General features: G+C 40.3%; 8 protein-coding genes across 8 annotated transcripts; 5 read left to right on the top strand and 3 right to left on the bottom strand.

Moving 5' to 3' along the window:
• Positions 1–5,688: 5,688 nt before the first annotated feature.
• LOC124542541 lies at positions 5,689–6,375 on the bottom strand. Its single transcript, XM_047120481.1, has one exon. It carries the CDS (start codon positions 6,373–6,375, stop codon positions 5,689–5,691), a length of 687 nt encoding a protein of 228 aa, XP_046976437.1.
• A 975-nt stretch (positions 6,376–7,350) lies between these two features.
• On the top strand, positions 7,351–8,393 carry LOC124542542. The gene is made up of 2 exons (XM_047120483.1): positions 7,351–7,567; positions 7,654–8,393. Exons 1-2 carry the CDS (start codon positions 7,351–7,353, stop codon positions 8,391–8,393), a joined length of 957 nt encoding a protein of 318 aa, XP_046976439.1.
• Positions 8,394–29,161: 20,768 nt separating this feature from the next.
• On the top strand, positions 29,162–30,196 carry LOC124542408. Its single transcript, XM_047120362.1, has one exon. The coding sequence runs from the start codon at positions 29,162–29,164 to the stop codon at positions 30,194–30,196; it is 1,035 nt and encodes a 344-aa protein (XP_046976318.1).
• Positions 30,197–40,668: 10,472 nt separating this feature from the next.
• LOC124542399 (zinc finger CCCH domain-containing protein 18-like) lies at positions 40,669–43,749 on the top strand. Its single transcript, XM_047120355.1, has 5 exons — positions 40,669–41,163; positions 41,610–41,742; positions 42,172–42,354; positions 42,533–42,599; positions 42,738–43,749. Exons 1-5 carry the CDS (start codon positions 41,078–41,080, stop codon positions 43,211–43,213), a joined length of 945 nt encoding a protein of 314 aa, XP_046976311.1. The 5' UTR covers positions 40,669–41,077; the 3' UTR covers positions 43,214–43,749.
• Positions 43,750–43,925: 176 nt separating this feature from the next.
• Positions 43,926–46,018, bottom strand: LOC124542398 (putative nuclease HARBI1). The gene is made up of 5 exons (XM_047120353.1): positions 45,454–46,018; positions 45,018–45,208; positions 44,755–44,887; positions 44,425–44,566; positions 43,926–44,356 (listed from the first exon to the last, which is right to left on the bottom strand). Exons 1-5 carry the CDS (start codon positions 45,676–45,678, stop codon positions 43,974–43,976), a joined length of 1,074 nt encoding a protein of 357 aa, XP_046976309.1. The 5' UTR covers positions 45,679–46,018; the 3' UTR covers positions 43,926–43,973.
• Positions 46,019–47,103: 1,085 nt separating this feature from the next.
• Positions 47,104–47,907, bottom strand: LOC124542400. The gene has a single exon (XM_047120356.1). It carries the CDS (start codon positions 47,905–47,907, stop codon positions 47,137–47,139), a length of 771 nt encoding a protein of 256 aa, XP_046976312.1. The 3' UTR covers positions 47,104–47,136.
• A 4,797-nt stretch (positions 47,908–52,704) lies between these two features.
• On the top strand, positions 52,705–54,452 carry LOC124542543. The gene is made up of 2 exons (XM_047120484.1): positions 52,705–54,186; positions 54,288–54,452. The coding sequence occupies exons 1-2, from the start codon at positions 52,705–52,707 to the stop codon at positions 54,450–54,452; spliced, it is 1,647 nt and encodes a 548-aa protein (XP_046976440.1).
• Positions 54,453–54,487: 35 nt separating this feature from the next.
• LOC124542544 lies at positions 54,488–55,271 on the top strand. The gene is made up of 2 exons (XM_047120485.1): positions 54,488–55,079; positions 55,191–55,271. Exons 1-2 carry the CDS (start codon positions 54,495–54,497, stop codon positions 55,269–55,271), a joined length of 666 nt encoding a protein of 221 aa, XP_046976441.1. The 5' UTR covers positions 54,488–54,494.
• Positions 55,272–71,870: the final 16,599 nt, after the last annotated feature.

Genomic DNA, 71,870 nt, shown 5'->3' on the forward strand with positions numbered 1-71,870 from the left:
AAGGTCTTTACCACTTTAGACCTCGTGAAGGCGTATAATCAGATACCGGTAAATCCTGAAGATATCCCCAAGACGGCAATAACCACACCATTTGGCATGTTCGAATTCCCGTACATGACTTTCGGACTTCGGAATGCTAGACAAACGTTTCATAGACGAGCTGACTCGTGGTCTGGACTTCGTGTATGCGTACTTGGATGACTTTCTCATCTTCTCCGAGAACGAAACCATACACGAGGACCACTTGCGTCAAATTTTCACCAGACTCAGGGAGTACGGCATGGTGATCAACGTATCCAAGTGCGTGTTTGGGGCTCCCGAGGTAACCTTCCTAGGTTACTCTATTTCGGAGAGCGGTACCAAACCCTTGGATACGAAGGTTCAAGCCATCCGCGACTTTCCCCCGCCAAAAGATGTTAGGCAGCTGAGGAGATTTTTGGGCATGGCCAACTTTTACAGGAGGTTTCTACCGCATGCCGCCCAAATCCAAGCGCCTCTTAACTCCATCTTAGCGGGGTCAGTCAAGGGGTCCACACCTATCTGCCTCACCGACGATGCTCTGAAGGCTTTCCTTGCCACCACGGAAAGCTTAGCCAACGCAGCCTTGCTTGCTCATCCAGATCTGGATGCCAAGCTCGCGTTGGTCACGGGAACGATTGGCAACCATTAGCCTACTTCTCCCGAAAGCTGAGCCCGTCCCAAGCCAAGTACTCACCTTACGATCGCGAATTACTTGCGATCTATGAGGCGATAAAGTACTTGCGGCATGTGCTAGAGGCGAGACTTTTCACTGTCTATACTGATCACAAGCCGATCAGTTTTGCTTTCCACGAACGGAAACAAAATTGCTCGCCTCGTCAGTATAGGCATCTGGATTATATCGCCCAGTTCACCACCGACATTAGGCATATCTCTGGCAAAGATAACATCGTTGCCGACGCCTTATCTCGGATTGAGGAACTGGAGTCTCCGATTAGCCTCGCCGATCTGGCTAGGGCACAACTTTCGGACCCTGAGCTGATGAGTATCTCACGGGACAGACGTCCCTCCGTCTCGAAAAGCTGAGACTACCTGGGAGCCGCGTTTCACTGTACTGTGACACCAGTACATCGACTCCCAGGCCGTTTGTCACCAAGCATTTCCGTAAGCCCGTGTTCGACTGTCTGCACTTCCTCAGTCACCCTGGTGCCAAGGCATCTACCAGGTTGGTGACTGAGAGATTCGTATGGCTGGGAATTCGGAAGGACTGCAAGATCTGGTCCCAGGCTTGCCTGCCATGCCAGCGTGCGAAGGTGAGTAGACACGTGTCCGCACCTATGGGCACGTTCTCTTTACTTCGCGCACGCTTCAAGCACGTGCACGTTGACCTGATTGGCCCACTACCCATTTCCTCTGGTTTCAGGTATTGCCTAACCGCCGTCGATAGATTCACTCGATGGCCGGAGGTAATACCTATTGCCGACATCACGGCAGAAGCCGTTGGTAAGGCCCTCTTGTCCGGTTGGATATCCCGCTTTGGTTGCCCGATAGATATTGTCACAGATCGTGGACGACAATTTGAGTCGTCACTGTTTCAATATCTATCGAAGGCCATAGGTTTCCAACATAAACGGACAACAGCCTACTACCCGGCATGCAATGGGTTAGTGGAACGCTTTCATCGTCAGCTGAAAGCCGCCATCACGTGCCATGCTGACCATAACTGGTCCGAGGTGCTGCTGCTCGTCATGTTGGGGATACGAAGCGCGTACAGAGAGGACCTACAGTCTTCAGCCGCCGAACTTCTTTACGGCGAGCCTTTAACTCTTCCCGGTGAATTTTTCCATCCTAGCGTCCCCGGTACCACCGACATCTCGGAATTTACCGCGCGGATACGCTAATATTAAAACCAGGGATGTAACGGAGGTAGTTTTATCGGAACCGAAATCGGAATCGGAATCGAAATCGGAGGCAGGGTCAGTTTGTTTAAGGACAAATAAAACATGATTTATAGTCAATTCTTTTCTTTTTAATTTTTTATTACAAAATAAAATACAACTGTGAAAAAAATTGGCATAATTCCAAATAAACAAAAGATAAAATTAATGAAATTAATTAAAGTTTAATTAAAATTAAAACCCAAAGTAACGTGTTACATTTGGTTATATTACAATAAATGAACAAAAGCTAAAACACAGCACAGGCCGTCGCGCGCCGCCCGCTTTGTTTCGTTAGACCTCCGATTAACATCCGATACAAAAGTATCGGAACCGAAGTCGGAACCGAAAGTGTAATAATAATCGGAAGTTCCGACTTAACGGAACCGGAATCGAAGCTCCGTTACATCTCTGATTAAAACCATAACTTCCTACATTTATTGACATATCCTAGAAAGGCTTCGTTTTGATTCCACTGCTTCATACCATATAGGTCGTATAATTTATTTCTGCTTTTATATATACCAATAGTAGCCCAGTCACTAAACTTCAATTTTGTATTATTATAAAATGATTTCATTTTGAATATTTTATTAAATTCTGTTAATATTAATTCAAAAAATTAATTATAAAGTTCATTTGGATCTTGTGTTGTTACATCTAAATAAGCTAATTTACACGCCACAATATCTTTAAAACAGTTTACTTTATGGGCCTGTACATTATTTTTTTTTAATGAATAATTTCTTTGTGTTCTAAAGAAAACTTCTGACCACAGTGATCAGAATAAATAATATTATTAAATTATTTATAATTGAAAATTAATATATTTCACAGTCACAAAACACATTGTCAATACACGTAGAAGTATCGTTGGTTATTCGTGTTGGTTCATTAACTCGGTGCGTTAAATTAAATGACCTAAACAATGTGACTAATCGAACACTCAGCGAAGTTTCTTTTAATAAGTCGACGTTAAAGTCGCCACATACAATTATATATTTATTACTTTCGCTTATCTTTTTAAGAACATCCTCCATAGTGGTCTCAAATAAGCTAAAATCTCCCGATGGGGGCCGGTACATGCATACTAATACTAATGTACTGCGGAATTTCCACGCAGGATAATTCGATAGTACGTTCGACAGAGAGAGCCACAATATCTTTTCGAGATTTACAAACGATATCATTCCGTACTAATATTAATGAGCCACCGCGAATAGCATTCCCTCTCACGAATGTACTTGATAATTTAAAGTTTGGGATATTAAATATGTCAAAACTTTTAATCCAATGATCTGTGAAACAAAATACATGAGTTTTGTAATATTCTGAAAATAATTCTATTTCATGATCTTTGCCACCTATGCCCTGTATATTTTGATGTATAATATTTAAGTAAGAGGGCATAGGTTTTGTCATTTTATTTAGTTTAAACTATGAATTTTAATATCCTTACTTTTGTCAGTGTTAATGTAAATTAGGTTATTATTTTTATTATATATATGATCCTTGGTAACATTACACATAGAATAATTATTAATATTGTGAGCTGAACGGGCTAGTTAGCACACGTTCACTTAATTCGTCAGATGTCAGATGTCAGGTAGATCGGAGAGCAATCGGGGTTGTCGTCAAGCAAAGAAAACAATATGTTTGTCAAGCCAACCGATACTACGGAGCGTCTTTATTACACTGAAAGTACATAATTATAAAATGTAATAACATAATTATCGTAACTGGGTCATACGAATTGTGTGTAATACGAATCGTCAAGTGTCAAAGACCTTACAGGCACGTGTACAGCGCTAGCTTGTACATATTTCCAACTACAAAAAGAGAAAAAATAAGTAAACAAAAATAAGCAATTATCTAAAATTAAAGATACACATTAGTTATTTAAGTCCCCAGTGCTCGCATTAAGATTAAAGTGGATTTTCCTCGGGATGGTGGGTGATGTCGCAGTGTCGACACTCGTTGTAGAGCCTCGTGTCGCTGTACTTGCGGCTGTCATTCTCGGGATCGGCGAAGAAGACGGCGGGGGCGACGACACTATCTCGTCTAATGTAATGTCATTGTTTGGGTTGACCTCACTAGGTTTCCATTCACATCTTGGCCTCAGATTAAAATATGCGAGTGTGAGCAGCAACGTCGTCATCAAAAATAAAATTGTATAAATTACAATATAATGTGTAGAGCCACGGGTTTCAAATTTCTTCAAGTCTGACCGCTTCAAATCGTCTATGTTTTTCTTTATTGATGTAAACAATTGTTCATGGTTCTCAGCGGTGAAATTGTGAGGCAATGATATGTTCATGAACTCGTTCAGCGTAGATATAACTGGTACATTGATGTGAGTCGTAGGTTGAATGTACATCTGATTGACATAGTCATGTTGAGCGTGAATTGTAAAGGATTCACCTCTAATAGTACAACCATGGTCAAGGCCGATTACTCCATTATCACGTAAATGTTTCATTGTTACATTATTCGGACATATGATTCGTATGGCGCATTCGGTGCAGCAAGAAAACATCCATGTGTCACGAGCGTGTAATTTAATCCATCTGTCGGTGCATACTTTCGCTTCTGACCTACAGTATGGTTTGTTTTCATTGCTAATCTGTAGTTTCATATTACAGAGCGATTGTTCAACTTGCATTGCATACAGGATGGTTCAATGGACATAACATTTGTTTATGTGTCTGTCGTATGCACATATTTGTATCCTTTTCTGTCATGGGTATTATTGTGTCCTTTCTCACGTTGACAGCGAGATATTTTGTTTCCGTGGAAGTATAGATGACTTTGTCTCCTCTTCGTTGAGGGATATCGATGACGTCATTCAATTCAAATTGATCTCTGTTTAGCAGGGGAATCTTGATTTCCATTATCAGGAATCTCCTAGTCACTTTAGCTCGTACTTGTAAGAGACCGTAGAGATCTCGAAAATTGTCAGTTGGAACAACAACATCATCCTGTAGATGGCCGGATATTACATTTAATTGTTGCGTAAGTTCTGCCGGAGTTAATAAGTGTATGTTCAGGCGGCCATTATAAATATCGGTCACGATGTCAAACAGAGTGTCCTGCGTACGCCGAAGGTTGGAGATAATCACATCAACAGATATTAAAGATGACAGTAGATGGAATGACTGTAGAGTGCTTTGTCGTTCTTTTTCGACTTGGTGCATCTCAGTAGACATTACTCGCAGATTTTTGTAGATATGCTCAAATTGAGTGTTCATAATTTGTTCGTTTCTTTTCAGGATATTATTCTCCGCTTCGATCAATGATGTTTGGTTTTTAAATAGCTTAAGTAAATGATCTTCTCGCTCTTTTACGGTTTCAATATCCTTCTCGTATCTTCGAGCAAATGTGTCATCCAAGACCCCAAACAGGGTGTTAGCTAGGTAACCGACCCCGTTGATTAAGCCTCTCTTGTTTTGTTGCAGGATGTGATGTTGGTTCGTCAGCAATTCGTTATAGTGTCGAAGTTCATCGAGCTCGTGAGCGAATTGCGTCACAACAGGTGCACATGAGTGATCGTTGTTGCAGGTTTTGTTTACCGAGTAGATATATTTTTCAACGGCGGTAATACTATGCCAATATGTTGTTATGTTGTAGTAGGCAATAAGTTTCCATTTGTCCTGTATGATTCGTACGTCAGAGATTTTGTCAAAGAACAATGTGTTATTGTTCAAGCTTTTGATGTAGACATTTGCTTCAGTCGTAGATGTTAAAAGCATCAGCAGGAAAAGTACCATGTTCATCAGTGTAGTTGGCAGACCTCGATTTTTTCGCAATGTGGTGTCGAGGTGTCATTTTTCTTCGGTTCGTCATTTTCCAAAGTGATTTTTGAGAAGTCATGTTCATTGTTTACCGGAAGTGGAACCAACTTGATTATGGGTCGTTTTATTTCTCCACTCTTCGTACGTAGCGTCACGACTCTGATGTGCCCATCCGTTCCTGGATGAACGTCAATCACTCGACCCATAGCCCATTTCGTCGGTGGCAGGTTCTCTTCTTTGATGAGAACAATGTCATTAACCTTCATATTTTCTTGAGGATGCTTCCATTTCGAACGAATTTGTAGGTGTTGTAAATAGTCGGACGACCATTTTCGCCAAAAGTCACGATGTATTTTCTCAGTGAGCTGCCATCTCGTCTTGATACAACGTTCGTCAAAGTCAGTCAGCGGCGGGGATAAAAGTGGTCCTCCTACTAAGAAATGTCCTGGAGTTAAAAAGCTGTCGTCCTTGTTCTCCGTCAGTGCACACAACGGCCGAAAGTTCAGACACGCTTCTATTTGATTGAGTAACGTTGTAAACTCCTCAAACGTCAGTTTTTGCTCTCCCAAAACTCGTTTAAGATGGTGTTTAGTACTTTTTACCGCCGCTTCCCACAATCCGCCAGCGCTTGGCCATGCGGGTGTATTAAAGTGCCAAGTGACACCCATCTCGGCAACTTCAGATAGAAAGTCATTGTTGCTTGCAACACTTCTTTGTATTCCTTTTTCAAAAGGCGTGATGCACCGACAAAGTTCGTGCCGTTGTCACTGTACATGTGCTTTGGGGTTCCCCTTCTTGCACACATACGTTTGAAGGCTGCTAGGAACGACGGTGTGCTCAGGTCAGAGACAAGCTCGAGATGTATTGCCTTGGTAGAGAAGCAAACAAACACAGCGATATAACCACGAGTGGTTTTTATTCCTCGTCCCTTATTCGCTTTCAATTCCACTTGGCCGGTGAAATCAACCCCTGTGTGCGTGAAAGCTCGGGACGGCGTCACTCTGGGCTCGGGTAGGTTAGCCGTTATAAGTTTATCCTTACTTCTAGTGCATATACAATGATTATCACTGATTTTATCAAAGTGATCAAAGTTTTAAATTAATTATTAAATTAATAAACATAGTTCAATAAAGCATATTGTGCGAGTGATAGCTCGCGTTTTACGTTTCATAACAAACGTACGTAACGTGTTGACGCATCAAAACAATAGTGACAGGGCAACGTACTTAACTGCAAAGGAAATTGAATATGCCTCCGGACTTGTAATTAGAGCCGTACAAATGCAAGAATTTCATTCGGAAATAACGCAACTAAAACAAAATGGAAAGGTGCACTCAAAAAGTAATTTATTAACATTGACGCCTTATTTGGATGACAAAAATATTTTACGAGTTGGAGGGAGACTTCGACATTCGCATTTATCGGAAACTGCAAAACACCCGATGATCATACCTAAGGACTCGAGACTGACAGAACTTTTGATCAAAGAAGCTCAATTGCAAACACTGCATGGTGGACCAAGTCTTACCTTGACATATCTGAGACAAAGATACTGGGTTTTAGGGGGCAACCGCACAGTTAAAAAATACCTGAGAAATTGTGTGAAGTGTACTCGCTTCAGGAGCCACAACCAACACCAAATAATGGCTAACCTACCCGAGCCCAGAGTGACGCCGTCCCGAGCTTTCACGCACACAGGGGTTGATTTCACCGGCCAAGTGGAATTGAAAGCGAATAAGGGACGAGGAATAAAAACCACTCGTGGTTATATCGCTGTGTTTGTTTGCTTCTCTACCAAGGCAATACATCTCGAGCTTGTCTCTGACCTGAGCACACCGTCGTTCCTAGCAGCCTTCAAACGTATGTGTGCAAGAAGGGGAACCCCAAAGCACATGTACAGTGACAACGGCACGAACTTTGTCGGTGCATCACGCCTTTTGAAAAAGGAATACAAAGAAGTGTTGCAAGCAACAATGACTTTCTATCTGAAGTTGCCGAGATGGGTGTCACTTGGCACTTTAATACACCCGCATGGCCAAGCGCTGGCGGATTGTGGGAAGCGGCGGTAAAAAGTACTAAACACCATCTTAAACGAGTTTTGGGAGAGCAAAAACTGACGTTTGAGGAGTTTACAACGTTACTCAATCAAATAGAAGCGTGTCTGAACTTTCGGCCGTTGTGTGCACTGACGGAGAACAAGGACGACAGCTTTTTAACTCCAGGACATTTCTTAGTAGGAGGACCACTTTTATCCCCGCCGCTGACTGACTTTGACGAACGTTGTATCAAGACGAGATGGCAGCTCACTGAGAAAATACATCGTGACTTTTGGCGAAAATGGTCGTCCGACTATTTACAACACCTACAAATTCGTTCGAAATGGAAGCATCCTCAAGAAAATATGAAGGTTAATGACATTGTTCTCATCAAAGAAGAGAACCTGCCACCGACGAAATGGGCTATGGGTCGAGTGATTGACGTTCATCCAGGAACGGATGGGCACATCAGAGTCGTGACGCTACGTACGAAGAGTGGAGAAATAAAACGACCCATAATCAAGTTGGTTCCACTTCCGGTAAACAATGAACATGACTTCTCAAAAATCACTTTGGAAAATGACGAACCGAAGAAAAATGACACCTCGACACCACATTGCGAAAAAATCGAGGTCTGCCAACTACACTGATGAACATGGTACTTTTCCTGCTGATGCTTTTAACATCTACGACTGAAGCAAATGTCTACATCAAAAGCTTGAACAATAACACATTGTTCTTTGACAAAATCTCTGACGTACGAATCATACAGGACAAATGGAAACTTATTGCCTACTACAACATAACAACATATTGGCATAGTATTACCGCCGTTGAAAAATATATCTACTCGGTAAACAAAACCTGCAACAACGATCACTCATGTGCACCTGTTGTGACGCAATTCGCTCACGAGCTCGATGAACTTCGACACTATAACGAATTGCTGACGAACCAACATCACATCCTGCAACAAAACAAGAGAGGCTTAATCAACGGGGTCGGTTACCTAGCTAACACCCTGTTTGGGGTCTTGGATGACACATTTGCTCGAAGATACGAGAAGGATATTGAAACCGTAAAAGAGCGAGAAGATCATTTACTTAAGCTATTTAAAAACCAAACATCATTGATCGAAGCGGAGAATAATATCCTGAAAAGAAACGAACAAATTATGAACACTCAATTTGAGCATATCTACAAAAATCTGCGAGTAATGTCTACTGAGATGCACCAAGTCGAAAAAGAACGACAAAGCACTCTACAGTCATTCCATCTACTGTCATCTTTAATATCTGTTGATGTGATTATCTCCAACCTTCGGCGTACGCAGGACACTCTGTTTGACATCGTGACCGATATTTATAATGGCCGCCTGAACATACACTTATTAACTCCGGCAGAACTTACGCAACAATTAAATGTAATATCCGGCCATCTACAGGATGATGTTGTTGTTCCAACTGACAATTTTCGAGATCTCTACGGTCTCTTACAAGTACGAGCTAAAGTGACTAGGAGATTCCTGATAATGGAAATCAAGATTCCCCTGCTAAACAGAGATCAATTTGAATTGAATGACGTCATCGATATCCCTCAACGAAGAGGAGACAAAGTCATCTATACTTCCACGGAAACAAAATATCTCGCTGTCAACGTGAGAAAGGACACAATAATACCCATGACAGAAAAGGATACAAATATGTGCATACGACAGACACATAAACAAATGTTATGTCCATTGAACCATCCTGTATGCAATGCAAGTTGAACAATCGCTCTGTAATATGAAACTACAGATTAGCAATGAAAACAAACCATACTGTAGGTCAGAAGCGAAAGTATGCACCGACAGATGGATTAAATTACACGCTCGTGACACATGGATGTTTTCTTGCTGCACCGAATGCGCCATACGAATCATATGTCCGAATAATGTAACAATGAAACATTTACGTGATAATGGAGTAATCGGCCTTGACCATGGTTGTACTATTAGAGGTGAATCCTTTACAATTCACGCTCAACATGACTATGTCAATCAGATGTACATTCAACCTACGACTCACATCAATGTACCAGTTATATCTACGCTGAACGAGTTCATGAACATATCATTGCCTCACAATTTCACCGCTGAGAACCATGAACAATTGTTTACATCAATAAAGAAAAACATAGACGATTTGAAGCGGTCAGACTTGAAGAAATTTGAAACCCGTGGCTCTACACATTATATTGTAATTTATACAATTTTATTTTTGATGACGACGTTGCTGCTCACACTCGCATATTTTAATCTGAGGCCAAGATGTGAATGGAAACCTAGTGAGGTCAACCCAAACAATGACATTACATTAGACGAGATAGTGTCGTCGCCCCCGCCGTCTTCTTCGCCGATCCCGAGAATGACAGCCGCAAGTACAGCGACACGAGGCTCTACAACGAGTGTCGACACTGCGACATCACCCACCATCCCGAGGAAAATCCACTTTAATCTTAATGCGAGCACTGGGGACTTAAATAACTAATGTGTATCTTTAATTTTAGATAATTGCTTATTTTTGTTTACTTATTTTTTCTCTTTTTGTAGTTGGAAATATGTACAAGCTAGCGCTGTACACGTGCCTGTAAGGTCTTTGACACTTGACGATTCGTATTACACACAATTCGTATGACCCAGTTACGATAATTATGTTATTACATTTTATAATTATGTACTTTCAGTGTAATAAAGACGCTCCGTAGTATCGGTTGGCTTGACAAACATATTGTTTTCTTTGCTTGACGACAACCCCGATTGCTCTCCGATCTACCTGACATCTGACATCTGACGAATTAAGTGAACGTGTGCTAACTAGCCCGTTCAGCTCACAATATTAATAATTATTCTATGTGTAATGTTACCAAGGATCATATATATAATAAAAATAATAACCTAATTTACATTAACACTGACAAAAGTAAGGATATTAAAATTCATAGTTTAAACTAAATAAAATGACAAAACCTATGCCCTCTTACTTAAATATTATACATCAAAATATACAGGGCATAGGTGGCAAAGATCATGAAATAGAATTATTTTCAGAATATTACAAAACTCATGTATTTTGTTTCACAGATCATTGGATTAAAAGTTTTGACATATTTAATATCCCAAACTTTAAATTATCAAGTACATTCGTGAGAGGGAATGCTATTCGCGGTGGCTCATTAATATTAGTACGGAATGATATCGTTTGTAAATCTCGAAAAGATATTGTGGCTCTCTCTGTCGAACGTACTATCGAATTATCCTGCGTGGAAATTCCGCAGTACATTAGTATTAGTATGCATGTACCGGCCCCCATCGGGAGATTTTAGCTTATTTGAGACCACTATGGAGGATGTTCTTAAAAAGATAAGCGAAAGTAATAAATATATAATTGTATGTGGCGACTTTAACGTCGACTTATTAAAAGAAACTTCGCTGAGTGTTCGATTAGTCACATTGTTTAGGTCATTTAATTTAACGCACCGAGTTAATGAACCAACACGAATAACCAACGATACTTCTACGTGTATTGACAATGTGTTTTGTGACTGTGAAATATATTAATTTTCAATTATAAATAATTTAATAATATTATTTATTCTGATCACTGTGGTCAGAAGTTTTCTTTAGAACACAAAGAAATTATTCATTAAAAAAAAATAATGTACAGGCCCATAAAGTAAACTGTTTTAAAGATATTGTGGCGTGTAAATTAGCTTATTTAGATGTAACAACACAAGATCCAAATGAACTTTATAATTAATTTTTTGAATTAATATTAACAGAATTTAATAAAATATTCAAAATGAAATCATTTTATAATAATACAAAATTGAAGTTTAGTGACTGGGCTACTATTGGTATATATAAAAGCAGAAATAAATTATACGACCTATATGGTATGAAGCAGTGGAATCAAAACGAAGCCTTTCTAGGATATGTCAATAAATGTAGGAAGTTATGGTTTTAATCAGAGATGTAACGGAGCTTCGATTCCGGTTCCGTTAAGTCGGAACTTCCGATTATTATTACACTTTCGGTTCCGACTTCGGTTCCGATACTTTTGTATCGGATGTTAATCGGAGGTCTAACGAAACAAAGCGGGCGGCGCGCGACGGCCTGTGCTGTGTTTTAGCTTTTGTTCATTTATTGTAATATAACCAAATGTAACACGTTACTTTGGGTTTTAATTTTAATTAAACTTTAATTAATTTCATTAATTTTATCTTTTGTTTATTTGGAATTATGCCAATTTTTTTCACAGTTGTATTTTATTTTGTAATAAAAAATTAAAAAGAAAAGAATTGACTATAAATCATGTTTTATTTGTCCTTAAACAAACTGACCCTGCCTCCGATTTCGATTCCGATTCCGATTTCGGTTCCGATAAAACTACCTCCGTTACATCCCTGGTTTTAATATTAGCGTATCCGCGCGGTAAATTCCGAGATGTCGGTGGTACCGGGGACGCTAGGATGGAAAAATTCACCGGGAAGAGTTAAAGGCTCGCCGTAAAGAAGTTCGGCGGCTGAAGACTGTAGGTCCTCTCTGTACGCGCTTCGTATCCCCAACATGACGAGCAGCAGCACCTCGGACCAGTTATGGTCAGCATGGCACGTGATGGCGGCTTTCAGCTGACGATGAAAGCGTTCCACTAACCCATTGCATGCCGGGTAGTAGGCTGTTGTCCGTTTATGTTGGAAACCTATGGCCTTCGATAGATATTGAAACAGTGACGACTCAAATTGTCGTCCACGATCTGTGACAATATCTATCGGGCAACCAAAGCGGGATATCCAACCGGACAAGAGGGCCTTACCAACGGCTTCTGCCGTGATGTCGGCAATAGGTATTACCTCCGGCCATCGAGTGAATCTATCGACGGCGGTTAGGCAATACCTGAAACCAGAGGAAATGGGTAGTGGGCCAATCAGGTCAACGTGCACGTGCTTGAAGCGTGCGCGAAGTAAAGAGAACGTGCCCATAGGTGCGGACACGTGTCTACTCACCTTCGCACGCTGGCATGGCAGGCAAGCCTGGGACCAGATCTTGCAGTCCTTCCGAATTCCCAGCCATACGAATCTCTCAGTCACCAACCTGGTAGATGCCTTGGCACCAGGGTGACTGAGGAAGTGCAGACAGTCGAACACGGGCTTACGGAAATGCTTGGTGACAAACGGCCTGGGAGTCGATGTACTGGTGTCACAGTACAGTGAAACGCGGCTCCCAGGTAGTCTCAGCTTTTCGAGACGGAGGGACGTCTGTCCCGTGAGATACTCATCAGCTCAGGGTCCGAAAGTTGTGCCCTAGCCAGATCGGCGAGGCTAATCGGAGACTCCAGTTCCTCAATCCGAGATAAGGCGTCGGCAACGATGTTATCTTTGCCAGAGATATGCCTAATGTCGGTGGTGAACTGGGCGATATAATCCAGATGCCTATACTGACGAGGCGAGCAATTTTGTTTCCGTTCGTGGAAAGCAAAACTGATCGGCTTGTGATCAGTATAGACAGTGAAAAGTCTCGCCTCTAGCACATGCCGCAAGTACTTTATCGCCTCATAGATCGCAAGTAATTCGCGATCGTAAGGTGAGTACTTGGCTTGGGACGGGCTCAGCTTTCGGGAGAAGTAGGCTAATGGTTGCCAATCGTTCCCGTGACCAACGCGAGCTTGGCATCCAGATCTGGATGAGCAAGCAAGGCTGCGTTGGCTAAGCTTTCCGTGGTGGCAAGGAAAGCCTTCAGAGCATCGTCGGTGAGGCAGATAGGTGTGGACCCCTTGACTGACCCCGCTAAGATGGAGTTAAGAGGCGCTTGGATTTGGGCGGCATGCGGTAGAAACCTCCTGTAAAAGTTGGCCATGCCCAAAAATCTCCTCAGCTGCCTAACATCTTTTGGCGGGGGAAAGTCGCGGATGGCTTGAACCTTCGTATCCAAGAGAGACAGAGAGACATGTTAAAAAAGAGTAACTACTGAGTTTCTTGCCGGTTCTTCTCGGTAGAATCTACTTTCCGAACCGGTGGTAGCTTCACTTAATTGTAAAATGACGATTCAAAAGTGCTTATAAAAGCCTACTTGAATAAAGTTTATTTTGATTTTGATTTTTGATTGAATTAATTCTTCAAACATAGTATTTGAAGTTTGAGCGGCGCATATTTGTATATCTTTTTTCAGTTCAAATTGGGGTGTTTCCACCTCTGAGATGTCATTTGCTATGTCATTTTTCAACCACTCAGGTCCTTTCCACCACAGCGAGTGTTCGGTGAGCTGTGAAGTAGTGAGTCCTCTCGTAGCGCAGTCAGCGGCATTCTCATTGGAACTCACGTGACGCCAGCACGATGACGGCATGACATCTAAGATTTCTTTAGTGCGATTAGCGACGAAAGTCTTCCAGCGAGAGGGGTGGCCTTGGAGCCATCCCAAAACCACCAAAGAGTCGGTCCATCCGAAAATGGGAACGTCAGATGTTTGAAGAGCCTTCAAAACTTTTGTCATTAATTTGGATAATAAAAGAGCGCCACATAGCTCGAGTCGCGGCAAAGTCATAGTATTCTTGCGAGGCGCCAATTTTGTCTTTGATGCGATTATTCTAACGATAGTTTGTCCATTGTCATTTTGTGATTTGAGGTATATGACGCCAGCATAAGCTCGTTCAGATGCATCACAGAATCCGTGTACCTCGACAGACGTATAGAGATTCCCAATCCACCGGGGTATGTAGAACTCGTCAATGTGTTTCAGATCATCTCTGATTTTGTTCCAGTTTTGCTGTATCTCAAGTGGAACTTCGTCATCCCATTCCATAGATATCAACCAAAGTTTTTGAAACAATAGTTTGGCTCTAATGGTGAGCGGAGATAGCCATCCCAGTGGATCAAAAATTTTTGAAATATTCGATAGTAATATACGTTTGGTACAAAGGACCGATTCGTCATATTCTTCAATCGAGTGAAATGTAAACATGTCAGTAGCGGGGTTCCACCGTAATCCGAGCGCCTTTGTAGAGTTAGCATTTTTGAAGTCTATTGTTGTCGGATTTATTTGTTCGGTATTCAGGTGTGCAATTAATTGCGGACAATTACTCGACCATTTTCTAAGGTTAATTTTAGCGCCCTGTAACATCTCGATAAGTTGTCTTTGGACTTCTCTTGCGTGGTCAATCGAATGATGAGTCAGGGCTTCAGCAGCAAGCGGAAAAAGTAAAAGTAAAGTAACAGCCTGTAAATTCCCACTGCTGGGCTAAAGGCCTCCTCTCCCTTTAAGGAGAAGGTTTGGAACATATTCCACCACGCTGTTCCAATACGGGTTGGTGGAATACACATGTGGCAGAATTTGTATGAAATTTGTCACATGCAGGTTTCCTCACGATGTTTTCCTTCACCGCTGAGCACGAGATGAATTATAAAGACAAATTAAGCATATGAATCAGCGGTGCTTGCCTGGGTTTGAACCCGCAATCATCGGTTAAGATGCACGCGTTCTAACCACTGGGCCATCTCTGCTCAGCAAGCGGAAATTTAGTTTTATCGTCAAATGCTAGCTGTTGCATCGTACGCATAGCTAGATACGGAGCGGCTTTCATACCGTACGTCACGGTGCACAGTTGATATTCTTTGATACGATCTTGAATATTATCTCGCCACAGAATTTTTTGCAGGTGTTGTTGTTCGGGATCCAGCAGAATACAGCGGTACATCTTCTCGCAGTCTGCTGTGTATACATAGCGGTACGTTCGCCATCTGAGCAATAAACTTTGGATGTCTTGTTGAAGCTTGGGACCGCTTTCCATTAGGTCATTCAAATTGTTCCCCGTAGATGTTTTTGAGGAAGCGTTAAAGACGACACGAAGTTTGGTGGTAAGCGAGTCTAGCTTTTGTACCCCGTGATGTGGTAGGTAGCACATAGGCTCTTTGTGTTCAGTGCATTCGCGCATGTGACCTAGATCTATGTACTCATGTATGAACTGCCCGTAGCTCTGACGTAGTGTGCTATCCTTCGGCGCGTGCTTTGGAGTGTCCAAGATGCTCTTCAAAGTCAGTTTTCATCGGTAGTCGCACTTCATACCGACCGTCAGGCAAGCGCTTCGTCGTTTTGGTATAAAGTTCTTCGCAAAATAATTCCTGTTGCGTCATCGGTGTGGTTTCGGATGCGATTTCCTCCACCTCCCAGTAGTTGGCGATGTCTTCAACTCCATTTATAAGAACGTGGCAGTTAAAAGTAGTAACAGGCCCAGACAGAATCCACCCTAATCTCGTCTGTTGGGCAATGGGCTGTTGTTTAGTTCCCTTGATCAAACCGCTCATTATGATTTCTGCATAAATTTTTGCGTCAAGTAACATGTCAATTTTGTTTGAAATATTGTAGTCAGGATCAGCGAGTTGAATGTGTTGTAAGTGTGGATATTTCTTGGCTGCAAAAGTAGCATGCGGCAAGCTGTTCACTAGTTTTGGCATTACTAGGGCGTCAGTGGTGAAATTGTAGTCATTATAGATCTACATGCAGTGCAGGTGTATTCTTCCCTTGCTTCTTTTTGCTGAAATACCCACTCCCGTAACAGAGGCATTAAAATTTTGGCGAGGCAGTCCTAAGAGTTGCGCAGCATTTTCAGTTATAAGAGTTGTTTTGCGACCCTTGGTCTAAAAGTGCTCGCAAAGTCAGGTAGGTATCGTCAATAGCACGTACACGTAATTGTACGGTCGTTAATAATATTTCGTCATCCTCGCTAGTCACATTGTTTGTCGCATGCTGCCGGCGCTGAGGTACAGAGTTCGATGCCGGTGCAGTTGACGCAATCGGTTCGTTACCCGAGTCATGCAAAGAAGTATGATGACCTCCATTGCAAACTTTACATCGCTTTGTAGAATTACATATGTTTCGTTCGTGCTCATACAGGCAGTTTTTGCAAAGTCGATGTTTCGCAATTAATTTCCACTTCGCATCTGTTGTCAAGGAGTCATATTTCCGACATTGGTAGAGCGCATGATTTGAATTGCATAAAATACATTGAGTATTGGCAGACGTCACGTGTGCAGCTTTATAAAATTGTGCTCTATTACCAGCTCCGAAGTGAGAATTTCCTTTAGCCTTGAATGACGTAGATGATTTCGTCGATGACCAATTTTCGTTCTCTTTCTTATTCGTGGGTTCAAGCGCAATGAATTTCGCCTCTAAAAACGTCATGAATTCGTCAAATTCGGGGAGCTCGCGAGGCATCTTTCGCGATTCCTTGTAGTCACTACGCGTTTCAGGATCAAGTTTCTGGACTAACAGGTACACCAACAGTGGATCCTAGCTCGATGTGTCCACGCCTAAGTTGTGAATAGCGTGAATACATTCCATCGCGGTGTCGTGTAGGCGCTTAATTTCAGCCGATGATTGCCTTTCTATTGGGCGCTGGTTGAGAAACACTTCAATATATTTGTTAAACAATATTTGAATGTTGTGGTATCGGTGATACAAAATTTCCCAGGCAGTTTTGTAGTTCTCTTCCGATACAGTAAGGTGTTGGACGAGGCAATGATCTTCACCTTTTAGTTTGCCTTTTAAATGTTGCATCTTTTGAGAGTTGCTCAGAGTCGAGTTGTCATGTATGCCAGTTTTGTAGAGATCTAAAAACGTAGGCCATTGTGTGTAGTCACCGGAAAATGTTGGAACCTCAACCTTAGGGGTGGACTCGTATTGATGCGCTGTAGCAGATATTCTTTTGTTTAGAGATCTTTTCATAGCCTTGAATTTCTCCTCGTACTCGGAAAATTCTTGTTCGTACGCCGCATCTTCACCATTTAATATGTTGTCAAATTTGAGGTGCAAAGTGTCAATATTCTTCCATCGGAATTGCAGATTCTTTAATTCGTCCTCCATCTCCCATTTTTCCGTCAGTTCGTCAAGATTGATGTTCTTTATTTGTCGGCTTAACGCTCGGAAGTTGGTACGTTGCTCACTAAGCAGATCTTGTGTAGAAGAATTTTTCACGTCATCGTCATCGTCCGACGGAGGACAATAATTCCTAAGAACAGCTTTAATTCGTTCATACATAATTTTGGTGTCAGTGTAAATATCTTTCGATATGTACTCTTCAGATGGATCAGGCTTTGTTGCCAAAATGTTGTTATGGTTAATATTAAATTCCGTCCAAAGGCTGTCAAGAGTGCTTACTCGTTTGCGGATGTAGGCTTCAGTCTTCCTAGTAGCAGGATCCTTGTTAAAGTTCTTGTGGATCTTCTTGATGATTTCGATAATTTCCGATTGACGAGTAATAACTTCCATGATTAACAAGAATAAAGTTCACTTCACTAACAGTCGCTGTCACGTTCAGACAGCCTGGGCTGATATTCCAGAGGCTGGAGGGTTTTAATGACCTTGTGCCCTTTACGCGTTTCGCCGTCTCAACTTAGGTTGCAAGGATCAACTAAGCCGATGCGCTATTCACACTAAAAAATACAAGATCATCCGGCTCGAAGGACCAAAATGAACGGGCTAGTTAGCACACGTTCACTTAATTCGTCAGATGTCAGATGTCAGGTAGATCGGAGAGCAATCGGGGTTGTCGTCAAGCAAAGAAAACAATATGTTTGTCAAGCCAACCGATACTACGGAGCGTCTTTATTACACTGAAAGTACATAATTATAAAATGTAATAACATAATGATCGTAACTGGGTCATACGAATTGTGTGTAATACGAATCGTCAAGTGTCAAAGACAGGCACGTGTACAGCGCTAGCTTGTACATGAGCAATTAGATAGATAGATAGATATATAGATAAACTTCTTTATTGCACACACGTAAAGTTGACAATAAGTAAAATAAATTGACAAGAGAAAACATTAGTATGCAAAGGCGGTCTTATCACTATTAGTGATCTCTTACAGACAACCTCAGGAGTAAAAAGCTATTATATTAGTAATACGTTAAGTGCATAGAAAGTTTATGTCAAAATAATAATAAGTAAATGTCGACTACAATAATAAATACATACATACATCCAATATACACAAACGCATACATCTATATAAATATAATATACAATATACCTAATATACATAATCTATAAATACACACATATACATACATATATACATACATACAGACATGCACATATATATCCTATATATTAATAATAAATACAAATTAAACAGATACGAGTATATTGTCGTCTACATGTTCATTTTGCAAAGCCAAATAATCGATTTTAATCGATTTTTGGAGATGTTAATTGTTTCTGAATGCCGAATGGTATACGGCAAATCATTCCACAGTTTAGCAGTTTTAACTGTAAAAGATTCGTTGTAACACTTAGAGTAACTTATTGGTAATTTTAATTTATTGTCACTTTTGGACCGAAGATTAAGATGCGGAGGAGAGTCAGTTGTAAAGAAAGCAAAGCGTTCTTTAAGATAGTGAGGAGTGTGGGGATGGAAAAGGATGGTAAAGAGAGTGCAAAGAGCATGGAAATTTCTACGATGCCGACCAGTTGAAGACCGACCACTGAAGTTTAGCGCGGTATTGAGAAATATGGTCAAATTTCTTCAACCCAAATACGTACCTAATGCATAGATTTTGTAACCGCTCCAACTTATCCAACAGTTCTTGTGTGGGATTTATGTAACAAGCATCAGCATAATCGAGGATAGGAAGTAATAGTGAGTTGACTAAAGTGATTTTTGTTTTTAGGTAAAAGGTTTTTCCAAAGCTTAATGGTACCTATTGTAGCAAAAATCTTTCGTCTAACGTTTGACACCTGCGGTGCCCAGGTAAGTGAGCTATCTAAAATGACACCAAGATTTTTAACCTTATCAGTATAATTTATGCAAATCCCATCAGTAGTTATTGGAGGCAGCTGTAGATTATTTAATAAAGATAGTTGATGCTTGTTACCACAAATAATGAGTTGTGATTTAGAAAAATTTAAATGTAAACCATAAGACTTACTCCATGAGTTTATAGTTTGAAGATTGTGATTAATCTGTTCAATAGCATTGACAACATCTTCAATAGGAGATAATAAATAATCTTGGAGATCGTCTGCATAAAGATGATAAGGTATCGTAAGTAAATCGGTTACATTGTTAATGAAAATTGAGAAAGTAGAGGGGATAGTACTCCTCCCTGCGGGACTCCAGCTTTAATGTGACAAGTAGTGGAAAGTTTACCATCATATCGGACACACTGACGGCGATTATGTAAGTAAGATTTAAACCAGTTGATGGCATTAGATGAAATATTAAACCGTTCAAGAATAGCAAGTAAGATTTCAAAGTCTACAGTATTAAATGCATTAGAAAAATCAAGAAGAACTAAGAAAGTTACTTGCTTTAGATCCATGCTATATCTAATGTCATCGCATACTTTAATAAGTGCTATTGTTGTACTGTGCCCAGGTCTAAAACCAGATTGAAATGGACTTAATATCTTATTTTTGTTTAGAAAATCGGAGAGTTGATGGTGCACAATACGTTCAAGAACTTTAGAAAGGAATGGAAGAATAGAAATGGGACGAAAGTGCTAATAAGTTGTCGGGTTAGGTGTTTTAGGAAGTGGATGGACATGAGCTATTCGCCAATCATCAGGAAAAGTACAAGAAGACAGGGAATAATTGAATATGTGGTCAAGGATGGGAAGGATGATGTCTAACGATAATAATATCATCTTACGACTTACACAATCACCGCCAATAGCATCCGATTTGATAGCTGCAATGTTCTTTCTGATGTCGTCAGTAGATATATTACGGAAACAGAACGGATTTCTATTGAATATAGGCTGATGCCTTAGAGAGTTAACTGTGCTGATTCTGTTTGTATTATCCGTAGTGACTGACGTGAAATATTTATTAAGGTTATTAATATCAAGATTTAACTTTACATTACTGTTTTGTTTCCCTATTTCTATAGATTCTAAAAATCTCCAAGCCTTGCCAGAATCTTTACCCTCTAACGAATTATGTATGTAGCTACGTGGCGCATCTCTACACATTTTACTACATTTTATTACATATTATTACGTAACCGCTTATATCTAAGTAAATTTTGCTCTGTTGGACTAGATTTGTACTTACTTTTCGCTGAATTTCATTTAGACATAAGAGCTTTGATATCATGCGTCAGCCATGGAGCTGGTAGATGCTTAAGTTTAATAGGTCTCAATGGCACATGAATATCAAAAAGCTCAATGAGTAAAGAATTAAAGATGCTCAGCTTAGAATCTACCGTTGTAGCAGCAAAAACACTATCCCAATTTATATTACTGAGGTCGTCCATGGACAATTATTATTGTCAAAATTTTTGAAGCTTCGTCGCATAACAACCGTGGGCTTAACTTTCGGAGGTCGGACTTTGTATGAAAGGAAAATAAGATCGTGATAGGAAAAGGCTTCAGCCGGAAGTTGGCCGTGGGAATGGACATTATTAGGCGAGGAAACAATTATTAGGTCTAATTGGGATGGGATGCAATTCGGGAAGAAATGTGTGGCATTGGAAGTAGATGCAGATTTGAGCTGTTTATGATATTACTGAGTCTTTTCGCACGAGCATCATTCTTTATAATACAAGTATTCAAATCACCCAATATTATAGTATGATCCACTGCAGATACATATTTCTCCAGTAGAGTTTCAAAAGTTTGGAAATAATTAATGTGCAAGGATGGACTGTAAAAAACTCCTAATAAAACTTTTAAACTACCAAACAGAAGTTCTATAAAAATATGTTCAGCAGTTTCTTAGTATTCAGAGGGTGATTTTTCTAATATGGTAAAAGGTATTTGACTGCGAAGGTATATAGAGACCCTGCCAGCTCTCTTATTTGTACGGTCGTTTCGTATGAGATGGAAACCTGGAATAGTGTAAGAGGTCGAAGGAAGAGAAGGCTTAAGGAAGGTTTCAGAAACAAGAATTGCGTGAATGTTTTTGGAGTCAAAAGACGAGAGAAGATCGGGATAATGAGCAGGGATGCTTTGGGCATTTAGATGGACTACATTGAAGTTTTTGGGAACTGAAGAGAAATTAGATTCCAGAAGTGAACTTAAAGGTGCAGCAGTACTGTGGAAGCTGTCCTCCGAATCAGCCGAAGCTCAATCATAAACACTATCATTATCAGATATTTGGCTCATGTTAAATAAAATAGATTGATAACAATATAAAATAAAATAAATATACCTATATAAAAAATAAGACTAATGTAATAATATAATGAAATACTAAATATTTTTACCCCGACAGCAAATTGTAAGAAAACACACAATTACATACAATCATCTACGAGCAAATTCAACTAAAGTACAAAACACCAATGATGTTATATAACTATCGATAAAATTCATCAATAAATAAATATATATATATATATATATATTTTGTTTTGCTTACTTTGCCAATATGTATTTTATATATTATTTGTTGTGCAATGATGTTTTATACTTGTAGATGTAGTGATACAACATAGTTTTAATTTTGGAAGATATTTTAAGTGATGAAATTGATTGATTATATATATATATCTACTATAATAGCGACAAGAAGAAAATCACATATTGTAATTGTTTAAGAATATTACAATACTACTACAATTTTTAATCTAACAATAACTATATACCTATACAATGCTTATAAATAAAAATAAAAAAAATAAAACAAGCAACAAATCAAAAGAAAGAAGCAAAAAAAATATATATAGGTATCTACTATAATAGCAACAAGAGGAAAATCACATAGTGTAATTGTTTAAAACTATTACAATACTAATACAATTTTTAATCTCACAATAACTATATACCTATAGAATGCTTATAAATGAAAAAATAAATAAATAAATAAAACAAGAAACAAAACAACTAATAGTTTCATTCAAAATCACTTTTGGCAATGATTATATAGCTATATGCAGATCACACACAATTTAATATATAATATAATAAAGTAAAGTCTTACTCCAAGCTTCCCACATACATACAATTTATAAAATAAACAAATATTAATAAACATTTTCAATGATTTATAAATATGTTCTAAAATAATTATAGACATTTATTATCTATGTCTAAATGTTTAGATACCAATTGGATAGATATCTATGTAATCTATGTAATCTTTAGTAGATATCTATGTAAAGTATTAGGTTAGCTGAATCTACATAACGTGGACATATATATTTAAATTCGATGTTAAAGTTACTCCACGTTCTATCGTGAGTCACCCAATCACTTAACCAAGACCGTGCTCCTCCCCGTAAACAACTTACACGACCTAGACATTCGCGATCATCCCATTTGTTTAAACTACAAGCGAAATCTACTTCCATGTACCAATCGTCAAAGTCATGAACGCTCGGGTCAAATGGTGAAACATAGAAATTTCGAGTGTTTAATAATTCCGATAATGCCCCAACAATTCCGAACGGTACTTTATTGGTTTCTCGCGCACTATTCAACACGACACCCGATACGCTTTCGGTGGTTGTTTCCTCAACGGTTCCCGAGTCTTTCTCGTTACTAGTAACAGACGTCGGACCCGCTGACGGCAACAACGGAGGTTGCAATGGTCGGTTGACTGTCGGATGAGATGAGCCATCACTACCCGACATTTCAGATGTTGGTTGGATTCGGTCTCCAATCACGTCTAACCAAGAGAGTATTCTATCTAAGACATTATCATGTTCCCGAGAATGTACTCGACTATAACGCGATAATTGTATTCGTCGTGATTGAGTGACTCACGATAGAACGAGGAGTAACTTTAAAGTCGAATTTAAATATATATGTCCACGTTATGTAGATTCAGCTTCTATTTTATTCGACGTTATGTATGTGATTCGACAGACAACCACATAGACCTCACCGTTGCAACTACTTGTTGGTGTGGACGCTGCGACTCCGGCTTGGAATCCTCTCTACCATCCAACAGAGAGGCTTGACTCAGTCTCGACAGGTAATAGGCGTCTGAGCTACTTGGCCAGTCAACGAAGATAAGACGAATACGTTAACCAATCTTGTCGGCAGCCAAACCTTCGCGGTGCGGGTCCATGTCTTCGTGATCAAGACCTCGCAAAGTACTGGCAAGCTGGACTCCGGCATGCGCGGCCTCTGCAGGGTGCTACCGTTTGGTGAGAGTTCTTCCCCACAGTCGCTACAAGCTTCAGATTGTTGCTGGTTCGTGCGGGAAATCAACGCAAGTGGCTGCGGAATACATGATTCCGTGGCAAGGAGACTGGACTCCAGATGTGTGCTCCGCTATGTCTAATGGTGAATTAATTCATTTATTTCGGCATTCAGTTAATTCATCTATATTTGAGTTTTTGTGGACATGCCCATGCCGGGGCCTCTGTCTTCTGTTACATTTAATTTGTAATTTTTTTTGTGTGTGAAAGATTTTTTTTTCCCTTATGTACTTAATATTGTCTTAAATTTTCGCGATTATTACACATTTAAATAAAACTAGTTACAACGGATTTTTAATCGCGTATATTAATTATTTTGGGCATCCCGACGTTTCGAGCACTTTACAGCGTTCGTGGTCACGGGTAGACTAAGGTGGCATTTGTCTATTTAAAGAACAAAAGAAATATTATTTGCAACTACCGCCAACGATTTCTCAATTGGTATCTTGAGTAACGTTCCGGTTGCACGCAGAAGGCACTGACTGTATCTTTAGGTCTTGCAGTCTGTTGGATTTGGGATTTTAAATTTTTAATAAGTGGATCCCAGGTGTTAGAAAGTCTCCAACCATCTTCTCTATTGAAGTTCGGATGTTTTTGAATTTCAATAGCCTCGCGTATTATTCTAGGAATGAATCTGTGTTCTTTAGCGAGGATCTGTGGTTTAACAAATCGGATAAAATGGTTAGGTTTATCCAGAGCATGTTCACAGACTGCAGACATTGAAGAACGCCTATTTTTGACATCTCCTATATGTTCCTTGACCCTGGTACCGATACTTCTCTTTGTTTGGCCTATGTAAGATAAACCTCACTCACATTCGAGTTTATATACTCCTGCAGTTTGTAAAAGAATATTACTCTTGATAGGTCTCAAGAACTGGCTCACTTTCTTATGAGGCTTCTAAACGGTTTTAATTGAAGCTCCCTTTACATATGGTAGAAATGCAGGTTGTGGCTCAACTGTGGGTGGCTTGATACGGCTTCTGCGATGCTGGCGAGGCACGGGCAGCTTGTTCTGGTGGAGTGCAAGCTTGACCTGACGTAGCTCGTCCTCTGGGTGTTCAGCATCGCAGAGATGGTGGGCTCTCTGAACCAAAGACTTGCCAACGGTAGCTAACTGGCTAGGGTGGTGGTGCGAGTCACCATTGAGGTATTTGTTGGTGTGTGTGGGTTTCCTATAAACTGTGTAACTTAATGTATTGTCAGGATTCTTGATAATATGATGTCACGTGATTCTTTAGCTTTCCTTGACATCCTTGACTGACTTCTACCATATGTGAAGGGAGTTACAGATAGGATTGGCAACATCTTGAAGTGAGCTTCAATTGAAACCGTTTACAAGCCTCATAAGAAAGTGAGCCAGTTCTTGAGACCTATTAAGAGTAATATTCCTTTACAAACTGCAGGAGTATATAAACTCGAATGTGAGTGTGGTTTATGTTACATAGGCCAAACAAGGAGAAGTATCGGTACCAGGGTCAAGGAACATATAGGAGATGTCAAAAGTAGGCGTTCTTCAAAGTCTGCAGTCTATGAACATGTTTTGGATAAACCTAAGATAGAAAGATAGATAGAATATACTTTATTGTACACCACAAACAATAAACTTTACATGGAACAAAAATAATAAATTAAAATGTACAAAAAGGCGGTCTTATCGCTAAGTAGCGATTTCTGCCAGACAACCTTTGATTTAGGGAAATTGTGCAGCGAAAAGGCAGGTGGTGCCTAATATATACAATAATACATATATAAATAAACATACATACATATATACATAAATATATATACTAATAAAATAAATGAACAATTACACATATAAATATAAATGAATATATTAAATATATAATATATAAGTCGTCTCAAATTTAATTATGTAAACACAAAAATTTAAATAAGTCACAGTAAGTAAAAAAAAGAAGAAACAAAATAAAATTAACAAACAAAACATAAATCTATACAAGACCATATAGTGACTAAGTTTCCATAGCCAGATAGTGCTCTTTTACCAACCTCTTAAAAGACAATAGCGTTTGCGCTTGCTTAATGTTAATGGGTAAAGCATTCCACAGTTGGATAGCCTGTACGGTAAAGGACATTTTGAAAAATTTTGTGTTATGCACAGGTATCCTCAATGTCAGATTTTCAGCCGATCGTAACCCTTTATTATATAGTCCTAGGAACTCAAATTTTTCCTTTAAATAAGTCGGGGCATTAACATTAAACAAGACGCAATAAAGAAGCGAGAGAACATGCAGATTCCGGCGAAAGCGAATAGATAACCACTTGAGTTTAGATCTAAAGTTGGAAACATGGTCATATTTGCGCAAGCCAAATATGAAACGTATAGCAATATTTTGGAGTCGCTCAAGTTTGTTTAGTTGGTCCTCGGTTAAATTAAGATAGCTTGCGTCAGCGTAATCGAGAATAGATAGGAGTAAAGATTGTGCTAACATAATTTTGGTTGGAATAGGAAGGAAATAACGCAGACGCTGTAGAGATTTAATAGAGCCAATAGTTTTCCGACTTAGTTCTTTAATGGCAGTTCCACGATAGAGTATTATCTAAATGTATACCTAGATTTTTAACATTTGGACTATAAGGTATTACGGCATTATTAAATTTTATGTTAGGTAAATCAGACCAAACCACTCTCGAAACCAAACTCTGGCTGCCAAAAATAATGGCCTGAGACTTAGAGGGGTTCACCTTGAGACCATGAGACTTACTCCAATGGCAGATCTCTTCCAAGTCATTATTAATGGCAGAAATAGCAAGAGGTAGGTTCTTTAGGGTGGAATGGCGATAAATCTGTATATCGTCTGCATACATGTGAAAGAGAGAAGTGATTTTAGATGTTATAGAATTAATAAATAGTGAAAAGAGTAAAGGTGACAAGACGCCGCCTTGAGGTACGCCGGATTTTACAACACTCCAAGACGAGACAGTCTCATCAATACGGATACGTTGCCGGCGCCCTCGTAGGTAACTGCGAAACCAATCAATAACTGACGGAGATATGTTAACAGAACGTAGCCGACCTAACAGTATATCATAGTCGACAGTGTTAAAAGCATTGCTAAAGTCCAGTAAAGTCATAACTGTTAGGTGCTTATTGTCCATTCCCCATCGAATGTCGTCGGTAACTTTCACCAGCGCAGTAACCGTACTATGACCAGGACGGAAACCGGATTGTAAGGGATTTAGGATATGGAATTGATTAAGGAATAGACTAAGCTGGTGATGGACTAGCTTCTCTAGAACTTTTGAAAGGAAAGGTAGAATGGAGATTGGGCGAAAGTCGGAACAAGTGCTGGGGTTAGCCTTTTTTGGTAATGGAATAATTTGTGCATTTTTCCATGCATCAGGGAATTCGCACCTAACCATTTTATCCGATTTGATAAACCACAGATCCTCGCTAGAGAACACAGATTCATTCCTAGAATGATACGCGAGGCTATTGAAATTCAAAAACATCCGAACTTCAATAGAGAAGATGGTTGGAGACTTTCTAACACCTGGGATCCACTTATTAAAAATTTAAAATCCCAAATCCAACAGACTGCAAGACCTAAAGATACAGTTAGTGCCTTCTGCGTGCAACCGGAACGTTACTCAAGATATCAATTGAGAAATCGTTGGCGGTAGTTGTTAATAATATTTCCTTTGTTCTTCAAATAGACAAATGTCATCTTAGTCTACCCGTGACCACGAACACTGCAAAGTGCTCGAAACGTCGGGATGTTTAAAAAAAAAAAAAAAAAATTAATATACGCGATTCATCCGTTATAATTAGTTTTATTTAAATGTGTAATAATCGCGAAAATTTAAGACAACATTATGTGAACCAGTACGGACTGGAAACATCAAATCAAATTCGCCGGTTGGAGTACCTAAAAGTCAAACATGCCCGATTCGTAACGTCCATGAACTTCCTGAAAAGATGCCGTGACAACAATCTTATTCCGGTTTGTGTAAGGATCGCACCTAAGAAGGACATAAGGCATGGTGATAAAATACTCAATCAGGCAAGTAAGAAATTATTATTACAACTCATCCGAGAACATCGATTTGACGCGCGACGGTTAACGGATCAAATTGATAACCTAAGTAAAGAACTCGAGTCGCGATTATCAAAAACAGATTGGCAAAAATGCAACGATTTTACCAATAAACGAGCCGCTACAAAATATAATAACTTAAAATTAAAACAAATAGAAAAGTTCGAAAAACTCAGCGGGGTAAAATCAAATTATAACAATTTCAATAATGGCAACACCGGGGAAATTTAAAAACCTGCGCGTACGTCACTTGTCAATCTGTCAAAACAAAGTTTAGATGAATCGACTGTTGCGGTATTAAATAAAGGCTTAAATTTTGCACCGGCTCCATCCAAAATACCGTTTGAAGACATTATTTGCAATGTGGAGGAGTGTCTTTTCAAAAATAACATCACAAAGGAAGACTCGGAAGCTATTCGACAGGACATCTCGAGTGTTTTACGTCGAAGCCGGCCACCGAAAAGAAACCTTACTCGTGATGAATCTATTGCTCTGAAGAACCTACGCAACAATAAAGACATTACAGTCCTCCGAGCAGATAAGGGAAACGCGACCGTTGTGATGGATACGTGTGATTATAACCAGAAAATTTCCGCGATTTTATCGGATGTTAAAACTTATAAAAAAGTAAATAAAGATCCTACAAATAATATTCTTAAAAAGACATCCGCGTTAATATCAAAACATCAAGAGAAATTAAATCTGGACAAAAAATCACTCGTGCCTACATGTGCAAAGCCGCCAAAACTGTATGGGTTACCTAAGATCCATAAAACTGGTGCTCCGCTGCGTCCTATTGTAAGCCAAATCGATACACCAACATATAGATTGGCTCAACACATAGCAAGGATATTATCACCCCTCCGAGGACACACTGCGGCGTATGTCAAGGATTCTTACCAGTTTGTTGGTGAAATCAAAGACCTTAAATTAACCAACAACGAGACAATGGTTAGTTTTGATGTCCAGTCATTGTTTACATGCTTACCCATACAAGACTGCATCGAAATTGTTAAGAGGAAACTACAGACACACAACATGCCTATTGAATATGCAGAGCTATTACATCACTGCCTCACATCAGGTTATTTATTGTGGAATGATGAATTCTATGTACAAGTTGACGGGGTAGCCATGGGTTCTCCAGTATCCCCCGTGGTCGCCGATTTATTCATGGAAGACCTGGAGGAGAGGGCTCTTCGCTCCGGACCAATAACACCTAGGTTTTATAAACGGTACGTAGATGACACTTTCACAATATTACCTAGTGATCTGACATCTGCATTTTTAGTACATCTTAATTCTATAAATAAAAACATTCAATTTACTATGGAATTAGAGGCAAATAATTCTTTAGCTTTCCTTGACATCCTTATTATCAAGAATCATGATAATACATTAAGTCACACAGTTTATAGGAAACCCACACACACCAACAAATACCTCAATGGTGACTCGCACCACCACCCTAGTCAGTTAGCTACCGTTGGCAAATCTTTGTTTCAGAGAGCCCACCATCTCTGCGATGCTGAACACCTAGAGGACGAGCTACGTCAGGTCAAGCTTGCATTCCACCAGAACAAGCTGCCCGTGCCTCGCCAGCATCGCAGAAGCCGTATCAAGCCACCCACAGTTGAGCGACAACCTGCATTTCTACCATATGTGAAAGGAGTTACAGACAGGATTGGCAACATCTTGAAGCGAGCTTCGATTAAAACCGTTTACAAGCCTCATAAGAAAGTGAGCCAGTTCTTGAGACCTATCAAGAGTAATATCCCTTTACAAACTGCAGGAGTATATAAACTTGAATGTGATTGTGGTTTATCTTACATAGGCCAAACAAAGAGAAGCATCGGTACCAGGGTCAAGGAACATATAGGAGATGTCACAAATAGGCGTTCTTCTAAGTCTGCAGTCTGTGAACATGCTCTGGATAAACCTAACCATTTTATCCGATTTGATAAACCACAGATCCTCGCTAGAGAACACAGATTCATTCCTAGAATGATACGCGAGGCTATTGAAATTCAAAAACATCCGAACTTCAATAGAGAAGATGGTTGGAGACTTTCTAACACCTGGGATCCACTTATTAAAAATTTAAAATCCCAAATCCAACAGACTGCAAGACCTAAAGATACAGTTAGTGCCTTCTGCGTGCAACCGGAACGTTACTCAAGATATCAATTGAGAAATCGTTGGCGGTAGTTGTTAATAATATTTCCTTTGTTCTTCAAATAGACAAATGTCATCTTAGTCTACCCGTGACCACGAACACTGCAAAGTGCTCGAAACGTCGGGATGTTTAAAAAAAAAAAAAAAAAATTAATATACGCGATTCATCCGTTATAATTAGTTTTATTTAAATGTGTAATAATCGCGAAAATTTAAGACAACATTAAAATTATGTAGTGATGGTAATTGTGTTCAATTATAAATAAATAAAGATCTGTAATGTATAGGTTAGTCATTCGTGTTTCATTTTTTTTATTTAATTAATCATAGGGTTTGTTAGACTAATGATAATATTGTTTTCATTTTAAATTCGGGTGCAACTGACCACGTTGTAAACAGTAAGGAATTATTTTCTTCGTACTCAGAGTTCACAATACCGATTAAAATTGGTATAGCCAAGAACAATGAAAGCATTTAAGCGTTTGGTAAAGGTACAATAAATGTCACTACTAATTTAGGTTTTCAAGGGACGATTAATGACACTAGTAAACAGTATTTTTGTTAAACAAATCAAGTCGGTTTTTTAAACACTACTACCTACTCTCACATAAACCTCATACTTAGTTATGTTCAATCACCCTCAGTTTCCGTTATACATAAACTAAATTGATTACACGAAATTTGCTTACCGACGTTTTTGTTTCCCATAAATTAATATTAATTTATTGAAATAAAAAAACGATTTTCTTCGTGATTGTCGTTTCTATACATCGTAATAAGGTGCCCAGAGTGTGTGTAAACCATCTCGATAACTTTTGTTACATTTGCAGTCAACTTACTATTAAAAGTCAACGTTCTAATAAAACACCATTAGTTAAAAACTGTTATTTTATTTATTTTGTCTTTCCGGTGCGAAATTTGGACAAAACCTGGACTCCTAGTGTTTCTTGTACACAGCGTGTTAGTATATTAATATCATGGGCTAAAGGATCCCGTCATATGCCGTTTGCAGTTCCAATGATATGGTCAGAACAGAACGACCATGTATCAGAATTTTATTTCTGACAAGCTTCTATCACAGGCAATAATTACAAATCTAGACACACCGTGAACTATCCAAATTTACAATCTGTTCAAAGATCTATCCCACAACTCCATTGCACATCAAACTCGGAATAATAAAAAAACTTTGCCAAAGCTATGAACAGAAATCCCAAAAATCATCGATGCTAAAATAAAAGAGGGAATATATGTAGGACCACAAATTAGAGATCTATAGTCTGATAAAGAATTTGAACAATAACTTAATCCGATCAAAAAATCTGCATGGACATGTTTTCGAAATCTTGTTTGTAATTTTCTTGGAAACCACAAGTCTGAAAACTATGAAGAGTTGGTCAACAACCTATTTATCAGCCTATTAAAATATGGGATGCAATATGTCGCTCAAGATACACTTCTTACACTCTCATTTATATTTTTTTACAAAGCTAGAAAAATTAAATTTGATGAGAAATCTTTCAAGTCAATATTGATCGGTTACGATGCAATCGGTTATAGATTATTCAATGTCGAAACTAATCAAGATTTTATAGCTCGCGATGATATTTTTGACGAGTTAAACTTTGAAAAATCTCGCCTTACACGTTGCAGTAGTGACAACATTGAAACCCTTTCAAAATTTAGTAAGCCCGAAATTGATTCGGCAAAGCTAAAAATAGATCAACAACAAGATTCTTGGAATGACAATTCGTTGAACGGTCAATCGAATACTAGTAATTTAAGATGTAGCGAAAGGATTCGATAATTATCCCCAAAGAATTATAAGCAAATGCACGATCCTGATTTTTTTTATCTCATTTTAATGATCCGCAATCTTTACCTACATCATATAAGAATATTTTTGATAGGCACGATTCTGATAAGTGGTTGATCAGGATGAAATTGAGTCGCTTCGAAGCAACCAGACGTGGACATTAGTTATTAGACCGAAAAATGTTAATATTATAAGTTGCAAGTTGGTATTTACAATTAAAAATAATGAATTTGGTGAACCTACGCATTATAAAGCTCGGTTGGTTGCTTGAGGTTTCACTCAAGAGTATTTACAAGACTGTCACGAATCTTTCGCAACAGTGGCTCGGGTAGCTACTTTTAGATTTATTTTAACACTAGCGAATCAATTTGATTTAATTTACATCACATGGACGTTTAAACCGTGTTTCTAAATGGTATATTGAAAGAAAATATTTATATGAAGGACCGGAAGGTATTTTAGCAAGTAATAATCAGGTTTGTAAATTGAATAAAACATTATATGGCGTAAAGCAGTCGTCCAGGTATTGGTATGAACGGTTCGATCTCATTCTCAAGGAAATAGGTTTTAAGAACTCTGAATTAGATCCTATATATATATATATATATATTGTCCATATTAGATAAAATAGAGTAAATAGTTCTGATTGATATGTTGATGCTTTAATTATTACTACTAAAAATAGTGATTTATTGCAAGCGTTTAAAAACAGTTTAATGCAAAATTTTCAAATGACTACAAATAAAAATATTTCTTGGTATTAGAATTCAAAGAATTCAAACAACACATTTACAATTACAAATGTTCTAAATTTTCTATGAAAGATCGTAATCCATCGAATTCACCTTTTCCTTCTAAAATAAATTTTGTAGCTTTAAATTCAGACACTCACTATGATGCACCTTGTAAAAATGTTATAGTGGTGCCTTATGTATGCAATGCTTTGCAGTAAGGCCAGATATTTGTGCTTGTATTAATATATTAAGCAGATATCAATCTAAAAATATCGAAGTTGTGAGTTGTGGAGAAGAACATCTTTTACGATACATTAAAGGTACAATTGATTTAAAATTGGTTTAAAAAAAATGTGAATATAAACAGATAATAAGTGGGTATGCAGATTCCGACTGGGGAGGTGACGAGAACGACAGAAAAAGTACAACTGGCTATTTGTTTAAGGCCTTTAATAATTGTACAATTTCGTGGACCACACGAAAACAAAATGTTGTCGCCGTCTCTTCAACGGAAGTTGAATACATGTTTCTCTTTGAGGCTGTGAGAGAAGCAGTCTGGATAAGGTCATTGTTTATTTATTTATTTATTTATTTATTTATTTTATTTATTTATTTTATAGGATCACCAACAGAAATGACAATAGTATTACAAATTTTATATAGTTAACAATTGAACACACTTGATAATTGTATTTCTTTTTATAGGTAATCACAGCATGCACTAAATATATTGAACATTAGTAATTATCACAAGATTGTTTCTTTGGATCAATTATATAATTAAATTATTTAATTAATAAAAATTATGAAATTGAATTATTTAACAGTTTTATAACAATATCAATTGTAATCATTTAAATGAACATATTAAATGCAAAATAAATTAAATAAACATTTTTTAAGTTAATTTTGAGTTAATAACAATAATTAATAATTTTAGTTTCAATAATTTATATTGTTTTTAAGAAACTCAACAAATTTGATTTAAAAATAGCCAAATTATTACAAGTAATATCTAGGTTATAGATCTTCGAGGAGAGATCGTTATATGTGCGTGCTAGTCTAGCTGGTGGAGAATATTTTCCTAAGTTAGATTTGTATAGCGGTACATGAAATAAGGCACTCGGTTTTCTGGGTAATCTTAAGGGAACATTGAAATTAAGTAATTGCAATATAGCTGGACAATCAATATTGTTGTTCAATATTTTGTGTAGGAATAATAGATCTGACATTATTCTGCGCGACTGTAATGAAGTAATGTTGAATCGTTCAAGTCTTCCTTCATAAGAGTTATCGGTTCGTGCAGTTCGAGCGATACGCAAGATGACGCAATAGTTGTTTTTGTACCCTTTCGATTCTATCACTATGAATTTTGTAGTGAGGATTCCAAATTTGGCTGCAATATTCCAGTTTACTTCTCACTAGACTACTATAAAGTTTAATGGTAGTAGAGGGCTGCCTGAACTCTTTTGAATTCCTCAATACAAAACCTAATGTCTTTGTTGCTGTGGTAATAATATTATCAATGTGGCTGGTAAATCTTAACTCGCTGTCCAGTACGACGCCTAAATCACGCATCGCTCGAACTACCGTCAGTTTTTCTGTCTCGATGTAATATTGGCTCTGAACGTAATTTTGTTTTCTTGTAAATCTGATTGAAAAGCATTTCTTGGGATTCAGTGTCATCTGGTTATGGTTACACCATTGTATCAACCTGTTCAGATCTTCCTGTAAAAGTGCGACGTCAAAATTGTTTGTGATTGTTTTAATAATTTTAAGATCATCTGCGAATAGGTAGACTTTTGAGTGCTGAAATATCGAAACAATATCGTTTATAAAGAAGTTGAAAAAAGCTGGTCCTAAGACTGAGCCCTGCGGAACACCAGACTTGGCAATGTATGGCTGAGAAGAATATCCATCTATCACCACAGTAGAGGATCTACTTTGTAGGTAGGATGAGCACCATTTTAAAATTGTCTCATTTAGTCCAAATTCCCTTAGTTTGCTAACAAGTAATGTGTGGTTTACTTTGTCAAAGGCCTTAGAGAAGTCTGTGTATATAGCATCGACTTGCAGTCGATTATCGACATTGCCAAGTAATTCAGTGACATATGAAAAGAGGTTTGTGGCAGTAGATCTACCTGACAAGAAGCCATGCTGTTGCCCGTTGATACGTCTTCCTAGTAGCTTAAAGCTTAGTTCATACACTAAACTCTCAAAGACCTTTGACATAGTACATAAAATGGAGATAGGTCTATAATTTACAATATTCTGACGACTTTCACTTTTGTAAATTGGCACTATACGCGCCTCTTTCCACTTTTCGGGGAAAATACCTGAATTCAGGGAATTATTGTATATTAAGGATAACGGAACAGACAATGAGGTTGCGCACTTACGTATAAATAAAGGCGGAATATTGTCTGGACCAGCAGCCTTCGATATGTCAAGTCTTTTTAGTCGTTTCTCAATGTCTCCTTTGGATAATTGAATGTTGCCTATATAAGTTAAATAGTATTTCTATACAAATAACAGAGTCTATTGTAACATTTGAAGACAACAATCGTTGTATATATATTGCCAATAACCCCACAAATCACAAAAAATCTAAGCACATAGATATAAAATATCATTTTATTAGGGAACAAATCGCTAATCAAATACTAAAGTTAGAACCTATTTGAGTTGCCCCCGCGCTCGCTCGTGCCCTCACCGCCGTGACCGACTTCTGCTGGGTAAGTGTGCACGCGCATTGCACAAATGCCTCATGTAAAAGACGATTATGAGCCTTATTACATCATCAGTCCGTTTTTGTCCACTGCTGGACATAGGCCTCTCCAAGTGTACGCCACTGTGGTCTTTCTCCGGCTACTCGCACCCAGCTCCTGCCTATCGCCTTGCGTATATCGTCACTGCAACGTGCCTGAGGACGTCCTACACTACGTTTGCCGAGACGCGGTCTCCACTCTAGAACGCGTTTTCCCCAACGGTTGTCGGTTCTGCGACAAATATGACCAGCCCACTGCCACTTCAGCTTACTAATCCGGTGGGCTATGTCGATGACTTTGGTTCTTTGACGGATCACCTCATTTCTGATGCGATCCCTCAGAGAAACGCCGAGCATAGCCCTTTCCATAGCATGCTGAGCGACTTTAAGCTGGTGGACCAGCCTTGTCGTGAGTGTCCACGTTTCGGCTCCGTATGTCATGACGGGTAGGACGCACTGATTGAAGACTTTCGTCTTAAGGCACTGTGGGATCGACGATGTAAAGATTCGACGTAACTTCCCAAACACTGCCCAACCCAGCTGAATTCTTTTATTCACCTCGTCCTCAAGGTTGTTTCTACATAATCGCAAAGTCTGCCTGAGGTAGACATATTTTTGAACAACTTCGAGGACGGTACCGTGTATCGCAGTCGGTTCCGGTAGAACATGTTCATTGAACATGACCTTGGTTTTGTCCATCTTGGTTAAGTTCATCTGTAGGCCGATACTCATAGAAGAATCAGCCAGCTCGTTCAGCATTTGTTGTAGGTCCTGCAGCGTTTCTGCCACGATGACGATGTCGTCTGCAAATCTCAAGTAAGAGATGTATTCGCCATTGATGTTGATGCCACGTCCTTTCCAGTTCAGCGTCTTGAACATATCCTCCATTGCATTAGTGAACAATTTGGGGGAAATAACGTCCCCTTGTCTCTCCTCGATGCAATGGTATGGGATTTGTTTGCTGATTCTGTACTCGGACGGACATGGTGACAGCTTCGTAGAGACATCTCATCACTTGGATATATTGCCAATCAACAGGGGCCGATTATACTCTTGGGACTTCTGTATAATCTGCCGCACTGTGTGGATGTGGTCTGGTGGTAGCGTATCCGGTCCGAAACCCGGCCTCTTCTGGGGGTTGGAATTCGTCAAATCTTCGCGCAAGACGTGGCTCTCTTCGAAGAGGACAGAGTTAAAAAGCTTCTGGATTTCCCTAAATACCGGTTAATCTCCTGCTTTTAATAACTCTGTGGTAATACCGTCCTCTCCAGGAGCTTTTCCATTTTTAAGCTGTTTAAGAGCAATCTCAAATTCGCCGATACTGACTTCAGGCAGATCTTCGGAGAAATGGCGTGTTAATGTAGCTCTAGAATCCTCATTTTCGGGATCAGGTCGAGGTACATGCGATGCGTATAACCGGCCGTAGAAGTCCTCTACTTCCGAAAGTACTGCCGGCTTGGAAGAAATGACTTCTGCCCTTGCTGTGGTCAGCTTCGCCAGGTGGCTCCTTCCAAAAGATTGAAACGACGAACACTTTAGACCCCCGATTTTGCTCAATCGCTCTTGCAATTGCAATAGTATTGGAGCACAGGAGGTCGTGTCGTACGCGCCTGCTGATCTCTTGGTTTAATTGCCGTTTCTCACTTTTCACGCCGTTTTTTCATGAGCCCTAAAGTCTCTTCCGAAAGTTGGGACTTCCTGCCTTTACGCTGCATGCCACAACATCTCGTGCCTTCAAATCAAATCAAAATAAACTTTATTCAAGTAGGCTTTTACAAGCACTTTTAAATCGTCATTTTACAATTGAGTGAAACTACCACCGGTTCGGAAAGTAGACTCTACCGAGAAGAACCGGCAAGAAACTCAGTAGTTACTCTTTTTTAACATTTAAAAATACAAAGTCATGTTAGTTAAATACAATTATTTAAATTAATATATCCTGCGTGGAAGTCAACAGATATTAGCTCCACGCTTTTTTATCATCTATAAAATCTTGTATTGAATAATATGCTTTTTCTACCAATGTATTTTTTACAAACGATTTGAATTCACTAAACGGCAAAGTTAAAAATGTCTGTGGAATTTTATTATAGAAGCGGATACCCTGCCCTAAGAAGGACTTATTGACTTTGCGGAGTCGGAAACTTGGCGTTATAAGCTTATCCTTACTCCTCGTGCACATAGTTTATTCTTTATTGTACACCACACAGTGAAATAAAAAAATACAAATGACAAAGATATGGCCTAGATATGACAGGCGTACAATTTTGGCGACGTTATCGCTACATAGCGATCTCTTCCAGGCAACCAACAGGTGTAGGATAGGTCATAGAATATAAGGTGGGTGGTGCTCTACTAATAAATAAAATAATATGAATCTGTTAATAAAACTATGAAATAAATATAAATATAGAATACACAAATTATATATCCATTAATAAATAATATTGTCAATACATATAAAATAAATAAATATATATATATATATATATATATATATATATATATATATATATATATATATATATATATATATATCTAAATACAATGAGTAAGAATATAAACGATGTCTTCAAACATAAAGAAAAAATAAATAAATTAACAAAATAAAAAACAGAAAAAAGAAATTATTATCGTAAAGGAACTTGAGTCAGAAAGTGATTTTTTAAAAGTTTTTTAAAAATAAATAAGGTTTTGGCCTCCCGAATATTTAAAGGAAGGTTGTTCCAGAGCGTAATAGCCTGAATTGTAAACGATTTTTTATAAAAAATAGACTTATGTTCGGGCACCCTTAAAATCAGTCTCTTCGTAGAACGAGGGTGTTCTCCGGGTTTTCCTAAAAATATAAATTTTTCCTTCAGGTAAGGGGGAGTAACAGGGTGAAACAACACACAGTAAAGTATAGACAGGACATGCATATTCCGGCGAAGTCTGATGGGTAGCCAATTGAGACGGGAACGAAATTGTGATACGTGGTCGAATTTTCGTAATCCAAATATAAACCGAATAAAGGTATTTTGAAGTCTCTCAAGTTTATTTAACTGGTCTTCAGTTAAGTCCACAAAGCTTGTATCAGCATAATCCAAAATAGGAAAGAGTAGAGTTTGTGCAAGCATAATTTTGGTAGGAATGGGAAGAAAATTTCGAAGACGACGCAAAGAACTCAGCGCGACGAACACCTTCCTGCTGATTTCATTCACATGGCGAGTCCAGCTAAGAGAATTATCAACGAAAACTCCAAGGTTTTTGACAGAATCGCAATAAGGAATGACAGTATTGTCAAACATTATCAGAAGCAAGGAAGACCAGTCGACTTTGGATAATTGTTTCCGGCTGCCAATAATTATGGCTTGAGATTTACTAGGGTTGACATTAAGACCGAAAGTTTTACTCCATTTAAGAATGATATTGAGGTCATTATTCATCCTTGTGATTGCCAACGGAAGATTCTCCACAGTCGACTGGGTGTAAATTTGGACATCGTCTGCATACATGTGGTAGAGAGAAGAAAGGTTGTGAGTAATAGAATTAATGAAAATAGAGAAAAGTAACGGTGACAAAACGCCGCCCTGTGGTACGCCAGCATAAATATCGCACCACGACGTGTAAGTATCATCAGTACGAATACGTTGCCGACGACCACGAAGATAACTGTGAAACAAGTCAATGACTGCAGGAGACACGTTAAGAGAGCGCAGCTGACTCAGCAGGACATCAAAGTCAACACTATTGAAAGCATTGCTGAAATCCAACAAAGTCATAACAGTGAGCTGTTTACTGTCCATGCCTAATCGAATGTCATCGGTAACTTTTATAAGGGCAGTAACCGTACTATGTCCTGGGCGAAAACCAGATTGGAAAGGATTGAGCAAGTTGTTCTTGTTTAGGAAGAGATTTAATTGGAAGTGAATTAGTTTTTCAAGAACTTTTGACAGGAAGGGTAATATAGAGATAGGACGAAAATCAGAAAAGGTAACAGGATTAGCTTTCTTTGGCAGTGGTAAAATATTAGCGCTCTTCCATGCTTCAGGAAATACACAGCATGATACACATTCATTTAGAATATATGTGATCACGGGAGCGATAATATCAAGGAGAGGAATGATCATAGTACGGCTAATATTATCGGTACCAATGGCATTAGATGAGACGGACAGCACGCTTTTCTTAACATCACACACAGTGAACTGACTTAACACAAAAGGAGGATGAGAAGGAGTTGAAGTCATAGAAAGTGAGTTGAGAGTACGTGATTTAGCTGAACTATCAAATGAGTTCGAAGGATTAGAAAAATATTGATTTAGGAGTTCTGTATCAATATTAAGAACAGATGGATTATGAGAAGATTTACCAACTCCAACAGTCTCAAGAAATTTCCAAACTCTGTGAGAATCGCTATTCTCGACTGAAGCATGAATGTGGCGACGTTGTGCATCCCTACATAATGTATTGCAGCGATTCCTAACTTTAATATACTTACTACGATTTTCGTCAGAGTTATTTAATTTAAATTTACTTTTAGCAACATTTTTTCTGTGAATGCTAGTTTTTATGTCTTCAGTTAGCCAGGGTGCAGGAAGATGTTTCAGCTTTACTTGGTGAATTGGCGCATGAATGTCGTACAATTGATTGAGCAACGAACTAAAGACATCAACCCCTTGCTCAATACAAGACGCCGACTCCACTGCTGACCAATCAATATTACGCGCATCAGCACGTAGTTGTTCAACATCCATTCCAGCAAAATTACGCCGCAGAAGTATCTTAGGCTTAACTTTAGGAGGGCGCAGTTTATACGAAAGAAAAATTAAATCATGATAAGAAAAGGCATCGGCAGAACACTGACCGTGCTTGGAAACGAAATCAGGAGAAGACACAATTATAAGGTCAAGAAGAGAAGGAGTGGAATTTGGATATCTGTGGGTCGCTGAAAGGGGAAGAATATGCATGTTACACGCTTCGCAAACAGATACAAGCTTATGAGCTCTGCTGTCATCCTTCAGTAGACATGTGTTGAAGTCGCCCATTAATATGGTGTGACCATAATTTGGGACAAATGTTTCTACAAGGGCTTCGAAAGAGGAAAAGAAATTCGTTAATAGAGAGGGACTGTAAAAAACGCCAAGTAAAATTTTTGTCTGGCTTAGAGAAACTTCTACTAGTAAGTGTTCAGCCGAATCAACAGAGGGCTTAGACAAAGTAACATCGCTTCGTAGCGAAAAGATACCGAAATTCGCTATCGTCTCTGAGATAACGATAGCAATTTCCTAGCCAATGTACTACAACTGTCGCGATCGTTGTGGCGAAATCGTTATTCGCTAAAAAAACAAATATTGGCTATGGTATCGAATACTACTGTTATTTTAGCTGTCACTGTAAGTGTCATAAAGTGTCAGTTGAATTGAAAGTTGTGTGTACAAATTTAAAAAAGCCATTAAACTACGAATTGAATTGAATTGAAAAGAAGTGGTGCTGCGTTAATTTGATAGTGGTAAGTAAATTAAGTATTATTATTTAAAGTAGTCTCCAAAATTTAATGGCATTCAAAAATGATTGATTTTTGTGGATGGCGCAAGTTCAAATTAAAATGAAGTTCTATGTTAATTTTTAGAGTTAAAAAAATGGATTCAAGAGTTCGGGCAAGTCCTGAGCAATTGTCAACTCTGCTTGAGTATATGGAAACGTAAGTAAATGCAGGTTATATTAATTAATTAACATTTATCAGTCGGCGGTAGTCGCGGCGTATTGGTGCCGTGATCAAACGAGTTTAGTTCTAGTCGCGGCGAAAAATGAACACAGAGACTTTTATTGTTGAAATACTAGTCTGGTCACCCACGGCATAAATTGAAACATGTAGTAAAGAGATTGTACGAACAAAGAATAAGTAATTTTCCCTCTATATACCGATTTTTATTCAAATCATGCACTCCACAATCTCTATCAAACATTATGTCTTGTAACAAAAAACGATTATTTTCTAAGCAATATAGAGAAAAATTTGATATAGAAGTTTTGCGCCGCCGATCCCCGCGGCCAATCCGTACCGGCAAGTTTTATATCTAATGTAAACAATGACGCGACCGTAACAATGGAACACTATTAATTAATCTAAGTTTGTTTATGTTACAGTCATGGTGACCTGTCTAGGCCTCTTGGAGGAGCACAGGGTCGAATTAAGTCCGACAGATTGTGGCTAGAACTGTCGACTATGTTGAATGCTGTAGGCGGTGGAGTGAACAAGACGACAGATAAGTGGAAAAAAGTAAGAACCATGAATATTCTTGGAATGACTTATTGTATGAAACAGTGATTAGCTATACTTTCTATATTTAGCTCTTATTAAACTAGTTCAAATCAGAAAATGGATAATGAAGTATCCATTACACAACTAGCTCCAATGGAACTCAAGCCTAACTAGCAACTCCTTAACTCAGTAATACAGGTCCATTTATTTTAAACCTTTTTTCAAATTTCAGTAGCAAAAATTGCATTATTAACACGTTCAAGGACACAACCATTGATTTTTATCCCTTTCTATTGAAATTATCATCGTACAGCTTAATCTTTTCAGACTGCTATAGATGTTGTGGCCTTGAACGTGTCAAAGTAAATAAACAAAAAGTTCAAATAATATTTCAAATCTTCCCAGTGCTTATCAAATATATACTTAACTGATCTATATTCAATACAGGTGTGGGCAGATTGGAAGTCCAAGACAAAAAAAAAGGGATTAGGTATAAGGCGACACGCAGGAGGGACTGGAGGAGGGTCAGCAAGCCGGCAAACTTTGTCGCCAATGGAGGAGAGGCTGTTGGCAATAATGGGGATTGTAGCGGTGGAAGGACAAGCTTCTATAGAAGAACTTGGATTTTATGTAAGTATCTTGGGGCTCCTCAAAGCTGCCATTCTCGCGTTTTTATACCATTTTGCCATTAAAATGTTTTTATATATGATATGCTTACATTATGCTTTATGGTTTTTTAGCAGTTGTACCTACGTAATACTTTTTTAATCAACCTAGGTATAATAGCAAAAAATGATATATTTTTCAGAGATCACAATCTTCTGCACAAGAAGTCGTCGCTATAGATGATAGGGAGTACTTCGAAACTGTAGATGGTATGTCTTTTTTAGTGGATTAATTTTATTGTAATTATGTAGGTACATTGAATTCTGTAATTTTAATTAAATTCATGCCTCCAGTTCTCTAAAATAGAACTGGATGTTTTTCAAAACAACTCTAATTTTTTGTTCTAGAACCTTCCACTTCACAGCCACCGGCTCCACCAGCCCCACCGGCTCCGTCTTCTTCACCGGCCCCACCACCTCCACCGGCCTCACCATCTCCACCGGTAGTGCTGGTAGCGCCCGGTACCCCCCGGCGGCGGCGGACAGCTGCCCCCCGTACGCCAGACACGCCGCAGTCTGCGGGCTCGTCCGGTCGCCCGCGTCGGCGCGCCCGCCGCCGGAGGCAGGCACCGACCCCTTTTGACAGAGCGGCGACCGAGTTTGTGGCCATCGAAACACGACGACTGGAGGCGGAGGAAACTCGCTCAAGACTTCAACACGAGCGCGACTTAAGAGCTCTAGAGTTGCAGCACGAGCGTGATATGAGGGCTTTCGAAGTTGATCATGAGCGAAATGATGTTTTACGGGCTCTCGTAAATATAGCACAAGCCTGCCTCGACTACTATCGCAGCAGGGACAACACAGAACCGCTAAACATTGAATAAATATTCAATTTCAGTGTTGAGCGATGGTGCTGTTCCTATTGCGATAGTATTCAAACCTTGTTTTTTTATGTTGTAAGTTGGCAGACGAGCATATGGGCCTGATGGTAAGTGGTCACCATCACCCATAGACAATGACGCTGTAAGAAATATTAACTATTCCTTACATCATCAATGTGCCACAAACATTGGTAACTAAGATGTTATGTCCTTTGTGCCTGTAGCTACACTGGCTCACTCACCCTTCAGACCGGAATACAACAATACTGAGTACTGTTATTTGGTGGTAGAATAACTGATGAGTGGGTGGTACCTACCCAGACAAGCTTGCACAAAGCCCTACCACCAACTAAATGTTAAGTAAATGTTTTTATATAGGTATAGATTGTTTTAGAATACATTGTTTTATTTGAGTACCTATAGGTACAAAGACTGTTAAATTATTGAATTGTTACTAATTACTAATTTTTACTCGTTAATTTTAAGACTGCGATAAGACTGTTATACTATGTTTTTCAACTGTTAAGACTGTTTCTTGTTTTTTTTTTAAGTGTTAAAATTAGTAAGTGTCACACATTGACACAATTTATGTTAGTTAATTTGTAATCAATAAATCTATCTTTCGTATTAGATTATGCCCAGCAATTTATTAGTTTTATTGGATGATTTATGTCTAAAAAATTTATAAGGTTGATTGTTAATTAAAATATACTAATCAATAATATAGTTTTATTCAAAATGTTATAATATATATTTAAAATAGCTACATTCTTCTAACCAAAACATTGCGTATAGCCCTGCCTCGAATTAACTCATTTCCGTCGGTGGTGCTTTGTTGCATAGAATGGTCTTCATTATCTTCAAGACCATTGACTGGCATATCACTGGGAGGTGGTATCCTAGCAGCTACTGCAATATTGTGTAGCACACAACATGCATTGGTAATTTTGCTAGCCATGTCAGGGTGATAATGAAGAACTCTGTGTCGAAGCAGACACCTCCAACGTGCCTTAAGTAGTCCGAAACAGCGCTCAATACGAGACCTGGCTTGGACATGACGCCGAGTGTACTCCTCTTCCTGGGATCCTGGTTCAGCGTTTAATATAGGCGTCATTAGCCAGGGCCGTTGCGGATATCCAGAATCACCTAAAAATATTAATTCTTAATTAAAGGATAATTGAGTACATACTCCAGTTCCAGGGTCAATGTCTTACCTAATAACCAAACCTGTTCCCCATTACCATGAAGCTCTTGCATATATGTCCCCACTTGACTTGTAGACCATATGTGAGAGTCATGCGTTGCTCCACCAAACTTGGAGTTTACGTTTATGATTTTAAGGTCATAATCACATACCTGAAAATAATATAAAACTAAGTAGGTAGGTACAATATATATCAATATTACTTGGTTTTCACAGACTTGATTTTGACAAAATAATTGCATGAAAGAGTTAATAATAAATAGTGAGAAACATAGTTACATAATTATATTTTTACACTTTTTATATTCTTCATATGAATAGAATTTTTCTAGCTACTTACCATTTGAACATTTAAGGAATGGTATCCTTTTCTATTAAAAAAAATATGTTCTTCCTCATTTGGTCTGACAATTGCAATATGGGTGCAGTCAATGCACCCTATCACTCCAGGCAGATTATGTTTTCTTAGATATCTGTAAATCAGTTGACAATAAACAATAAATACAAACAAGTAGCTAGGTAGTAATTTTATACATAATCTTCAGCTTCAGGAAAGCTTCCAATTATTTTTTTATATAAGTATATATTTATATTATTACATACTTCTCTTTGATAAATGATCTTTCTTGGGGTGTTTGTGGAAATACTATCCACCTGCTGACCATCCATTTATGATTCAGCGCGTTGACAACTTCCCTGATACAACGGCTTGTTGTACGCTGTGTCAAATGATGGCCTATCCCCACAATTTTTTGGTAGGACCCTGTAGCTAAGAAGCTAAGGGCACACAAGACCTGAAAGTTACAATAATACTTAAGTAAGTTCTACTTACTTAGTTTGGTAGTATTGTGTACATAGTATTGTGTGGCAGGTAGTTATTGTAACCAACAAACGTTTATGCTAGGATGTTAATTTCGGTGAGTTTATTTAAGTACAGCAATCAACAAAATTGTACTCACAAGCACCTAATTGCTTCCATAAAACACACACACATATATATATATATATATATATATATATATACATATAAATTGTTTACCTTTATTTCCAGGGAAATTTCAGCGGATCCTTTTAATCTAGCACGATACCTTAGATCGTCACATAATTTACGGTATGTGGCTTTGTTTAGCCTGAAATGTTGCATGAACAACAACTCTGGCATTTCCTCAATTGTTTCCATATCTTTTCTTAACGTTGATCGCCTTTGGCGCCTCTGCCATGTATTTTCATTATGTGCAGCCCACAATAAACGTAATGAATGCATTTTTTTTACGAGTTAAAATAATAGCTGTCGAATGAAATCGGCCATGTTGTTTCGATATCTACAGCATCTTTGTATTCGCTTCGATAACTTTTTTGACAACCGCGATCGCAACGAAGGCGAACAAAAAAAGTGCTACTTGTCTACGCATTTGTATGGTAACGACGTGGATAACGTTCGATAACAGTTCGCTAATCTATGGTTTCGTAATGAATTTTAACATTGTCTACCAATTTGCGATAGCGATGTCGATTGACCACGTGACTTAGCGCGGCTTATGTCAATCCCATACATTTTGTTCTTTTCTAACTTCGCTATCGTTTTTTAAATGTTACTTTGTCTAAGCCCCCAGGAGTTGGCTGACATGACGAACTTACAATTTTAAAAGGAATGTAGGATCTAAGATAGATCGCCACACCACCACCCGTCCTGTTGCTTCGATCATTACGAATGAGATGGAACCCTGGCAAAGAATACGAAGTAGACGGTAAACAGGGCTTAAGCCATGATTCCGATACTAAAATCGCATGAATATCACGGGACTCAAAAGAGGCAAGCATGTCAGGATAATGGGCTGGAATACTTTGGGCATTTATGTGTACTACGTTAAGATTTTTCACACAATCAGAAAAGAGAGAATTAAGATTGGCGTTGAAGGGAAGAAATAGCACTTTGAAGACTTAAGTCACTCAATGACTCATCACCCGAATATACCGAAAGAAAAGTATCACTAAGAATACTACAATCTGAAGACATTGTAATTATAAATATATAACAATAAAATAAAAAAATAAAAGTTAGAATAATTAAAATATATATGTATGTATATAAAAATAAATAAATAAAAAACTAATAATTATAATTTTAAAATTAACTTAAACGTAAAACTAGTTTACTTAATTTACTGTTATTGTGCCCGATATCCACCGGCGGCATGAAAGAGACCAAAAGTATAACAAAACGTAGTTCAAAAATAATTGTTTAAAAAATAAAAGTTGTAAAAGTAAAAAGAAAAAAAAAAACAAGAATAACAATTAAAAATGAATCAAATGGTGTTTTTGTACCTTATTAGTTTAGTTAGAACATATCTTAAGAAATAATTGATAAACAAAAGAGGTAAAACTAAAGTAAAACATATGATAATATTAAATCCTTAGCTAAGTAAAAAATAACATTATAATTAAACAAAGCAATATATCTACGAGGCCTGCGGCGGTAATTAGAAATATTAGATAAACAGTTGCAAATAAGACGTGTAAAAGTGAACCCGCGTCGCTCGTTGATAATGCGATTACTATTGCAAATAATCAAACATCAACCTTAGTGATATAGTCGCAGTGTTGATTTTTTAAAAAGTAAAGTAAAACGAAGGATTGATATACTGTTATAACATTAATAGCTAGGAAGTTAATCAGTATGAGACTTATAACAGAGATTACACAAGTGAAAGGTAAAATGTAACTATTTTCTGTAGGGCTTTCTGGGCCTAACACTTGGTTTCGGGGTAATCGAAGCCACTGAGGTCTGCTTCCGTACTCCCACCTGCGTGAAGGATGCCGGTTCGGCTGACACGGCGTCACCTGCACTGTTGACGCTGCCAACCACCTCCGGAATAGCGTTGACTTCAGCCACTGTGACGACACGATGGTGCTTACCGTCAGGACCGACCACAACAACACAGCCGTCTTTCGTCCAGCTGCGTGATACCCCGAACCGTTTACGAGCCGCAACAAATGCTTCGTGCCGGCCGCTGTGTGTGATACCGCTGCCCTTTAATTTGGATTTGCCGTACCATATCTTGTTGCGGAGCCCCTGATCAAAGAATTTAACGCAGATGGCACGATGCTTGTCACTATTATTTGAACGACCCAAGCGATGGCACCTCTTGATATTGCTGACTGTGACTTCTGCCAAGGATAGCCGCTCATTCAATATCTTGCACACAATCTCAGCTGGATCTTCATTGTTGACCTGGGGCACACCGTGAAAAAGCAAGATGTTTCTTCTGGATCGAACTTCCATGTCCTCTTGCTGCCTGGAGAGAATCTGAAGCTGCACCTGCAAGTTCTCCAGCGCCGTCATCACAAAAGTTCTGAATGCACTAAATTGCGCATTTATATTAGATGACGGACTAGCTGCAGGAATAGATGCCCGAACTTCCCTCTGGAACTCATTCATTTGAGCTGTGAACATTGTAGCTAGCTGCTCGATCGATTTCTGGAGCTGATCCATTATACTTGTTCCAAAAATTAGTGGTAGTGATGTGGCAAATATTTTATATAAGTTATTTAGAATTGTGTAAACTAGTAAATGAAATATTAAATATTATTTAAAAACGAGACTATTTTTTAATGTGTGTACTCTATCGCGCCTACCCACGAAAAAAAAAAAAAAAAAAAAAAAAAAAATATATATATATATATATATACAATGATTATCACTGATTTTTCTTCCCTGAGAATTCGAACTACATTTTCAAGGTTCTGGTTTACGTCTGTTGTGGTTTCCACGGTAGCGAATCGGTTCTCCAGGATTGACTGGAATGTTTCAGATCCCGCAATGGTTTGGAGCAGCTTTGGTCGGAGCGTGGACTTCATCAGATGGACGCGCTCGGCCTTAAAATTGATATTCAGAGAGCCTCGAAGAAGCCGGTGATCACTACCGGTATTGAACCTGTTTATCACTGAGACGTCTCTGAATATGTGCCTCTTGTCCGTCATTATGAAGTCGATCTCATTTTTTGTCATAGTGTCGGGGCTTTGCCACGTCCACTTCCTTTGCGGCTGCTTCTTGAAGAAGCAATTCATCAAGAAGAGCCCCTTCTGTTCGAGGAAGTTAACAAGCATTTGCCCCCTATTATTCCTGCTTCCAAATCCATGGGGTTCTACTACCGATTTGTTGCAATTCTGTACTCCCACTTAAGCGTTAAAGTCCCCCATGACAACGTTGTAGTGGTTTTTCGTGGTGAAGTGGAGGGCCCTCGATATGTTATCGAACAATTCTTCCACTTTATCGTCCGAGTGTGTCGAGGTCGGTGCGTACGCTTGCACCACCTTGAGGCTGTACCTCTCGGTGAGCTTTATTATGAGGTACGCAACCCTGTTTGACACACTGGAGAATTCCACCACGTTGTCAGCCAGGGACTTATTAACCAGAAACCCAACGCCATCTAGGGATTGTTGGTCTCCCTCTCGGAAGTACATTAGGTGGTCCGATTCGAGGGTTACGGTGTCCTCTCCCTCTCTACAGACTTCACATAACCCTAATATGTGCCACCTAATTTTCCCAACTGTGGAAGTTGGGCACAAGTTGTGCTAGATGCGAATCAAGCCGTAGCGTGCGTCCGTTGTACGTCACCAGGGTCAGTCGGTTGTGGTGGCCTCCCGTAGCCCGGTAATTCCTACCAACATCCATGGTCCCGCCGTAACCATCGTCGTCACAATGACGAGGAATAGCGGGGCTGCCGAGAACTGGGGGCCGTGGTTTGCGTGAGTGCTGCATGTGGAGAATATTGCCCATAATCGCCACGCTGGGCAGGCGGGTTGGCGATCGCAGAAAGTAGCTACTCGCACCAGTGACGCTGCTGCCCGTCATCGGCCTGGGGTATTTAGCTACGCCTATTTTGTTGATGGTTATACCGCCATCAGTCGGTCGCCAGAGCCTCGTTTGCTTGTCGGCAGGATGCACCACGGGCAGGTGAGGTTGGCTTGGGGCACTAAGGTGTAGTTTGCGCCCCCTTATATCCCTTAGCCTTATTTCATTCGCGACAAATTTATTTGATTGGCATTGCTTTTCTTGATGACTTAATAAACAACTTATACATAAATTTAATTTAGTTACAGTTTCGAGCCTATTGCTTGGTGGCATTTTTAAAAATTGTTGGCAATAATAAATTCCATGATCATTACTACAACACAATGGACACTTCAATTTTGAGTTCAAATTACTTTTATTGTTGAGAACTAGAGAAATTACTTTATTACTGGTTAATGATGTTTAAGAATGTTTCCTATGTGAGGACTCTAATGACGTAAATTTAGCTTCTAAATATTGTGGAAATTCTTTGAGAGATGCCAAGTCACATGGATTTTTGACAAATTCAATATAATATATATACGATGTGGTATCTTATTTTCCAGGAACTAATGTCAACCTCTAAATTTTTTATTGCATTAAGGCATTCTTGTGTTGTGTCACGCATTCGTTTAATTAAAGCGACTGATTGCTGTGGCATTACTGGGAGGTTCATATGTGATTGAAAAATTAGCTTATTGTTGTTATATCTCTGGTTTAACATATCGCAACAGACAATATAATTATCTAAGCTAACATTTAAATGTTGGATAAATCTCTCAGCGTTATCCCTTACCTTGAACTTGAGGTACTGCATTTTCTGAGCATTTGACATAGTATTATTCTTATGAATTGTTTCATTGACTAAATCTTTGAATGAGACCCTGTTATTGTAGTTTCCGCTGAACGGAGGAATTTCTAACTGCGTGCTGCGTGGACTTTTCCATGTGCGTTACTGACCAAATTTTCTTATTAATGGCCTTCTTGACGGCCTGGTATTTACTCTCGTATGCCAAAAAAGGACGCTCATACTCTTCGTTAGATCCGTCCAGCTCGCTGTCAAGCTCCCAGTGTAATGGGTCGATAGTAGCCCAACGGGACTGGACGGTGCGAAGCAGATCTTCCAACTCCCATCTTTCACTTACTACATCTAACTGTATACCTTCTACTGTCCGGTGAAAGGCCTTGAAGTGGCTATTTTGTTTTTTAAGCATGTCCACGGTCTTACTATCCACATTTGAAGATTGTAGAGCAGCTTTATTATTACGATATATTATATTATTAGAAATCAGAAGTGGTTTTAATTTTTTAAGTATATAGGTAATAAATACAATTTATTACCTAAAACTTAAATTTACAATTACAACATAAACAATTATTTGAAAATAAATGAAACAAATTCTTTAAAAATTTTTATAAATAAAAAAAAACCGCCTTCAAAAATTAACTAAAAAGAAAAAAATAATCAGTTACATCCATATCCAATTTACGATTTTTTAATCACCTCTCAAAGTCGGTGCCAACATTGCTATATATGCATATAGGTACATAATACATACATACAAAAACTAAATCTATTTATCGTATAGATGACACCATTAGACAAACCTTACTATCGATACAAATTAAATGATTTCAATATAGGAATTTATTTACTTTGTTGGCACCGCCTTCAAAAGGTGATTAAAAAATCGTAAATTGGATATGGATGTAACTGATTATTTTTTTCTTTTTAGTTAATTTTTGAAGGCGGTTTTTTTTTATTTATAAAAATTTATTTACTGCTTTTCAGTGTTGTTTTGTTATTTATAATTACAATTGGTAGTGTTTGTCATTCACTTTAATGCCGTTAATCATTGAGGAGTTCTCCTGGTAGTCCACCATCAGTTAGACTTCATCATAGGCATGTTTACTAACATCAATTGCTTGACGACTATCTTAAAGAAATAGAACTAAGCCCGTAAAATAGTTACTTACTAATAGGTTCTGATTACTAGTTGTGGTCTTCATCATCAGTTCCACTTCATCAAATGTCACTTTTCGTGAGCATATAACCAAGGCACTTTGAATAAAACCGAAATCACTATAGGTGTGCCTATAAAATTTGAGGAGTTCCCTCGATTTCTCCAGGATCCCATCATCAGATCCTGATCTCCTGACAATGGGACCACCTGTAAAACATGCCCTTTCAAACAAAAAAAGAATTGTCAAAATCGGCCCAGCCATCTTCGAGTAATTCGGTAACATACATAAAAAATAATAAAAAAAAATGCCCCGACGAATTGAGAACCTCCTCCTTTTTTTGAAGTCGGTTAAAAATTAAAACAACAATCGATAATTATATGACAAAACGTATATTACGACACACGTCTATCTCGCCCGACAAATGCAAATCGAAGGGAAAGAGGCGCTGGTATTCAGCTGCTTATATAGCAGTCGTCACCGTAATCCCACTCTTAACTTAAGGAATCTCCAACAACATTATTACGATAGTCTCGTAAAGTTAACCTCATACTCGAACCAGTAGCTATCAAGTATATCCAGCCTCTTCTTAATGTATTCAGCCATCTTCCGACTTGCACTATTTTTCTTAAAATTCGTGTACACGGTCAGATAGACGATAGACGCTGCTGGTTAGCCAGAATATCAGCGACCGAAGACATCGTTAAACTATACAAAAATTAAAATAAATGGACAAATCTTATTTGTAATCTGCTTGTCCGAATCTTCAATTTCAGGCAATCTTCCCTGCAGACCTTACTATCACAGGAAGGATTCCAATACCAGCCACTATTCCTCTTGATAAAACAGTAGCGTTGTACACGAATGTCACTTCTATTGCACTATGTCTGTATATAAAACTTGAGGCAAGTGACGTGAATGCTTGACAGGCTTGCTATTTTCTAAAATATTAGAGATATCGCATTTTCTCACTACACATTTTCGTCTTATTTTTGTTTATATTAACTAATTTAATCGTTTAATTTCATATTTTTTTCACTTTTTTACTTTTAAATTTTTCTATAATAATTTCGCTAAGTCCTACCCGTTACGTAGTATTAAATATTTTCATATAAAAATTTTGTTCGATTTTGACCGCTTTTTTTCGTGAATCCTACTCGGAACCACCCCCAGATCATCGCCCCGTACTCGTTTTCTCGATTTCCACTCGGGAAATCGGAAAAAAGCCCCCCACACCCTCCCAGTTGTCATTTGGTATATCAATTCAGATGACCTTGTACAGGGATTTATAAAATTTTGTTCCAATTTTCCCAAATCTAACGCTCGTTTCGGTTGCACATTAGGCTAACTTTGATTTTTTAATATAGTCATTTTCTTCTCACGCGGATGAATCTCACACAAAGATGACATAACATTATCAGAACCTATGGATCGTACCTGTCGTGTGGGATAATCTTGTCTGACTAGATTTGGTAGACTTGGATGGATTCGGAGATGGAGACCGCATCAGAGGCCTCTGTCGGAAAACATCGATCGCTGGAGACCGACGACTCCGACACCGGAAGCGAAGGAGGAAAGACGGCAAGACCCGTTGCCCACCGCCGTGGCAAAAATAAAGATAACGGCCTCACCCGGGCTCGGGCCGAATTAAAGCGAAAGGAGGAGGAGGAACGGGAAGTTGCCTTCGAGAGGGCCCTCCGTAGCCGTGCCTTTAAAAAGGCACCAACGGAAGGAAAGGACGCAGTAGTGCCGTCATCGTCGGTGACAAACAACATGGCAGACCCGGCGACGCTCGGAGCGGATGAATTGCAGGCGGAGGCGGCGCGCAACGTAGCCGCTATCCTCACAGTTGCTAAAAAGTCGGGCAACCTCAAGTTCGGCTATATTAAAAGCCTCAAGGAATCTGCGGCCGCCCTACAGGCGATAGTCGAGGTCCTCTCTTCTCGCACCGAGGCAGAAGAGACACGGCGTCTGCAGGCGGACAATAGTCGCCTTCGCCGGGAGGTCGAAAACCTCAAAGAGGAACTGAAGGCTCACAGGAGGGAGTTTGCCGACATGAGGGCGGCCATGACGGCTTTGAGTGGGCCTTCTACGGCCACGCCATCCAGCGTTGAAATTATTGATGAACTGAGAGAGTTCATCACGATCTCGATCGGTGCGATGCTGGACGCCAGACTCCCTCCCCCTAGAGTAAGCAGCCCACCAGCTGCAACTGAAGAGCTGGACGCACCGAGACCCTCGTCGCCACTCACGGCTTCTGCTCCTAAAAAGCAGAAGCAGGCCAAAAGTAGCAGGACAACTTCAGCTGCAACGGTACCACCACCAGCTAGAACGCCCGCCCCTTCAGCCCAGGCTGGTACGGGACAGGAAGAAAGTTGGGCCACTGTTGTCCGAAAAGGGAAAAAGAAGAAACCTTCCCCACCAGTCGCCAGCAAACCCACAACCACCCCGACGGTAGCTCCGAAGAAGGGCAAAATATCCATGCCCCGCACCGCGGCCGTAATCATCTCGCTGCAGCCTGAGGCAGAGGTGAAGGGAGTGACGTACGCTCAGGCGCTAGAAAAGGCCGAGCAAAGCGTTGACCTGGCGCAGCTAGGCATTGGGGAGGGCATAAAAATTCGCCGCGCTGCCACCGGCGCTAGGGTCCTGGAGCTGCCCAAGTCGCAAAGCCAGGAGCAGGCTGGGCGTCTGGCCGATAAGCTCCGCGTCGCCTTGGATGGAGTGGCCAACGTCGTTCTACCAGTGAGGATGACTGAGTTGAGGATCACGGGGCTGGACGACTCCGTCACAAAGACCAAGCTGGCCGCAGCCATAGCCAGGGTTGGTAATTGCCAAGTTGACTCTGTCCGGGTCGGGACTGTCGGCATTGGTCCTGCGGGAGTGGGCATGGCTACTGTGAAGTGCCCAACGGTGGCGGCTAAGACCCTGGCCACCAACGGAAGGCTCCTAGTGGGATGGAGCTCTGCTAGGGTCAGGGTCCTGGAGCAGCAACCTCTTCGCTGTTTTCGGTGCTTTGGTCTCGGGCACACGAGAGCCCTCTGCCCGTCAAAAGTCGACAGGAGTTCGCTGTGCTACAGGTGTGGAGGTGCAGGACACCTGGCACCGACGTGCTTTGCAGCAGCTCATTGCGCAGTTTGTGCAGAGGCTGGAAGGCCCTCAGGGCATTCGATGGGTGGAAAGGACTGCAACCCTCCCCACACGAAAGGCAAGTCGGTCCAAGGAACCAGGACCGCCGCAAGTGAATGTAGCCGTCAGGCATCGGAGGAAGCTCAACGAACCAAAAAATGCACGGACAACTGAGTTTCCTCCAAGCGAATGTAAACCACGCCGCCGGAGCGCAGGACCTGCTGCTGCAGTCGATGGCGGAGTGGCAGGTAGACCTGGCGGTGGCCTGTGAGCCCTATTTCGTCCCTCCCCTGCCTCATTGGCTTGGGGACTCGGACGACACCGTGGTGGTCCTCACGAGAAGCGGAACGGGGCCCCCCCTCTCACTCATCGAGAGGGGCTCGGGCTACGTAGTGGTGGGGTGGGGGGAATACGTCGTCGTCGGTACGTACTTCTCCCCTAACCGCAGCCTGGTTGAGTTCGAGACATATCTCGGCTTAGTCAGAGCTGCGGTGGCCAGGCAGTCGCCGAAACCGATAATGGTTCTCGGAGACCTCAACGCGAAGTCGCGTGCCTGGGGCAACCCCGTCACGAACCCGCGAGGGAGGGCCGTCCAGGTGTGGGCCCTGCTCTCCGACCTGTCCCTTTTCAACAGGGGGCAGGTTCAAACCTGCGTGCGCCATCAGGGGGGTTCCGTGGTGGACGTCTCGTTCGCCACCCCTCCAATAGCACGCAGAGTGGTCGATTGGAGAGTGGAGGAGGAGGTGGAGACCCTATCGGATCACCGATACATCCGATTCGAGATCTCCACCTCTCGCAGGCCGGCGGAACCCCAGAGGGTACCGACCACGCTGCCGAGGTGGTCTCTCGGCCAGGTCGATCGAGAGCTGGTCAAGGGGGGCCGCCATTGTGCAACGATGGGGTTCCGCGGGGAGGAGGGAGGGCGCCAGCGCTGAGGAGCTGGCGGGCTGCATGCGCAGTTCCCTCAAGGAGGTCTGCGATGCGGCCATGCCTCGGACCCGGCGCAGGGTTCCGCGCCGGCACGTCTATTGGTGGTCGCCCGAAATCGCCGACCTGCGGGCGACGTGCTGCCGGGCGCGAAGGGCCTACGTCCGATGTCGAAGGCGCAACGGTCTCGACATGGAACTGGAGGGACGGATGCTGGACGCTTATCGTCAGTTGAAAAAAGATCTGCAGCTGGCGATAAGCAAGGCCAAGGAAAAGGCCAGGGAGGAGCTTCTAGCGGGTCTCAATCGAAATCCGTGGGGGCGCCCGTACCGCGGTGTACGCGGGAAATTCCGCAATCAAGGCGCCCCCGTTACCGAGACGATGACACCGGAACTCCTCCTACGCCTGGTTGGGGAACTCTTTCCCCATCCAGGCGAGCATGTCCCTCCGCAGATGGCTCCCCGCTCCGTGATCGAAGACGCAGTGGCTCCACCACTGATCACGGAGCGGGAGATGGAGATGGCTCTCAGTCGTCTGAGGGCCAAGAACACGGCGCCGGGTCCGGACGGGGTTCCAGGGCGTGTTTTGTGCGACGCCCTGGAATTCCTAGGTGTAAGGCTTCGGGAGCTGTTCGACGAGTGTCTGTGCAGCTGGCAGTTTCCGAGGCCTTGGAAAGAAGGGATATTGGTCCTGTTGCCGAAGGAAGGTCGGCCGTTAGATTCCCCCTCAGCATACAGGCCAATAGTACTGCTGAACGAGACGGGAAAACTTTTCGAGAAGATCCTCGCAGCCCGTCTCGTTCAGCACCTCGAGGAGGTCGGTCCGGGTCTTTCAGAGGCTCAGTTCGGGTTCAGGGCGGGCCGGTCGACGGTCGACGCCCTGGACGCCCTGAAGACTCGGACGACGGAAGCGGTGGCCCGGGGGCAGGTCGTCCTGGCGGTGTCGCTTGACGTGGCGAACGCCTTCAACAGTCTCCCTTTCGAGACGATACGGGAGGCACTCCGATACCATGGGGTGCCGACCTATCTGAGGAGGTTGCTGGAGGCGTACCTCCAGGACAGGGAGGTCCTCTGGGCGGGGGTCGACGGGAGGTTGGTCCGGCATCGGGTAGGCTGCGGCGTTCCACAGGGGTCGGTTCTCGGCCCAATTCTGTGGAACGTCGGTTTCGACTGGCTCCTACGAGCTCCCGTCCTACCCGGGATGGGGGTGTTGTGCTACGCCGACGACACCCTCGTCACGGCGACTGGGCGGGACTTTCGGGAGGCGGCTCGCCTTGCCGAGGTCGGAACGGCCCTCACCGTGGACCGTATGGGAATGCTGGGCCTGAGGGTCTCCATATCTAAAACGGAGGCCCTCCTATTCCACGGTCCTCGGAAGGGACCCCCACGAGGGGCGAGCATCACCGTCCGGAGGACGGTGATCAAGGTACAGGCCCAGATGAAGTATCTGGGCCTCATCCTGGACGGTCGATGAAGCTTTGGGCAGCACTTTGTGCACCTCGGCCCGAGGCTCATCAACGCCGCCGCCGCTCTCGGCCGCCTCCTTCCGAATGTGGGGGGGCCGGGATCGCTATGCCGGCGTCTGTACTCCGGCGTAGTGAGGTCGATGGCGCTGTACGGTGCCCCGATCTGGATCGACGCCCTCACCGCTGACAATCGGGCCCTTCTGCGGAAGCCGCAGAGGGTCATAGCGGTGAGAGGCGTCAGAGGGTACCGTACGGTGTCGTGGACTGCGGCGACACTTCTCGCGGGCGATCCGCCCTGGGAGCTCCAGGCAGAGGTGCTCGCGGAGGTGTACCGGTTCCGGGTTGAGGCGAGGAACCGCGGCGTCCGTCCAGGGTCGGCGGAGGTCGGGCGGATCAGGGCTCTAGCCCAGCAAGCCCTGATCGCCCGATGGCAGGAGGACCTGGGGTCACCAACGGCGGGCCTGGCGACAGTGGAGGCGATACGTCCCCACTTGAGTCGTTGGGTCGCGAGGAAGAAGGGCACGCTCACCTTCAGGATGACGCAGGTACTTACCGGGCACGGATGCTTCGGTAAGTACCTGCACGGAATAGCGCGGCGGGAGGTGTCACCCTCCTGCCACGAGTGTGGTGCGCCAGTAGACACGGCGCACCACACCCTGAGTGAGTGTGCCGCGTGGGGGCCTCAGAGGCACTCCTTGGCGGCGTCTATGGGCGGAGACCTCTCGCTGTCGAGCATCGTCAATGAAATGCTCGGCAGCGAGACGTGTTGGTCGGAGATGCGCTCCTTCTGCGAAAGCGTGATGTCGCAGAAGGAAGCTGTGGAGCGGGAGCGGGAAGAGGACGCCGCTGCAGACCCGCTCCGCCGTAGAAGACCGGGGAGGAGGAAGAGGCGCTACGCGCACTTTCTCCTCCCGCCCCAATAGGCGCCGCAGGGACCAGGGGGGTCTCAGTACCCTGGGAACCCCCTCTAGGTATTGGAGGGCCGCATAGGCGGGCCGACCGCCAGGGCGTCACGGTAGCATGCGTAAGCGATCCCGTGGCGCCCTCCGAAAGACGGAGAGGGTACCGCTGGTTTTTTAGTGGGTAAACCCGGTGGACCTGGGCGCACTAGGCGTTCAGGAAACCGGGGAGTCCCACACACCCCCCCACTTTCCATCACGTGGGGGAAGCGCGTAAAGCGTTTTTCCAGCGTAAAAAAAAACGAAAACCGTCGCGGAGAGGAATTCTACGCCTTTATCACAGAAATGGACCTCCACATCCTAAACACCGGCAACGTACCGACCTTCGAAATATTAGGTTTGGGAAATAGTTTTTTCGCATATAATATGTATGAACTTGTAATAAAATCTCTTTGGCTATACCATTTGTATCTGGCTGGTTTTGGTATCATTAAAAAGTTTTAATTTTAAAGAAGGCACTTCCAAATTCAAATTAGGAATTTGTGTGATTTTCATTTGTTTTTGTTGTTGTTAAAATGAGTGAATCTAAAGAAGAAATTCGATACATTTTAAAATTTTACTATAAAAAAGGTAAAAATGCAACTCAAGCCGCCAAAAAAAATTTGTGATGTTTATGGACCTAATGCAAAGTATCTGTGAAAATAAAGTATCTGTGAGAGTAGCGCAAGTTTGGTTTAAGCGTTTTCAAGCCGGAAATTTTGATATCAAAGATGCATCTCGCTCTGGTCGCCCTGTTACGGACAAAATTGATGCCATTTTTGAAAAAGTGGAGCTAGATCGGCATATTAGTAGTTACGATGTAGCTGAAGAACTGGCAATGGACCACAAAACGGTTTTGACTCATTTGAATAAAGCTGGGTACACAAAAAAGCTCGATATATGGGTGCCTCATGAACTCACTGAAAGAAACCTAATGAACCGTGTACTCATTTGTGATTCTTTATTACGACGTAATGAAACCGAACCATTTTTGAAGAAGCTGATAACTGGTGATGAAAAGTGGATCACATACGACAAGAACGTGCGAAAAAGATCGTGGTCAAAGGCCGGTCAAGCTTCACAGACTGTGGCAAAACCCGGATTAACTCGCAACAAAGTAATGCTGTGTGTATGGTGGGATTGGAAGGGCATCATTCATTATGAGCTGTTAGGACCATCGATTCAGAACTGTATTGCGAACAATTGATGAGATTGAAGCAAGAAATTGAGAGAAAGCGGCCAGAATTGATCAACAGAAGGGGTGTGGTTTTTACCATGACAACGCTAGACCTCACACATCTTTAGCCACTCAACAAAAATTACGAGAGTTTGGCTGGGAGGTATTAATGCATCCGCCGTATAGTCCTTGCACCTTCAGATTTTCATTTGTTTCGGTCTCTGCAGAATTCCTTAGGCAGTGTCAGGTTAACATCACGAGAGGACTGCCAAAACCACTTGTCGCAGTTTTTCGATCAGAAGCCCCAAAATTTTTACAGCAATGGGATCATGTCACTACCAACAAGATGGCAAAAAGTTATGGAACAAAATGGCACCTACATACTTTAGTCAAATGTAAATAAACTATAAAAAAAACTTTTTGAATTTTCATATAAAATACGAAGAAACTTTTTCCCCAACCTATTATATCGAGCAGAAAGGTTATACACGAGCGGCGTGGACGTGACACTGACCAGCCAATCCCTGGTAGACAGAGTGGAGGACTGGAAAGTGGATAGAGGTCTCATACCACAACGCAATTATTTTCAACCTGCGTTTAGAAAAAGCCTAAGTACCCTTGAAGCCTGTCTCCACGCGCAGATATAATACAAAGAAGGCAAAGTGGTCGTACTTCTCCACTTTTTTCAGAACCAAGTTCTTCGACAGTAAAATCACACTGGAACGCGTCTCGAGCCTCACAAGACCTGAGAAACTGGAGGAGATATAAAACATCTACACATCGGTCATCCACGGTGTGAAGACACGATCCCGAAACTAAAGGCGTGGAAAGGCAATCCTAGACCACCATGGTGGTCAGCCATCCTAGAAGATCTTAGAAAGGATGTGCTCAGGAAAAAACGCCGAATACGTAATGCTGCACTCAGCAGGAAGAAACTCACAGTCGAAGAGTACGTACAGGCCAGGGAAGATTATAAGAGTAAAGCGTGCGAAGCAACTACTCAAAGCTGGAAAGAGTTTTGCGCGACCTAGGACCGAGAAAGCGTCTGGGACGGAGTCTATAGGGTGATAAGGAAGACCTCGAAAAGACGGGACGACATGCTGCTGAGAGACTCAGCTGGTGAAACACTGTCGCCAGATCAGTCAGCTAAGCTTCTCGCGGAAACGTTCTATCCAAATGACTCTGTCCATGCCGAAACAGAACAGCAAAAGTCCACGAGGGCAATCACAGAAGACATAACTCCAGGGGAGATTAAAGACCTTTCGAATGATGACCCACCTTTCACAACCGCGGAGCTGGAATTGGTTCTCTCGAGTCTCAATCCAAAGAAAGCTCCAGGTCCGGATGGGTTAACGTCTGATATATGCACCGCAGCAATAAATTGTAACAGGGAGGTATTCTTAGCATTAGCAAACAAGTGCCTATCGCTATCGTACTTCCTCAAACAGTGGAAAGTTGCCCATGTTTGCATTCTCCGCAAACCAGGAAAAGAGGATTACACCCACCCAAAGTCCTACACACCGATCGGATTATTAGCAATCCTCGGTAAGATAGTAGAAAAACTTATGGTGGGCAGGCTTCAATGGCGCTTACTCCCCACTTTGCACCCGAGCCAGTACGGATTCATGCCACAGCGAGGAACGGAAGACGCTCTTAACGACCTAATTGACTATATCCAGGTGGAAGTAAGATCAAAGAAATTAGTACTTCTGGTATCACTCGATATAGAGGGCGCCTTTGACAATGCATGGCGGCCAGCCCTTAAAAACATCTTAAAAACATGGTGGCATCCTACCTACAGGACCGGATAATAATAGTCAACTATGCCAGAGCGACTAGCGAGAAGGGAACCACGAAGGGATGTGTCCAAAGGTCCATTGGCGGACCTACCTCCTGGAACCTCATCCTCGATTCTCTTTTACAAAAAATGGCAACAATGGGGGTTGTCGGCGCTTCACATATGCCGACGACGAGGCGCGGGGAGCGGGGCGCGGGGAGCGGGGCGCGGGCTCGCGACCCGTTGCGCGTGCGCCGCGATGCATCGATCACTCAGCGAGCGACAGCCAACTAGGCGGACACTTTATCGTCCTTGCGTGCAATTTTTAATACGCGAATAAATTATTATAATACAGTCCAAGTTTTATCACAGCGAAGTCCCGTTAGGGCTCCTTCATTTTCTGGTCCTTCGAAGCGAAAAACCTGCATACTTCCGTCGCATTACAATTGCAACACAACGGTCGTTGACGTCGCCTGGTGTACATTGACCGCGGCCAAGGACAAAGGACAAGAAGTCGTCTCCGTCATCTACGTGGCAGCCTTCGTCGTCTTAAGAAGCTGATATTAGGGAGTATAATTCTGTATTTGAGTGAGTCCATCCGATTACGTTACGAAAGTTTTGTTTTTTTTTATAATATTTCTCCATAATTAATTTTCATCTTCTAGTGAATTAAGTAATATATTGCTTAATTACTTCATTGATGCATTATTTCATTATTTTATAATTAAAAGTACACACGCACTTGACACGTGGTGACCTTGAAACCGGTCAAGTCTTATCGTATTGAATAGAACCCGTTCGTCGACGCAAACAGGTGCTGAATTTTTTATATCCATTTATTACGATTCCTTTGTTATATTTTATTTTTTTAAGACTTTTTTTTTGGTTCACATTGCAACATAAAAACTTTTAAGATGTTTGATAATTTAAAAACCCTTATTAAAAAACGTAGTTCAATAAAGACTAAATTAACAATATTTAATAATTATTTAATGTTAATAAAAAGCAGTCCCGAATTATCAGAGTTACAACGTACCTCATGGAACGTTTTCGTAAATTTGAAAATTTATATAATGAATTTGATGACCTGCAGAATACGATTGAACTACTTTCCGAGGATGCCGAGTCTACGTTTACTGAGCGTGAGGACTTCCACCGTCAGTATTTCAATCTAGTGGCACTCACGCGCAGCCTGCTCGGTGCTTCGTCCAAAGGTGCGGGATCTGAGGCGGGCTTCAAAGATGCTGACTCAGGTGCACATATTTCCAATTCAAGGAATTTTATTCGTTTGCCTAAAATAGATTTACCGCATTTCGACGGGACCTATCAATGCTGGCTAAAATTTCGCGATACTTTTACATCTTTAATTCACAATAATACTACCATTAATGATATCAATAAATTCCATTACCTTCGAACTTCACTCCAGGGTAATGCAGCTTTAATTATTAAAAATATTGATTTTAAAGGGGATCATTACAATATTGCATGGGATCTTTTATGCGAACAATACATCGCATTGTCGTCAATAACCACATACAGGCCCTTTTTGATGTCGAGTCAATAACAAATGAGTCTAGTGTTTCAATTAGAAATCTAGTTGATACGATTAACAAAAATATTAGGGCATTAACAACATTAAATCAGCCCACTCAATATTGGGATACTTTAATCATTTATATAATGTCTAAAAAATTAGATTTAAAAACTAGATGTGATTGGAAAGAAACAACAACAACATAGAAACAATACTTTAAAAGATGATCCCACTCTAGCACAATTTTGTTCCTTTTTAAACAAAAGGGCAGATTGGTTGGAATCCGTCGAATCAAATATTAATCTCTCTCAAAATAATATTATTGTTGCTTTAAATAATAATCATTCAAATAAATTTGTTCCAAATAAAACTACTCAAATACCTAAAAAATCTAATAATAATTTTAATAAATGTCCGCTTTGCTTCCAAGCACATGCTTTATACAAATGTGATTCATTTCGAAGCTTATTTATTTATTTATTTATGTATCAACAGAGTATACAGAGAATTATATAAATGAAAAATGTGTACATAGGGATAACTTATCTCTAACAAGAGATCTCTTCCAGAAACCTTGAATCTAGTGGAGATTATTTGTAATACATATTTATGGTGTAGGTACAATATGAATTAGTTTTATATTATAAAATTCAAGTAGACTTAACGATAAATTAATATATTACACACTAAATACAAATAAATACATTAATATTTACCATTATCTATAATATATATATATAAATACATACATATGAAATAAATTAAACTTAAGTGGAAAGAATGTGTTGCTTGACTCTGATTTTAAACGATCTTATTGTAACAATATTATAGAAAATATTATCTGGAAGAGAGTTCCATAGGCGAGCGGCAACAACGGAAAACGAGTTACCATAGTAGGTAGTATTAAAAAATGGTACCTCAAGAGTTTTCGACGCCACACATGCGCGTACTGGTCTTTCACGAGCAGGACAGAACAGAAAACGCTCATGTAGGTAATCAGGGCTACCATGTTTTAATATTTTAAAAAGAAGCGTTAATATGTGCAAGCTCCGGCGAAGTCGGATAGGAAGCTACTGTAACTGATGTCGATATTGAGAAATGTGATCAAATTTGCGCAGACCGTAAATGAAACGAATGCACAAATTTTGAAGTCTATCTAGTTTGTCAAGTAGCTCATCATTCGCATCAAGATAGCAAACATCAGCGTAGTCCAGGATGGGAAGAAGAAGGGATTGTGCAAGTAAAATTTTTGTTTTGATAGGAAGGAAATTCTGCAAACGTTTTAGAGAATGCAGAGAGAAATGGACACGTTTACTGACTTCGTTAACCTGAGCTCTCCATGATAAATTGCAATCTATGACTAACCCCAGATTACAAGCTTGGTCACTATATGCAATTTGAGTTCCACCATAGACAATTGATGGTACAATATCCCAATTAATCTTGCTACGTAACTGTCTGGTACCTATTATCAATGCCTTCGACTTCAAGGGATTAACAAGAAGCCCAAAGGATGCAGCCCAGTTCTTAATTTTTGCAAGATCATAATTTGTATCATGTATGGTCGAACACAGATTTGATAAGGTGGCGTGTCTATAAAGTTGTAAATCGTCTGCATAGAGATGGTAGTGAGAAGAAATAACTTTGGTAATTTCATTAATGAAGATTGAAAACAGAAGAGGAGAAAGTACGTCGCCTTGCGGAACGCCAGCAGAGAGATCAGCCCAGTCCGAGGAAGCCTCATCAGACTTTACTATCTGCCGACGACCACGAAGATAAGATTAGAACCAATCAATCACAGGTTGAGCAAAGTTAAGTGAGCGAAGGATACCAAGCAATACATCAAAGTCGACTGAATTAAAGGCATTGCTAAAATCGAGCAAAATGAGAATAGTAAACTCTCTTTTGTCCATAGCAAAGCGAATGTCTTCAGTGACTTTAAGCAGTGCGGTGGAAGTACTGTGACCGGAACGGAAACCGGATTGAAAAGGGCTAAGATGATTATGTGTTAGGAATTCTGACATTTGCTTACGTACAACGTCTTCAAGGATTTTTGATAGGATAGGCAAAATAGAGATGGGACGAAATGGTGAAAATGAAGAGGGATTTGATATTTTAGGTAAAGGAATCACGTGTGCTAACTTCCAAACTGTTGGAAAGGTATTGGATTCAAAGGAAAAGTTTATAATGTGAGTAATAACAGGGTTTAAGGAGTCAAGGACAGGTATTAACATATCCCGACTAATGTTGTCATTACCAACCGCCTTGGAAGTGATAGACAGGATGCTTCTCTTGACTTCGCTCTCTGTGACTGTATGAAAATTAAAAGGAATACAATTAGGCTTGATGGCGTTCACCATCTTTAAGAAAAATGTTTATTTAGAGAATTCAGATCAAATGAATGTTGAGAAGATTTTGAGGGATTACCCACGTCTAAGGAGTTAAAAAATCTCCACATTTGTGAAGTGGTCAGTTTATCGATGGAGGAGTGGATGAAACGGCGTTAAACATCTCTACACATCCTATTGCAGAGATTTCGCAATTTTTTGTATGTCGCAATATTGAGGTCAGTAGGATTCCTTTTAGAGACTCTCTTGGCTCTGTCACGTTTTGCCATAATATTTTTAATATTTTGAGTAAGCCAAGGTGCGGGTAGATGTTTTACCTTAATTTTCCTAATTGGAGCGTGCTTGTCATACAACTTTGTCAAAGATTCGTTAAAATAGGCCACCTTATCGTCAACATTCGTAAACGCATACACATTATTCCAGTCAATACCATTGGCGTCATAACATAAATTTGCAATATTTATATTTTTCATATTGCGTCTTAAAATTGTTTTGGTCTTGCGCTTTGAGAATGAGAATTTATAGCTAACCAAGAGTAAATCATGGAAGGAGAAAGGAGCTGTCAGCTGACCATGAGCTGATACACTGTGAGGGTTGGAGACAATAATGACATCAAGAAGAGACGGAGTACAATTAGGTAAAAAATGAGTTTCTGAGAGAGGAAGAATAGTATAATTAAAAGAAGACACGATAGATTTTAGATTTGTCGCTCTGTGATCATTTTTCACGAGACAAGTGTTAAGATCACCCATTATGATCACATGTTCATAAAAAGGTGAAAGTTTCTCAAGAAGGTCTTCAAAGGTGTTAAAATAATTAATATTTAAGGAAGAACAATAGAGGACCCCTAAAAGGAGTTTAGTGTGATGGGAAGAAATTTCTATGAAGAGGTATTCAAGGATGTTAGGGGAAAGGTTTGAGGATTGTTGTATTAACCGAAAGGGTATATTATTTCGTAAGAAAATGCAAACACCTCCCCCTCTCGGTAAAGTGTAAAGAGTCGAAGGAAGAGAAGATTTTAACCAAGACTCAGAAACAAGGATACCGTCGACCTGCACGCTGCTAAATGATGCGAGAAAATCAGAGTAATGCGCCGGAATGCTTTGCGCATTTATATGTACAAAATTAAGATTATTAGAATTGCAGGAAAACATAGAATTTAATTGTGAATCAACGGTCAAGCCTTCACTATCAAAAGATTGATTATGGCTAGAAACACTACGGAAATCATCAGAGGAGCATGAAAAGAAATCATCATTTATACAAGCATCACTTAAGTTAGACATATAGATATAAAATAAATATTCATATATATATATATATACCTTAATCTAAATAAAAGAAATAGCAAAAACAATTAAACGAAATAAAAGTACTATTAATCACAAGCGATACAAATAATCTCCCACATTATTTGTCCCTGGCTTAATAAATACATAACAAAAAGAGAAACAAAGAAGAAAAAAAAAGTCTATATCTATGCGCTACATATCTACAATTATACATATGATGACACAAATATTTTGAAAATCTAAATAGCAGCTACAAAATAAAGATATTAAATAGATATCTATGTATTTTAAAATTTAAAATGCAAAGAAAAATAAACATATACACATGATGACACAAATATTTTGAAATTCTAAATAGCAGCTACAAAATAAAGATATTAAATAGATATCTATTTTAAAATTTAAAATGCAAAGAAAAAGAAACAAAGCTGCTTATTCACCACAAAGATAAAAATTTTCAAGCAGAATATCCGAACGCTAATCTGCTGTCAAGCGTGTTAATTTCAGTTGTCACACGTCAGTGTTTTGACTGTTGTTCAAGTACCTTGTCTTTAGAGTGTTGCGCTAGCGTTAGATTTGGTTGACACACGTGTTAGTGGGATATCTGTGTTTTTATATCAATTCTTTGTATCTATTTTATGAATTTTCAGTGCAAGTAGTTTCATTTTATGGTTTCTGGGTTTTACTAACATAATTCGGTTTCAGTAAGTGTTATTTTTCCTTGGATTATAGATATAGTATATTAGTTAAGTTACAGTAGTTAGTGTATAATGGATGTCGATCCACCTCCCGAACCGCCTGATCCCGGGGGTTCAGAATTACAATCTGATCCTTCAACATCCTCTTCTTGCAAACGCTCCGGCGATAAGTCTTCTTGTTCACCTGAAAGAAAACAGTAGTCCACCCTTCTACCCCTAGTCCCTCTATCCAGAACGTTTACGTTAATCCTTCGTATATTGATGGCCCAAAAAGTTACACGGATGACGACAAAGGTCCCTTCATTGTCCACGTCTCTCGGGAAGTAGCTGATCCAGCTGCAGGTAATTCAATTAGAGCCATTAAATTCGGACAATTTCTTCATAAACACAAGATTGGCTCTATTATGAATGATGGTGTCAAAAATGTTGGTAGGAACAAAATAGAAATACAGTTTGCTTCAGCACAAGCTGCAAATAGTTTTTTAAAGAACCCAGTTTTAGCTCTGTGTAAGTATACGGCTAGCCTTCCTACATTTAACATTACCAGAATGGGTCTAATAAAAGGCATCCCAGTGGACTGGTCTATGGAGGATCTTATAGAGTCAATTGAGCTTCCTCATGGATGTGGTGTGGTGGAAGTAATAAAATTGAGGCGTCTTAACCGGAAGACTATTAACGAAGGACTTATGTCTTGGATCCCAACTCAATCGGTAGTCATAACTTTCAAAGGTCAAATCCTTCCTGGCAAAATATACTCATTCCATACATCCCTTCCCGTTGAAACATACAATCTCCCTACAATAATATGCTTAAACTGTTGTCGTTATGGCCACGTTCGGACTCAGTGTAGATCTACTCCCAGGTGCTTTAAATGTTCTTAATCTCATACAGGTGATATAAAAGAGTTGTTTTCTGTTCCTACATACATCCCACCCATCCCTGGTCCTTCAAAGTCCACCCCCAATCCTACTAAATCTTATAGACAAACCAATGTCCGCTCTCCCTCCCCTAGACTTCCGCAAGGAAAGGGGTATGATAAACATGCCCATCAGGCCATAGTTGGCAATTGCCCCTCCTCCTCTCCTAATGGTTGCGCTCTAAGTGTTCCTCATCCCTCCCTACCTAATAATAATCCAAATTTATTGGAATTACTCACCAAAATCCTCCTAAATATCCTCAGTACATGCAATGATGTCCCATTACCGTCCAACGTGGCCAATGATTTATCCCAATTATTCACCATCCTTCAAAATGACCCCAATCAGATTCCTTCAATGGAACTTCCGTCCTAAGAAACCTGAACTCCTCTCACTTATTAATTCATATTAACCTGTCATTATTGCCATCTCTGAGACATGGTTGATTCCTGGCTCTCGTTTTCGGGTACCGGGTTTCTCCTGTTTGAGGGATGACAGAAATGATGGGTATGCTGGTTGTGCCATCTTGATCAGGCACTCCATTCCCTTCTCCCAAATTCCCTTACCTCCTTTTAGCCAGCACATCAATGCTGTAGCCATCAAAGCCTTCAACATCTCCTTTTTATCTATCTACATTCCTCATCCTAGCCCTTCACTTGCTCCTGAATTACACTCCATTTTTTCTTCCCTCCCAAGCCCTGTTCTTGTAATGGGGGATTTTAATGCCCACCATACATTATGGGGGTCCTATTTCTGTGATGGATTCGCCCCCTTGTTGGTGGACATCGTTGATGATGTAAATTTTTGCATTCTTAACGATGGCTTGCCGACTCGTAGAGTCTACCCAAATCAGAATCCTCATTCCGCTGTTGATCTAACCCTATCATCTCCCTCCCTATCCTCACAAATATCTTGGAATATCCTTCCATCTACGTTTGGTAGTGACCATTTCCCTATCCTTCTTTCATTAAACAACAGATCCATTGCTCCATTCAAATCATCCCCTCTTCTAAAATATAGGCTTAAAAATGCTATCTGGTTAGGATACTCTAACTCTGTTGATGTCATGTTAAGCTCTCTCCCTGTTTTTCTGAATGGTGAAAATGCTCTTGCTTACTACGAGCTTCTTCTTAATATTGTCAAATCCTCCGCTGATTCCCATTTCCCACAAAAAAAAACTTAATAGAAAAATTTGCATCTCTCCGCCTTGGTGGGATGAAGAATGTAATTCCTTGGTCCAACAGAGATCTGAAGCCGAAGAGTCATATAATGTATCTATGACTTCACAAAATTTTATCAAATATCAGCATATAGATGCCAAAATTAAAAAACTATTTTCCAGAAAGAAAAAACAGGGATGGACCAATTTCTGTGAATCCCTTAGTCCTCGGTCTCCCCCTCAAACAGTTTGGAGAAATCTTAAGGGATTTCGTCGCTCCCTCGATTCTGATTACCCAAACGTCTATAATCCGTCCGTATGGCTTAATGATTTTACTACCAAACTTGCACCCCCCTTTGTTCCATGCCAGGATAGTTTTATAAAATTTGCTCCATAATCTACCTCAGATGATATGGATAGTCCGTTTACCATCTCAGAGCTACACACAGCTCTGAACGGACTGAAGGACTCGTCACCAGGGGAAGATGGCGTGCCCTACTCCTTTATAATAAACCTCAGCGATAAAGCCAAATGAGTCTATCTGAATATAATTAATGCTTTTTTCTCAGCAGGAATCGTCCCGGAATCTTGGAAGTCCCAAATTATTATCCCCATACTCAAACCAGGAAAAAGTCCTTTGGACCCCAATTCTTATGGACCCATTGCTTTATCGTCTACACTAGTGAAAGTTACTGAACATCTCATAAAAAATCGTTTGAAATGGATTATCCATTACAAACGATTTTTGTAGAAAGCAGGAATATTCTCTCGCCCTCTCAATTCGGCTTTCGAAAGGGTTTGAGCACTCTTGATAGTCTCAGCATTCTCACGAAAGACATTCGAATAGCCTTCTCTAGCGGATAGTACCTCGTGGGTGTTTTTCTAGATATTTCTTCGGCATATGATAATGTTCTTCTTCCGGTACTCAGGCAGAAGCTGCAACAGCTGAGTATCCCTCCGAGGATAACTCATTTCATATGCAGTCTGCTATTTTGCAGATCAATTTCCGTTAAACATCAAAATTGTATTCTTCCCCCCAGGTTTGTCTGGAAAGGTCTCCCGCAAGGGAGAGCCCTTCTAAGCCCTCTGCTTTATAGCATTTATACCCATGATCTCGAATTGTCAGTGAATAACTTTTGTAACATACTTCAATATGCTGATGACATTGTTTTGTATTTTAAATCTTCTTCTGTTCAAAATTTAATTTTGCATCTAAACTCTGCTTTACATTATCTTGACCTATGGCTCTCTAACCACGGCTTGTCTTTGTCTATTGAAAAGACTCAGGCAGTTGTTTTCACCAGAAAAAGACAAATTCCAGTCTTCGACTTGTTTTGTGGGGATCAACGTATCAACTTTGCCAACAAGACGAAATTTCTAGGCATTATTCTCGATAACAAGCTGAATGGAATTTGTCACTCTGAGCATGTTATTAAAAATGTGAAAAGTTTATTAACGTCCTTAGAGCAGTCTCAGGAGTCTGGTGGGGAGCTCACCCCTATTCTCTTAAACTACTGTACAATGCAATAGTTCGTAGTCATTTAGACTACGGACTGTTTGTCTTAGAACCCCTAAGTAAATCCGTGTCTGAAAAACTCAACAAAATTCAATATAAATGCCTCAGAATAATCATAGGAGCTATGAAAACTACTCCCACTAACGTTCTGCAAGTTGAATGTGTTGATCCTCCGCTTCAACTGAGAAGACAATTTTTATGCGACCGTTTTGTAGTAAAATCTTTACAGTTATCCTCTCATCCTCTTTGGTCCCGTCTAAGCGAACTGTCCCAACTCTGCGTTCGCTCTAGAAGCCCTTCCTTATTATTAGATAGTTTTTTTAAATTTACAACACTCCCACACCCTATCTTAAGGTTCCAGTCAAATCCTCTTTTTTCCACTCCATTTAGATCTGTTGTCTATAATCCATCTATTATTACAGATCTTGGTATTGTTAAAGGGATCCCTGATTCAAACTCTAAATTTCAATGATTTCTTCATCAAAATTGGTCAAATCATTTACTTATATTTACTGATGCCTCTAAACTATCCCCTGACAGCTGCGTCGGCTCAGCCTGTTGGATACCCAAATTCAAAATTGTTCTTCAATTTAAATCCCCTCCTGAAACATCCATATTTTCTGGTGAAGCAATTGCAATTTTAGAAGCCATCCTTTTCGCCCACTCCCATGACCTCAAACATACGATAATTCTGACAGACTCTTTGAGTTGTCTGCTGGCTATTAAGGATCTGGCTGGCTCTCTTGATCACTTTAAAAATTCAACTCAGGACTTGTGTGCTCTAGCGAAAACTCATCTTGTTAAATCCTGGAACTCTGATTGGGAAGTATCATCAAAATCTAAAGGTAGATTTTACACAACTCTACAACGAGTTATTCCAAGGCGTCCTTGGTTTTCTCATCACAGGCAAGCTAATCGTTGGGTCACCACAACTATCTGCCGTTTACGCCTTGGACATGCATGTACGCCCGTTCATCTATGTAAAATTAGAGTTAGAGATCACTCTTTGTGTGAATGTGGCCTTGACGAAGGTTCCTTATCCCATATACTGTTTTCTTGTCCCAAAATCCTCCATCCTGTATACGACGTTCTCCCTCCCAAAGTTCCTCGCACTATTAATGTTGAATGTTTGTTAATGTGTGTGTTTAGTCCACTTTGTAAATTTTTATGTAAATATATTGAGCATACATACATACAAACATACATACATACATACATACATACATACATACATACATACATACATACATACATACATACATACATACATACATACATACATACATACATACATACATACATACATACATACATACATACATACATACATACACACATACATACATACATACATACAGATATAGACAGCATGACATAAACTTATGTACAGTCGAACACAAATATGAATAGCTAGTAGCAATGTCATTGACAGAACACTTAAAGTCCTAAATAGTATTGCTTGACCTTAATTTTAAAAGATTCAAGTGATTTCGCTTGTCTAATGTGAACCGGAAGGGTATTCCACAAGCGTGCTGCTTCGATACAAAAGGACTTGCTGTAATAAGTAGTGGAGTGACTGCGAATTTTCAGTGTAAGAGGTTCACTGGAACGAAGCGATCGATTGTGGGAGTCACAGAGATATTCAAAGTTTTCCTTCAAATACGAAGAGAGAATAGGACTAAATAATATTGAATATAGAAGAGATAGTATGTGCGTGCTCCTGCGAAGGCGTATGGGAAGCCACTTGAGCCCTTCACGAAACTCAGAGACGTGGTCATACTTG

The sequence above is a fragment of the Vanessa cardui genome, chromosome W, assembly GCF_905220365.1.
Source record: "Vanessa cardui chromosome W, ilVanCard2.1, whole genome shotgun sequence".
Taxonomy (NCBI): Eukaryota; Metazoa; Arthropoda; class Insecta; order Lepidoptera; family Nymphalidae; genus Vanessa; species Vanessa cardui.

Bases quoted from the DNA above. Each gene is read 5' to 3' on its own strand.
- LOC124542541 (XM_047120481.1), bottom strand. From the start codon at position 6,375: ATGGGTGTCACTTGGCACTTTAATACACCCGCATGGCCAAGCGCTGGC.
- LOC124542542 (XM_047120483.1), top strand. From the start codon at position 7,351: ATGGCTAACCTACCCGAGCCCAGAGTGACGCCGTCCCGAGCTTTCACG. The intron at 7,568-7,653 runs GTATGTGTGCAA...CTTTTGAAAAAG, and splicing joins GTTCCTAGCAGCCTTCAAAC to GAATACAAAGAAGTGTTGCA.
- LOC124542408 (XM_047120362.1), top strand. From the start codon at position 29,162: ATGGAAGACCTGGAGGAGAGGGCTCTTCGCTCCGGACCAATAACACCT.
- LOC124542399 (XM_047120355.1), top strand. From the start codon at position 41,078: ATGTTAATTTTTAGAGTTAAAAAAATGGATTCAAGAGTTCGGGCAAGT. The intron at 41,164-41,609 runs GTAAGTAAATGC...TTTATGTTACAG, and splicing joins CTGCTTGAGTATATGGAAAC to TCATGGTGACCTGTCTAGGC. The intron at 42,600-42,737 runs GTATGTCTTTTT...TTTTTGTTCTAG, and splicing joins GTACTTCGAAACTGTAGATG to AACCTTCCACTTCACAGCCA.
- LOC124542398 (XM_047120353.1), bottom strand. From the start codon at position 45,678: ATGCATTCATTACGTTTATTGTGGGCTGCACATAATGAAAATACATGG. The intron at 45,209-45,453 runs GTAAACAATTTA...TGTAACTTTCAG, and splicing joins AAATTTCCCTGGAAATAAAG to GTCTTGTGTGCCCTTAGCTT. The intron at 44,888-45,017 runs GTATGTAATAAT...ACTGATTTACAG, and splicing joins AGATCATTTATCAAAGAGAA to ATATCTAAGAAAACATAATC.
- LOC124542400 (XM_047120356.1), bottom strand. From the start codon at position 47,907: ATGGATCAGCTCCAGAAATCGATCGAGCAGCTAGCTACAATGTTCACA.
- LOC124542543 (XM_047120484.1), top strand. From the start codon at position 52,705: ATGGAGACCGCATCAGAGGCCTCTGTCGGAAAACATCGATCGCTGGAG. The intron at 54,187-54,287 runs GTCCTGGAGCAG...GCTGTGCTACAG, and splicing joins GGAGCTCTGCTAGGGTCAGG to GTGTGGAGGTGCAGGACACC.
- LOC124542544 (XM_047120485.1), top strand. From the start codon at position 54,495: ATGCACGGACAACTGAGTTTCCTCCAAGCGAATGTAAACCACGCCGCC. The intron at 55,080-55,190 runs GTGGAGACCCTA...TCTCTCGGCCAG, and splicing joins ATTGGAGAGTGGAGGAGGAG to GTCGATCGAGAGCTGGTCAA.